Source organism: Salmo salar, chromosome ssa03 (genome assembly GCF_905237065.1).
Source record: "Salmo salar chromosome ssa03, Ssal_v3.1, whole genome shotgun sequence".
Lineage (NCBI taxonomy): Eukaryota > Metazoa > Chordata > Actinopteri > Salmoniformes > Salmonidae > Salmo > Salmo salar.
Genome location: NC_059444.1, coordinates 44,493,193 through 44,564,899, shown reverse-complemented (window position 1 = coordinate 44,564,899; position 71,707 = coordinate 44,493,193). Strand labels below are relative to the sequence as shown.

At 42.9% G+C, this 71,707-nt stretch overlaps 4 protein-coding genes across 12 annotated transcripts in view; 1 reads left to right on the top strand and 3 right to left on the bottom strand.

The window, feature by feature from the left end:
- The window catches only part of LOC106600531 (fibronectin type III domain-containing protein 7-like), an 18,406-nt gene extending 15,222 nt beyond the window's left edge, over positions 1-3,184 (bottom strand). The window contains exon 1 of the mRNA XM_014191956.1: positions 3,022-3,184. Coding sequence (XP_014047431.1) covers positions 3,022-3,184 — 163 coding nt within the window. The remainder of the gene's footprint in view (positions 1-3,021) is intronic.
- A 22,827-nt stretch (positions 3,185-26,011) lies between these two features.
- LOC106600569 (microtubule organization protein AKNA) lies at positions 26,012-38,368 on the bottom strand. The gene is made up of 21 exons (XM_045716039.1): positions 37,751-38,368; positions 36,713-37,103; positions 35,139-36,499; positions 34,975-35,049; positions 34,663-34,827; positions 34,194-34,388; positions 34,042-34,101; positions 33,732-33,865; positions 33,198-33,381; positions 32,376-32,548; positions 31,503-31,679; positions 31,044-31,176; positions 30,817-30,911; positions 30,407-30,720; positions 30,165-30,291; positions 29,770-30,023; positions 27,694-27,837; positions 27,274-27,372; positions 27,006-27,123; positions 26,660-26,822; positions 26,012-26,353 (listed from the first exon to the last, which is right to left on the bottom strand). The coding sequence occupies exons 2-21, from the start codon at positions 36,930-36,932 to the stop codon at positions 26,183-26,185; spliced, it is 4,362 nt and encodes a 1,453-aa protein (XP_045571995.1). The 5' UTR covers positions 36,933-37,103; positions 37,751-38,368; the 3' UTR covers positions 26,012-26,182.
- A 139-nt stretch (positions 38,369-38,507) lies between these two features.
- Positions 38,508-64,496, top strand: LOC106600570 (G-protein-signaling modulator 2). 5 transcript variants are annotated; one of them, XM_014192032.2, is made up of 14 exons: positions 38,508-38,736; positions 39,596-39,634; positions 42,146-42,458; positions 53,870-54,091; positions 55,770-55,905; positions 56,031-56,170; positions 57,894-58,017; positions 58,477-58,592; positions 58,908-59,172; positions 59,299-59,511; positions 59,736-59,915; positions 62,811-62,970; positions 63,048-63,253; positions 63,390-64,496. In XM_014192032.2, exons 3-14 carry the CDS (start codon positions 42,394-42,396, stop codon positions 63,558-63,560), a joined length of 1,998 nt encoding a protein of 665 aa, XP_014047507.1. In that variant the 5' UTR covers positions 38,508-38,736; positions 39,596-39,634; positions 42,146-42,393; the 3' UTR covers positions 63,561-64,496. The 5 variants fall into 5 exon arrangements, with proteins under 5 accessions (XP_014047507.1, XP_014047505.1, XP_014047506.1 ...); XM_014192030.2 differs by having other exon boundaries at positions 63,045-63,253; XM_014192031.2 differs by lacking the exon at positions 39,596-39,634 and having other exon boundaries at positions 38,512-38,736; positions 63,045-63,253.
- Positions 64,497-70,981: 6,485 nt separating this feature from the next.
- The window catches only part of wdr47a (WD repeat domain 47a), a 24,081-nt gene continuing 23,355 nt past the window's right edge, over positions 70,982-71,707 (bottom strand). For all 5 annotated transcript variants that reach the window (XR_001327843.2, XM_014192038.2, XM_014192037.2 and 2 more), the window contains one exon: positions 70,982-71,707. This exon is cut by the window's right edge. The gene's annotated coding sequence lies outside the window, so the exon portion shown is untranslated.

The following is a 71,707-nucleotide window of genomic DNA, read 5'->3' as shown; positions in this document are numbered from 1 at the left end:
TCAATTGAAGGTGTACCTGTGGATGTATTTCAAGGCCTGCCTTCAAATGCAGTGCCTCTTTGCTTGACATCATGGGAAAATCAAAAGAAATCAGCCAAGACCTCAGAAAAGAAATTGTAGACCTCCACAAGTCTGGTTCATCCTTGGGAGCAATTTCCAAACGCCTGAACATACCACGTTCATCTGTACAAACAATAGTACGCAAGTATAAACACCATGGGACCACACAGCCGTCATACCGCTCAGGAAGGAGACGCGTTCTGTCTCCTAGACATGAACATACCAGACTACGGTTTGCAACTGTACATGGGGACAAAGATCGTACTTTTTGGAGAAATGTCCTCTGGTCTGATGAAACAAAAATAGAACTGTTTGGCCATAATGACCATCGTTATGTTTGGAGGAAAAAGGGGGAGGCTTGCAAGCCGAAGAACATCCCAACCGTGAAGCACGGGGGTGGCAGCATCATGTTGGGGGGTGCTTTGCTGCAGGAGGGACTGGTGTACTTCACAAAATAGATGGCATCATGAGGGAGGAAAATTATGTGGATATATTGAAGAAACATCTCAAGACATCAGTCAGGAAGTTAAAGCTTGGTCGCAAAATGGGTCTTCCAAATAAACAATGACCCCAAGCATACTTCCAAAGTTGTGGCAATATGGCTTAAGGACAACAAAGTCAAAGTATTGGAGTGGCCATCACAAAGCCCTGACCTCAATCCCATAGAAAATGTGTGGGCAGAACTGAAAAGTGTGTGCGAGCAAGGAGGCCTACAAACCTGACTCAGTAACACTAGCTCTGTCAGGAGGATTGGGCCAAAATTCACCCAACTTATTGTGGGAAGCTTGTGGAAGGCTACCCAAAACATTTGACCCAAGTTAAACAATTTAAAGGCAATGCTACCAAATACTAATTGAGTGTATGTACATTTCTGACCCACTGGGAATGTGTTGAAAGAAATAAAAGCTGAAATGAATCGTTCTCTCTACTATTATTCTGACATTTCCCATTCTTAAAATAAAGTGGTGATCCTAACTGACCTAAGACAGGGAATTTTTACTAGGATTAAATGTCAGGAATTGTGAAAAACTGAGGTTCAATGTATTTGGCTAAGGTGTATGTAAACTTCTTACTTCAACTGTATATATCTACAGTACCAGTCAAAGGTTTGGGACACATCTACTCATTCCAGGGTTTTTCTTTATTTTTACATTGTTGAATAATAGTGAAGACATCAAAACTATGACATAACACATAGGGAATCATGTAGTAACAGAAATAATTGTTAAACAAATCAAAATATATTTTATACTTGAGATTCTTAGCCACCCTCTGCCTTGATGACAGCTTTGCACACTCTTGGCATTCTCTCAGACAGCTTCATTTCAATTAATAGGTGTGCCTTGTTAAAAGTTAATTAGTGGAATTTATTTCCTTCTTAATGCGTTTCAGTTGTGTTGTGACAAGATAGGGTTGGTATAAAGAAGTCCATATTATTGCAAGAACAGCTCAAATAAGCGAAGAGAAATGATTGTCCATCAATACTTTAAGACATGAAGGTCAGTCAATACGGAACATTTCAAGAACTTTGAAAGCTTCTTCAAGTGCAGTCCCAAAAACCATCAAGCACTATGATGAAACTAGCTCTCATGAGGACCTCCACAGGAAAGGAAGACCCAGAGTTACCTCTGGATAAATTCATTAGAGTTACCAGCCTCAGAAATTGTATCCCAAATAAATGCTTCACAGAGTTCAAGTAACAGATACATCTCAACATCAACTGTTCAGAGGAGACTGCGTCAATCATGCCTTCGTGGTTGAATTGCTGCAAAGGAACCATTACTAAAGGACACCAATAAGAAGAGACTTGCTTGGGCTAAGAAATACAAGCAATGGACATTAGACCAGTGGAAATCTGTCCTTTGTTCTGATGAGTCCAAATTTGAGATTTCTATTCCACCCGCGTCTTTGTGAGACATGTCTTTGTGAGACACAGAGTAGGTGAACGGATGATCTCCGCATGTGTGGTTCCCACCTTGAAGCATGGAGGAGGAGGTGTGTTGGTGTGGGGGTGCTTTGCTGGTGACACCGTCTGTGATTTATTTAGAATTCAAGGCACACTTAATCAGCATGGTTACCGCAGCATTCTGCAGCGATTACGCCATCCCGTCTGGTTTGCACTTAGTGGGACTATCATTTGTTTTTCAACAGAACAATGACCCAACTCTCCTCCAGGCTGTGTAAGGGCTATTTGACCAAGAAGGAGAGTGATGAAGTGCTGCATTAGATGACCTGGCCTCCACAATCACCCGACCTCAACCCAGTTGAGATGGTTTGGGATGAGTTGGTCTGCAGAGTGAAGGAAAAGCAGCCAACAAGTGCTCAGCATATGTGGGAACTCCTTCAAGACTGTTGGAAAAGCATTCCAGGTGAAGCTGGTTGAGAGAATGCCCAGCGTGTGCAAAGCTGTCATCAAGGCAAAGGGTGGCTACTTTGAAGAATCTAACATATATAATCTATTTTGATTTGTTTGACACTTTTTTGGTTACTACATGATTCCATATGTTTTATTTTATAAGTTTGATGTCTTCACTATGATTATACAATGTAGAAAATAGTCAAATAAAGAAAAACCCTTGAATGAGTAGGTGTGTCCCAAACTTTTGACTGGTACTGTAGGTATATAGATATAGACAGTATATATATATATATATATAAATATAAATATAAAAATAAAGATGATGATTTAAATGGGGGGGGGTATTTCACACTTTTATTGAGACAGTTTGGAAATCAGAAGGGGATACAGGTAGGTGGTAGCAACAGTGGGAAATATGGACGTGGGGATTGAACCACGGTCTCTGGTAGGGCATAGTATAATGTGACTTGTGCCGGGGAGTGTTACCACCAGTGCTATTCATAAAGTATGACGGAATAGGATAAAGACGCCTGTGATTTGTTTTCTCTCCATGTCCATTACGCACACACGTCCATTAGGCGCGCATACAGTAGCCAACATACATGAGCTCCTCTCCAACTCTGCGCAGCTCAGGACGTTTCCGGTTTTATCCATGGCCTCGACCCGCATGGTGTACACCGTATTGGGGGAGAGAGAGTTGACAGAGCCCTTTACGGAGTTGCCGCGGAACTGGGCGAAGAGCTGGCGCCGGAGTAACGACTCCATCGCACCGTCATACTTTTTGTGGTCACTTGGAACACAGAGAATGTTATGTCTGCAAAGTGGGGAAAGAACAGAAATCACTTATTAATACATTTTAGGCTTATTATTTGCGTTTATGTAATATTTTGTAAACACATGTATTAGAAGCTCTATGGTGTAATTCCCTGCCAACGCAAATCGTTTGGTGCTCCCGAGTGGCGCAGCGGAGTCACTACATACACCCTGGTTCGAATCCAGGCTGTATCACAACCGACCGTGATTGGGAGTCCCATAGGGCAGCGCACAATTGGACCAGCATCGTCCTGGTTTGGCCGGTGTAGGCTGTCATTGTAAATAAGAATTTGTTCTTAACTGACTTGCCTAGTGAAATAAATAAAACATTTAAAATAATCAGTTTGATGTTGAACCTATATTGTTTTTGGGTTGCAAACGCTTGAGTTTTTATTTTATGTCTACATTTCACAAATATAATTTGAGACATGTTGGTTGAATTCTGTAATGTACTGTCCACTTAATTATTTTTCTCTCCTGTGCATGCGAATTTGGTGAGCTGGCTGGATTAGTCAGTTTTAAAATGTATATAGTCTCTCTATTGTTATTTTACTGCTGCTCTTTAATTACTTGTTACTTTTATTTCTTATTCTTATCTGTATTTTTTAAAACTGCATTGTTCGTTAGGGGCTCGTAAGTAAACATTTCACTGTAAGGTCTACACCTGTTGTATTCGGAGCATGTGACTAACACAATTTGATTTGATTTGATTTGAGAGGGTTACATTTTTTGGGCCTCTGTCTGGGATGTTATTCAGTTGTTTTCCTTGAATGATACTGGTGTATTGTGCATACTTGTTAACCAAAACTGTTAACCTAAACCAGATGTTATAGGGATACCTGGAGAGGTTGGTCCCTGGCCTGTGCATCACCTGCATCTGCTGCTGAGGGGAAGATTGTTACTGATGTTAAAGGCCTGATAAGTCCCTCCCCTGCTGTTGATCTGAACACAGTTGTTTAGTGCCGTTAGCTCATTGGTGAAGAAATGCCACAGTGTACCTACTAATATGCAAGGTTACTGCAAGCTACGCATGTTTTCTGGTGTGAAGACTACTCCCAGTGGAGAAGAGGAGTATGATGCTTGGGCTGAACGGACTACTCATCTGCTGGATGAATGGCAATGTACTGAAAAGGTGAAGAAGCAGAGAATAGTTGAAAGTCTAAAGGGTCCTGCTGCTGACATTGTGAGGTTTTTGAAGATTGGGAATCCCACAGCTACTGCCACTGCTTACATGAATGCTCTTGAAACTGCATTCGGCAACACAGTGCATCTGATCTGATGGGAAGGTTCAGAAGCACGTTCCAGAATGAGGGAGAGAAGCTTTCTACATATGTACTGAGATTAAACAAACTGCTGCACAGTGTGTTTCGCAAATAGGAATTCAACTGTCTGAGATGAATCGCAAACACATTGAACAGAATGCGAGAGGTGCACTGTCACACAGCATGGTTGCTCTTCGCATACGGATGACCTTCAAGCTGTGTGAGCCACCTGCCTTCTCAGAGCGGCTTTCCGAGGTAAGGGAGGAGGAAGATATTATTCAAGACTGGAATGTTTTCACAAGTGTTGTGATGTCAGCAGCTGTCACTATAGTTGCTGCTGCAACCACAGAATCTAACAGTGACATTGAGTTGCTGAGAAAAGGAATGAGTGGCTTGAAAACTGAGATGACTTGTCTTAGGTCCACTGCTGTCACCACCGGTAAGCCTGACACATCCACTCAGAAGTCAGATTCCACTGTCAAAGTCAGAAAGAAGAATGCTGATCCATTTCAAGGTCCTACCAAGGATGAAGGTAGACCTGGTATCTTCTGCTATAAATGCGGAGAGGATGGACACTTCAAACAAGACTGTGAGGGTGAAGAAAACTTGAAGAAAGTCAACAAGCGTCTCATCCGCCAGAAACGGTCAATGGGGAACAACAGAGGGACCCAGTAAAGGAGTGGCCTGACTTCCCGATGAAGATACGTTCCACCAAGTGCAACAAGAAAGGTCAAGCAGTAAAAGGCCTACTACCTACTGGTTTAGTGGGCCATAGTGCTGTTGTTCCTGTACAGATTGAAGGCATCTATGCTAAAGCATTATTAGATAGTGGGTCTCACATTACTCTACTCTACAGGTTATTTTACCACAAGTTCTTGACACATCTGCCATTAAAGCAAATTAAACACTTGAAGATTTGGGGCCTTAGCTTAGAGCAATACTCCTATGATGGCTATTTGTCGCTGAAGTTTTAGTTTTCAGGATCAGTAAGAGTGTAGCGGAGACCATTGAAGCACTTATGTTGGTATGTCCAGACCCGTCCATGAAAGGTGAAGTCTATCCTGGTTGGTACGAACACTGCTGTGGTGAGAAGGCTGATCACGGCCTGTGTAGAGAAAGGAGGTGAAGATTTTATAAAAATCATATATTCTTGGTTGCAACACTCACTACGAGTTCCAAACTGCCTCTGGAATCAACGTCAGCACAATAACTGTTTGTCTGGAGCTTCATAAAATGGGTTTCCATGGCCGAGTAGCCGCACATAATTCTAAGATCACCATGTGCAATGCCAAGCGTCGGCTGGAGTGGTGTAAAGCTCGCTGCTCCAGAGTCTTTGGACTCTGGAGCAGTGGAAACGCGTTCTCTGGAGTGATAAATCACGCTTCACCATCTGGCAGTCCGACGGACGAATCTGGGTTTGGCGGATGCCAAGAGAACGATACCTGCCTGAATGTATAGTGCCAACTGTAAAGTTTGGTGGAGGAGGAATAATGGTCTGAGGCTGTTTTCATGGTTCGGGCTAGGCCCCTTAGTTCCAGTGAAGGAAAATCTTAACGCTACAGCATACGATGACATTCTAGACAATTCTGTGCTTTCAACTTTGTGGCAACAGTTTGGGGAAGGCCCTTTCCTGCACAAAGCGAGGTCCATACAAAAATGGTTTCTCGAGATCGGTGTGGAAGAACTTGACTGGTCCTGCACAGAGCCCTGATCTCAACCCCATCAAACACCTTTGGGATGAATTGGAACGTCGACTGCGAGCCAGGCCTAATGGCCCATCATCAGTGCCCGACCTCACTAATGCTCTTGTGGCTGAATGGAAGCAAGTCCCTGCAGCAATGTTCCAACATCTAGTGGAAAGCCTTTCCAGAACAGTGGAGGCTGTTATAGCAGCAAAGGGGGGACCAACTCCATATTAATGCCCATGATATTGGAATGAGATGTTTGAGGAGCAGGTGTCCACATACTTTTGGTGATGTACTGTATATTGGACACATAGATCTGTAGCCACTCCATCCTGATATAGTATCACAGTTCTAAGCAGTACTGTGTCTGCTCTGCTCTCTTTCCTCGGATTCTGTGGCTATTACTGACGGTTTGTGAGTCTACTCAAAAGTGAGTTACCCATTGAATCGACTCCTGCATGGTTGCCTTCCCTCAGCAAAGAAAGGAAGAAAGCCAAAGGACGTACACGTTGTCTTTTCAAGTCCTCAGAACCCTTTGGGTCTAGGTGGGATGTGAAGTGTGAAATGGCCTTTGAGAAACTGAAGGAAAGCCTTGCTAAAGCTCCGATGCTGGCTTTTGCAAACCCTCAACAGCCATATGTACTACATGTTGATGCAAGCGGTGAAGGGTTAAGTGGAGTACTGTACCAAGAAGACCAGGATCAACACCTGTGTCCAGTCGCATTCGTCAGTCGAAGCTTATTCCCATCTGAGCGCAACAATCCTGCTAATTTCAAGCTTTGAAGTGGGCTGTCATTGACAAACTGCATGATTACCTGTACGGAGCAAATTTTGAGGTGAGAACAGACAACAATCCGCTGACATACGGTATGTCTTGACCTCAGCAAAACTGGATGCTACAGGCCATCGCTGGCTTGCTGTGTTGTCTACCTATGACTTTAGTCTGAAGTACAGGCCAGGAAAACAGAACATTGATTCCGACTCTTTATCCCATCGTCCGCATGAGAAACCTGAAATGAAACCCGATTTGGAGAAATATTCCTGCATCGTGCCAGATGTCTACAGTGACTTGTTGATTATCTCAAGACAGAGTGATTGGTTCCATACATGCCGTTCCTCAAGCATACTGCAACCTGACTTCGTTGAGTGCTCATCAGCCGCCAAGGTTAAGTCCATCTGAACTGTTGGCGTCTCAACAAGAAGATCCCTGCATTGGCAAGGTGTGGTCAGCTCTAGCAAAAGGTGATGTCATGAAGATGGGACATCCAGCCATCTCTCTACTGCTGAGAGAATGGGAGAAACTAAAGATTGAAGACGAGTGCTGTACAGGGTAACCAATCCTCCAAACAGCTACTTCTGCCAGAGATATTCAGAGAAGTGGTGTTGAAGTCACTACACGATGACTCTGGTCATCTAGGATTTGACAAGACTTATGGATTAGTTAGAGACCGTTTCAACTGGGCATGTATGAAAGCAGATGTCGAAGACTACTGCAAGTCCTGTGCTCGCTGTATTCAGAGAAAGGCTCTACCCAAGATAGTTGCTCTTTTGTCCCATATACATAGGGGTGGACCTTAGGATCTTGTCTGCATGGATTTCCTGTCCATTGAACCAGATTCCAGTAACACAGGAAATGGCCTGGGTATTACAGATCACTATACCAGATAGACTCAAGCCTTTCCTACGAAGGATCAGAAAGCGTCCACGGTCGCGAAAGGGAGAAGGGAGAAGTACTTAATTAATCCATTATGACCTGCCCCGAAGAATGCATAGTGATCAGGGAAGAGATTTTGAAAGTTGCCTAATACACGAGATGTTGAGCATGCTTGGAGTCGAAGTCAAGAACAACACCATACCATCCTCAAGGAGATCCATGGCCTGAGAGATTTAATAGAACGTTGTTGAGCATGCTTGGAACACAATCCAGAGACAGGGCAAGTGGAGTCAGCATATCGGACATCTTGTACATTCGGACAATTGCACTCAGAACTAAGCAACCAATATTCTCCGTACTTTCTCACGTTTACCCGCGAAGCATGGTTAACTGCATCATAGAAGACGTAGAAGACTTCACAAGATAATTTGCTGTTGTTCTGGGACTGATTTGCACTTTTCGCACCAAAGTACATTCATCTCTAGGAGACAGAACGTGTCTCCTTCCTGAGCGGTATGACAGCTGCATGGTACCATGGTGTTTATACTTGCGTACTATTATTGTTTGTACAGATGAACGTGGTACCTTCAGGCGTTTGGAAATTGCTCCCAAGGATGAACCAGACTTGTGGAGGTCTCCATTTTTTTCTGAGGTCTTGGCTGATTTCTTTTGATTTTCCCATGATGTCAAGCAAAGAGGCACTGAATTTGAAGGTCGGTCTTGAAATACATCCGCAGGTACACCTCCAATTGTCTCAAATTATTCCAATTAGCCTATCAGAAGCTTCTAAAGCCATGACATCATTTTCTGGAATTTTCCAAGCTGTTTAAAGGCACAGTTAACTTAGTGTATGTAAACTTCTGACCCACTGGAATTGTGATACAATGAATTACAAGTTAAATAATCTGTCTGTAAACAATTGTTGGAAAAATTACTTGTGTCATGCATGAAGTAGATGTCCTAATCGACTTGCCAAAACTATAGTTTGTTAATAAGGAATTTGTGGAGTGTTTGAAAAACGAGTTTTAATGACTCCAACCTAAGTGTATGTAAACTTCCGACTTCAACTGTATTAGTAGCATTATGGTTTAATTCAGTTTGATGTTGAGCCTATGTTGTTTTTGGATTGCAAACACTTGTTTTTGTATTTAATGCCCACATTTCAAAGAGGTACTACAGGGCAATCATTTGAGTCATGTTGGTTGAATTCTGTATGTACAGTACTGTCAATTTAATGTTTTTTTTCTACTATGAATTTGGTGACCTGGCTGGATTAGCGAATCATAAAGCTTGTAAAATTTTGGGGCCAATCCGGGGACTCTTGGTTTGTGGGGGTACGGGACTCTGCACGGGTGATTCGGGTCGAGAGTGAGGAGCTAGGCAAACGCTATCTTTGTTGTCGACTTTAACCTTTATTTTATATCTGAAAATATGGTTTGTTTTGAACAGAAACACGTTTTCTTACTAAAAAGTATAGTTAAAAAGGGCGGTCTGTTGAATTTACTGGATTCAACTGCCGCTGTGCTGGATTGAGGCTCCAGTCGTTTTGTAGCCTAGGTTTTGCCAGATCAGGAGCTGGAGTGGATGGCTTGGTCAGAGACGATCTGAGGACTTCTCTGCAGCTGGACATTGTTTCTTGGTTGCATGCAGGGCTTTTTAGCCATGGATTCATAATTAAGTCATCTAGGCCTGTCATTTTGTGTTCGGGACTAATAGTCTACTGTTCTGGGAGAGAGTGGAATCTACAATCAACAGTGTGTAGCTTAACTGTGGTTATGTTTGTTCCTTTGAGCTCCAACAAACAAACAGTGTTGTACAACAACACATACATGTATTGTATGTGTTACTGTGCGTTTTATGTATGTGTATCATATAATACCTTCTATCTATAGTATGCCCCTGGACTCTTGGTATTTTTTGTTTCCCCTAGCGAGTTAAGTCATATCAAGTTTATCATTTACTGAGATGTCCTTTTCACCATATATTCCATGTTGATTTATCCGAGCCTTTGGCGAGAGGGTTACATTTATAATGGTGTTATAAGTGTAGGCGAATAACACAAATTATTCTGTGGGAAAGTTCATTAAACATTTTTAATAAAGGGTTGTTTTAATTACCGTTTTGAGCTGCACATATCTGAAGTTGGATAATCAAAATAAGCAATTATGGGGGAAAAGCCTCTAATGGAAATAATTTCAAGGGTATAAAAGGTATTTAATATTTTATAAAAGGTATTTAATATATATTTAATAATTATACCCCTGTATCATATTCTCCCAGCAAGAGAGGCAGCACATTTTTTCTTCACTCAACACAGATTTCAGGACTGGTCAGTGAGTGCAGGGATTTTTTTCTCTGCTCTGAATGAATTTGTCCATTGAGTCAAGGTTGGGTATGCATTTGTTGAAAGCAGTGTTTCTCAAAAGAGCCTGTGTTCTTATTTCCCGAAATCTCACTCTTGTCTGTGTATGCATTTCTATAATCATACAATGTGCATGTTTTCCAATAGTTACAATGACACAGCAGAATAACAACACAATAGACAACTGCAATAATCAATACTTAGATTATGACATTGTTTACGCAACACATTATTTGTAGGTCTAATTAATGTAAAAACGATCTGTTCTTACCTCAGATAAACTGATTAAAAGCAAAAGATTTAAGACCTTAAAATCTGTTGCTCCCATTCTTTAAATGTAGTCTTGGAGAGCTGCTGCCTTGAGGCTAAAGATGTATAGTAATATTATTTCTTACTATTACTGCAGGGTCATGGGCTTAACATTGACGTTTTTCTGGTTGTTGTTTTTTTGTATGAAAAGACAAGTATTTTATTGTTTCAGTGAATACCAAAGAGCCCAGTTGCTTGAGTCCTCCCCCAATGTAGTGGGCCAGTGGACCTATCAGAGAAGGAGGAGGAAGGGTAGCCTACTTACCTGTAGTAGCCTACTGGATGGAGATAGGTGCACCGCTGCACTGTGTACCCTGTGACCCATTAAAGGCTGTTATTATCATTACTTAACAATGGTAGTAAAGTAAATGTAGCCTATGTATAATGGTATAGTGTTACAGTCATAGGTCAGGTGTGTTCAGGTGTGTTCAGGTGTGCTATATGTGTCGGGGAGACCGGAGGCAATTTGTATTTTTACTTCTTTTACTGTATTGCTCCACATAAACTAAGCCAGTCATTTTTCTTTTCTTTTTTTATGTAAGAAATTTACAGCTGTCTCTTAATCATTCATACTATTTATATGTCTGTACATAAGACATTTGGATCACAATATAGATTTTCTGAAAAGTCTGGAAGTTACATTTGCCTCCGCAGGGGAAATTGTAACATTAGCTGGGGTCAAAAGTAACACCGAAAATATAAACCAAATAAACAAATTTAACTTCAAAACATTCACGTTTATGAATGATCATATTATCATAGACATACGTAATGATTTTGCAAGAAATATAAGTATTTTTATGAACGCAACCAATATTTATAGTAACACCCCTGTTTGTGCATGGCCATTCAGTTCCTATCTTCAATAGTCTGATGGTGCCCAGAACATACAGGGCGGCAGGTAGCCTAGTGGTTAGAGCATTGGGCCAGTAACCGAAAGGTTGCTAGATTGAATCCCTGCACTGACAAGGAAAATATCTGTTGTTCTTCCCCTGAACAAGGCAGTTAACCCACTGTTCCTAGGCTGTCATTGTGAATAAGAATTTGTTCTTAACCGACTTGCCTAGTTAAATAACAATATCTGTTTACAACTTCTTTGGCACTCAACAGGACCCCAAAGCTATTTAAAGTTAGTATTTGTATAATTAATACCATCTTGAAGTTAAAATCACTTGTTTTTATCATTTGGCTGCTTGGCTGAGAGTAATTCGAACACTGCGTTACAATTGCCCCAAACCCTATCAGTCGCGACAAAACCTAATGTGCTTTAGCAAGAGACAACAGTAGTGACATGTCAATGTTAGCCAACATATAGTGATGACAATACGCTCGTTTGAATTCTTGGACATTAATGCTCGGGACACTATAAAAAATATACAGCCGGTGGACAAAACTACTCTCAGCCCAATAAAACAAATATTTGCCCATAAAATGCAAATAGTGAGATATTTGGCTGAAACTTTTTAAGCAAAGAGAGAACCCAATTGAGTGAGTTTCATCACTAGCTTGTTTCTGTTTGGAGAAATTCAAGGTGCCCCCGATCTCCCCTACCGAATGTTGGTGAGTTGAATATCTGGTTGGATAATGTAAAATGATTCTTGCATGGCTCTGTGTAACAGTGGATAATGTCCTGTTGTCCTGGAGCTAGAGCACCTGCCTGTACACTCTTAGAAAAAAGGGTTCCGAAAGGGGTTTTCAGCTGTCCCCATAGTAGAACCCTTTTCGGTTCCAGGTAGAACCCTCCGTGGAAAGGGTCCTACATGGAACCCAAACAGGTTCTTCGAAGGGTTTTCTAATGAGGACAGCTGAAGAACCCTTTCAGGTTCTAGATCACACCTTTTTTCCTAAGAGTGTACAACCAAGGGTGTACAATAAACCGGAGATTCGTACCAGTTATAGTACATTGTCGTGTGCTACTCTACGCCTCCTGTGAGTATTAATGAGAATGGGATGCTAGCTACTGTATAGCCCAGGCTAGCCTACAAGCAAGCTAATAGCTCAACAAAACTCTATAGTAAAAGCATGACACTATGCTTTAGTTTATCCTATACAGAGTCCTTATAGGGCTATGATTTATTTGTTTCACCAGATTGAGGCCAGCTACTCAGATGCTCACTTCAAGATAAACAGATCTTCAAGTCATTTGACAGTGTCACATCCTGACTATAGAGAGCACTTGTTTCTCTATGGTGTAGTAGGTCAGGGCGTGACTAGGGGGTATTCTAGTTTAAAATGTCTATGTTGTGTTCTAGTTTTATTTTCTATGTTGGTGTTTTGTATGGTTCCCAATTAGAGGCAGCTGGTAATTGTTGTCTCTAATTGGGGATCATATTTAAGTATCTATTTTTCCCACCTGTGTTTGTGGGATATTGTTTTGTGTTTGTGCATGTGCACCACGAAGTCACGTTTCGTTGTTCGTTTATTGTTTTTGCTTAAAGTTTCACTTTGTAATAAATATGTGGAGCTGTCACAAGTATTGCCGTGTTGAATGGAGGACCAATACGCAGCAGGAATGTGGATGCTCATCTTTTAATTATATAGAATGAAGCGTACACAAAAAACAAGAAGGACGAATGACAGTTTTACAGGCTAACTCCAGAATGCTTAGCAGTGCAAAATATAACTACCCACAAACTACAAACCAAACACAATCCTACTTATAGGACTCTCAATCAGAGGCAACTAGAAACACCTGCCTCCAATTGAGAGTCCAGCACCCAAACCTACACATAGAAAAACTAACCTAGAACATACTAACCCAGAACATACACCCAAAACCCAGGAACACATAAATAAAACGCCCCTCTACACCACACACAAAAAAAAACACCATACAAAACAAATATACCTCTGCCACGTCCTGACCAAATATAATACAAATAATACCTAAATACTGGTCAGGACGTGACAGGAGCTCAACATCCGCTGTGCCTTGGTCCTGTTCTTACGACAACTGTGACAGACAGGAATGTCCGGAATTCCTATAATTATCTCAAAAATCTAGGCCATCATACCCCTTGAAAGAGACCATCATATCCTAAAGGGGAGTTTTTCTCCCTCAAGCATTGATGTTTGATGTATCTTGGATGAAATGGAACTGATAGCTCATTTGACAGACGAAACCACTTTTCCGTCAATTTGCCACTCTCCTCAATCTGTCAATTTAGGACCAATGTAAATATATCTAACAGTCATCACAATACATTTGTTGCTAATGTATGTGGTTAGGAATGTGTTGGGTAGGACGCACATATTTCATTTGTTATTAAGCCTATATGCCACTTTCATTTCTCACAGGCCTCAGTGTGACCTACTCTACTTTGTTACTCACCACAGACCCCATATGTGATCTACACATTGTTGTTGTTCCATGTATTGTTTCTAAACATCCTCTCAAAAAGAGCTGAATATAGGTAGGGGTCCCTACATGTACAGTATTTTGGACATGGTGAATTGCTATTGTATGTATTATGTTGAGTTTGTGATGTACAGTGTTTATTAGTATACAGCAGTACAGTGTGTCCCCCTGGGTGACATAAAAATGTATCTGATCCTATCTTATCCATTCTTATACAAAGGGACAACTACTGTATGGATGACTGACTGGTCTGGTTAAAAGGGATTACATTTGAAATACATTTTAGTCATTTAGTAGATGATATTATCCAGAGTGATTTACAATTAGTGGATTCGACTTAAGATGGCTAGCTAGGTAAGACAACAACACATCACAATCGTATGAAGGGCATTTTCCCTCAGCAAAGTCTTTATCAGCAAAGTCAGTGCTAGTGGGGAAAGAGAAGTGCCTTTTTTGGGCAATTCAGTCAATGTAAATAAATGAAATAGGCCTTAATCTGTGGATTTCACATGACTGGGAATACAGATATGCATCTGTTGGTCACAGACACCAAAAATTATTATTATTTTAAATAGAGGGCGCAGCGGTCTAAGGCACTGCATCGCAGTGCTAGAGGCGTCACTACAGGCCTGGGTTCGATCCCGGGAGACCCATGAGGTGGCGCACAATTGGTCCAGCGTCATCTGAGTTAGGGGAGGGTTTGGCCGGCCGGGATGTCCTTGTCCCATCTCGCTCCTTCGACTCCTGTGGCGGGCCGGGCGCATGCATGGTGTTTCCTCCGACACATTGGTGCGGCTGGCTTCTGGGTTAAGCGAGCTGTGTGTCAAGAAGCAGTGTGGCTTGGCAGGGTTGTGTTTCGGAGGACGCATGGCTCTCGACCTTCGCCTCTCCCGAGTCTGTACGGGAGTTGCAGCGATGGAACAAGACTGGAACTACCAATTGGATATTATGCAATTGGGGAGAAAAATGGGTAAAAAATAAACACAATAAATAAAAGTAGGGGCGTGGATCACAAAACCAGTCACATCTCCTTAGAGTTGATCAGGCTGTTGATTGTGGCCTGTGGAATGTTATTCTACTCCTCTTCAATGGCTGTGCGAAGTTTCTGGATATTGGCAGGAACTGGAACACGTTGTCGTACACGTGGATCCAGAGCATCCCAAAAAACGCTCAATGGGTGACATGTGTGGTGAGTATGTAGGCCATGGAAGAACTGGGACATTTTCAGTTTCCAGGAATTGTGTACAGATCCTTGCAACATGGGGCCGTGCATTATCATGCTGAAACAGGAGGCGATGGTGGCGGATGAATGGCACGACAATGGGCCTCAGGATCTCGTCACGGTATCTCTGAGTATTCAAATTGCCATCGATAAAATGCAATTGTGTTTGTTTTCCCGTAGCTTTTGCCTGCCCATGCCATAACCCCACCACCACCGTGGGGCACTCTGTTCACAACGTTGACATCAGCAAACCGCTCGCCCACATGAAGCCATACACACTGTCTGCCATCTGCCCAGTACAGTTAAAACCATGCTTCATCTGTGAAAAGCACACTTCTTCAGTGTGCCATTGGCCATCGAAGGTGATCTCATCTGGAGAGAGGGGAGAAAGAGGTCAAGGCGCAGGATAGTTCTGTGTGAGTGGGACCAGTGGGCTCAGTAGGCTGAGTGAATAAGGAGCAGAATTTGCCAACCTTATTTTCAAAGTGGTTGACAAAGTCATCTGCAGAGAGGGAGGAGGAAGGGGGAGGTGACAGTGGAGAGGAGTTTCCCAGGGTTGGAGGCAGAAGCTTGAAATGATGGTAGAAAGTGGCTTTAGCAGCAGATACAGTGGAAGAGAAGGTAGAGAGGAGGGAGTGGAAGAATGATAGGTCCTCCGGAAGTTTAGTGTTCCTCCATTTCCGCTCAGCAGCCCGCAGACCTGTTCTGTTAGCACGCAGTAAGTCACTCAGCCATGAAGCGGGAGGAGAAGGTCGGGCCGGGAGGAAAGGGAACAGTGAGAGTCAAAGGATGCGGAATGGGAGTAGGGTAGGGTCGAAGGGGCAGAGTCAGGAGACACGAGGGAGAAGGATTTAGCAGAAGGGAGAGAGGATAGGATAGAAGAGGAGAGAGTATTGGGAGAGAGAGAGAGAGCCTGCATTGTGAGTGGGAGGTGACTGGGAAAGGGTGAGGTCAAAAGAGGAAAGAGGTGGAAAGAAAGGCATCTGGAGGTTAGTTGCCTAGTACGATGAGTGATGTGCCATCGTGGAGAAATTAGGTTAACCCTGTTTGCAGCAAGCTTATCAATTATAATTGGAACATGGATAAATGTGAGTTCTACCAGTTATTCCATAGGATCCTATAGTGCATGTGTTTTGTTTGGTACTAACAAAGACACCATTCTATACATGTCAGAGTGCCACCCCACAGCAGGAAATGCTACAGTGTGCTGGGGTCTCTGTATGCCGCGTCGGACACTTGCTGCTACGTTAGGCCCGACAAAAAGCTACGTAAGCATAGGCTTACATCTGAGGCGCTTCTCTACACATGTTTTTCAATGGTAGATCTAGAACTGAACACTCCCTGTACCCCAGTGACTATGTAGAGTGCATTCAGAAAGTATTCAGAGCCCTTCCCTTTTTCCACATTTTGTTACGTTACAGCCTTATTCTAAAAACAAATTTCACCAATCGACACACAATACCCCATAATGACAAAGCGAATATATGTTTTTAGAAATACCTTATTTACATAAGTATACAGACCCTTTGCTATGAGACTCGAAATTGAGCTCAGGTGCATCTTGTATCCATTGATCATCCTTGAGATGTTTCTACAACTTGATTGGAGTCCACCTGTGGTAAATTCAATTGATTGGACATGATTTGGAAAGGCACACACCTGTCTATATAAGGTCCCACAGTTGACAGTGCATGTTAGAGCAAAAAACAAGCCATGAGGTTGAAGGAATTGTCCGAAGAGCGCCGAGACAGGATTATGTTGAGGCACAGATCTGGGGAAGGATACCAAAACATTCTGCAGCATTGAAGGTCCCTAAGAACACAGTGGCCTCAATCATTCTTAAATGGCAGAAGTTTGGAACCTAGCCACCGTGCTTCTACATCTGCATTACTTGGTCTTTGGGGTTTTAGGCTGGGTATCTGTATAAGCACTGTGGCTCTGCTGATGTAAAAAGGGCTTTATAAATACATGTATTGATGGAAATGCGTGTAATTGTGTAATTATTATTTTTGCAAGTTTGATATTCAAATTGTTTCTAGTACGTAAATATCTCAGGAATAGTTTGGTGAGTTTTATATATTTTTTAAACATTTAGTAAGAGCTTGTTTATATATCTCCTCTGCCAAAACCATTGTTTCAGCCAAACTATTTTCCATTATTTGGCTGTCCTAAAAGGAGAACCCCCTTTTGGTTCCAGGTAGAACCCTTTTTGGTTCCAGACCTAGACCGTGAAGTTCCAGGAACAAACCTGTGAACCTGTGTGTATTGGACATGTTGAAAATTGAAAATGGCCACCAAAAGAAGAAAACAAATGTATGTTATTCAGTTACTTTTCTACTTTTCAGAAAGATAAAAGATTAACACCAGGGTTAAGATTAGGGCGATTAGATGTATGTGGATGCCTCAACCTCCCATTATATCAGACAGATATTCTATCAGTAACATTGGATTGGTGCCACAGCTACAGTACTAGCTATAAGGGATTGTTAATGTTTGGGTATCATAGGTGGAGATCTCCTTTTGCCCCATTGCAGTTCAACAAAAGGGCTTACCAAGAAAAACTTCCAAAAGGACTAATTCGAGGCAGAAAGGAGTTGAGCACTCAACCATGGGAGTTCATTCACATGCAGTCTGGAGGATTATTGACACATGTGATTGTGAGCCACTTCACATGTAGTTTTGGAAATACATGTAACGTGTGCTATTGTGTGTAAATACTATTGCTATTTCAAACAATTCAAGTGTGTAAAGGCCAGTGGTGGAAAAAGTACTCAATTGTCATACTTGAGTAAAAGTAAAGATACCTTAATAGAAAATGACTCAAGTGAGTCACCCTATAAAATACTACTTGAGTAAAAGTCTAAAAGTATTTGGTTTTAAATATACTTAATTATCAAAAGTAAATGGAATTGTGTAAAGAGTGTGCTGAGAGTCAGGAAGCAAGTACAGGGAGTGTGTTTTATTAAATAAACAAAGGCATAAACACGAAACACAAACAACACACCGACATGAAACAGAGTCAATAACACCTGAGGAAAGAACCAAGGGTAGTGACAGAAATAGGGAAGGTAATCAAGGAGGTGATGGAGTCCAGATGAGTGTCATGAGGCGCTGGTGCGCATGAAGATGGTGACAGGTGAAAGGGATAATCAGCAGCATGATGACCAAGAGGCCGGAGAGGGAGTATACGTGACACATTGCTAAAATGTACTTACGTTTAAAAAGTAAAAGTATAAATCATTTCAAATTCCTTATTTTAAGCAAACCAGACGGCACTATCTAAAAATATATATATATATTTTCTTTATTGACCGATAGCCAGGGTCACACTCCAACACTCAGACATAATTTACAGAAATGATTTGTGTTTAGTGAGTCCGCCAGATCAGATGCAGTAGGGCTGACCAGGGATGTTCTCTTGATAAGTGTGTGAATTGGATCGTTTTCTGTCAAAATGTAACAAGTACTTTTGGGTGTCACGGAAAATGTATGGAGTAAAAAGTACATTATTTTATTTCTGAATGTAGTGAAGTAAAAGTTGCCAAAAATATAAATAGTAAAGTACAGATACCCCAAAAAACTACTTAAGTAGTACTTTAAAGTATTTTTACTTAAGTACTTTAAACCAATGGTAAGCGCTATTGCTATTCCAATACAAAGCACTGGCCAGTGGCAGGCAACTAAAAATGGTGAAAATATGTCCTTAAATGTGTGTGCGTAGGGATCAGGTTTGACACTGTGGGGGTACATCACTTAGACTTCCGCTTGAACTAGGTCCCTCTCTTTTATGTGGATGTCTTGGACCATAGTTTCCCCCAGAATAGAAACCAGATCAGGCTTCAGTACACACACCACACAGGGAGGGAGCAGTTAACATAATGGTGTCCTGTCTCCTTACCAATACACAGGGTGGGTAGGATGGTTCACACCGGCTCCGCTATAGAAGGTCCCACTGACGGAACCAAGGAGGTAAGACACCTCAAGACCACAGGGCAGTTTCATACCTCTGTGAGGACACATGGACAGTATCAGTGTGATAGCTGATGGAACCAAGGAGGTAAGACACCTCAAGACTACTGGGCAGTTTCATACCTCTGTGAGGACACATGGACAGTATCAGTGTGATAGCTGACGGAACCAAGGAGGTAACAGACACCTCAAGACCACATGGACAGTATCAGTGTGATAGCTGATGGAACCAAGGAGGTAACAGACACCTCAAGACCACAGGGCAGTTTCATACCTCTGTGAGGACACATGGACAGTATCAGTGTGATAGCTGACGGAACCAAGGAGGTAACAGACACCGCAAGACCACATGGACAGTATCAGTGTGATAGCTGATGGAACCAAGGAGGTAACAGACACCTCAAGACCACATGGACAGTATCAGTGTGATAGCTGATGGAACCAAGGAGGTAAGACACCTCAAGACCACAGGGCAGTTTCATACCTCTGCGAGGACACATGGACAGTATCAGTGTGACAGCTGATGGAACCAAGGAGGTAACAGACACCTCAAGACCACAGGGCAGTTTCATACCTCTGTGAGGACACATGGACAGTATCAGTGTGATAGCTGATGGAACCAAGGAGGTAAAAGACACCTCAAGACCACAGGGCAGTTTCATACCTCTGTGAGGACACATGGACAGTATCAGTGTGATAGCTGACGGAACCAAGGAGGTAACAGACACCTCAAGACCACATGGACAGTATCAGTGTGATAGCTGATGGAACCAAGGAGGTAACAGACACCTCAAGACCACAGGGCAGTTTCATACCTCTGTGAGGACACATGGACAGTATCAGTGTGATAGCTGACGGAACCAAGGAGGTAACAGACACCTCAAGACCACATGGACAGTATCAGTGTGATAGCTGATGGAACCAAGGAGGTAAGACACCTCAAGACCACAGGGCAGTTTCATACCTCTGTGAGGACACATGGACAGTATCAGTGTGATAGCTGATGGAACCAAGGAGGTAACAGACACCTCAAGACCACAGGGCAGTTTCATACCTCTGCGAGGACACATGGACAGTATCAGTGTGACAGCTGTAAAGGTTGTGTTTTATGAATTAGGGGCTGAGCTGGATCAGACCTTGGTTCAAATACTTGAAAAACATTTCAAATACTTTGAGCGTTTGCTTGAGTCTGCCTGTAGTGCCAGATGGGCTGGGTTTGCATTTAAAAAAAAAAACTTTTCTATTGGTTTATTAAGCCTGGCAAGCTCAAACAGGCACAGATAGGTGCTAAGCAGGAGGGTGTCAGATGAACAAATTAGGTAAGAGTACAAAAATCGATACCCATTCTCATAAAGAAGTGAAGGTGATTTTTCTGTAATGTAATATTCAAAATCTGGCAGTTTTTTATCAAAGTAATCTCGGTATGTGTGTTGGGGAATGGTGGACGGACAGTTGGGTCGGTAGGAACAGGATAATTTGATAGTGATGTCCTGCGGCCTATGAGATAATACGTCGAAGTGGCTGAATGATACTGGTAGTAATAGTAGTAGTACTGAGGCAGCTATAGTTGCCAAGGCAAAGGTTACATGTTTAGTAGTAGTTTAGTTGCGGAACTCCAATTTGAGCAGCAGCAGCTGAAAAATGAGCTCCTACAAATATTGAAATTTACATGGTTTTTAGAGTGAAGTACATCGGAAAAAAGCAAAAGAAAACTGCAAGACTGAATAGGAGAAAAAACAAGCAACAAACAAAGAAGATAGGCTTTTGAAAAATAACTATTTTTCATAAAATTGTAGTTATCTTAGCTAGCTGAATTGTTTACCAGTTGCTAAGCAGTTGCTAGGGACTCTTTTGGAAGAAGCTAGCTAGCTAACGAAGAACAACAAAGAATATCTAGTTAACAGAAGAAAAGAAAGAGAAAATCAGGACAGAAGAAAAAGGATATCAAAGTGAAACAGTTCTCTAAAGACACAGGAGACAATAATACAAGAAACAACACTTCTGTAGCTTGTAAACTATGTCTCTGTCTATCCCTGTTCTCTCCTCTCTGCACAGGCCATACAAACGCTTCACACCGCGTGGCCGCTGCCACTCCAACCTGGTGGTCCCAGCGCGCACGACCCACGTGGAGTTCCAGGTCTCCGGCAGCCTCTGGAACTGCCGGTCTGCAGCCAACAAGGCTGAGTTCATCTCAGCCTATGCTACCCTCCAGTCCCTAGACTTCCTGGCGCTGACGGAAACATGGATTACCACAGATAACACTGCTACTCCTACTGCTCTCTCTTCGTCTGCCCACGTGTTCTCGCATACCCCTAGAGCATCGAGCCAGCGGGGTGGTGGCACTGGAATCCTCATCTCTCCCAAGTGGACATTCTCTCTTTCTCCCCTGACCCATCTGTCTATCTCCTCATTTGAATTCCATGCTGTCACAGTTACCAGCCCTTTTAAGCTTAACATCCTTATCATTTATCGCCCTCCAGGTTCCCTTGGAGAGTTCATCAATGAGCTTGACGCCTTGATAAGTTCCTTTCCTGAGGATGGCTCACCTCTCACAGTTCTGGGTGACTTTAACCTCCCCACGTCTACCTTTGACTCATTCCTCTCTGCCTCCTTCTTTCCACTCCTCTCCTCTTTTGACCTCACCCTCTCACCTTCCCCCCTACTCACAAGGCAGGCAATATGCTTGACCTCATCTTTACTAGATGCTGTTCTTCCACTAATCTCATTGCAACTCCCCTCCAAATCTCCGACCACTACCTTGTATCCTTTTCCCTCTTGCTCTCATCCAACACTTCTCACTCTGCCCCTACTCGGATGGTATTGCGCCGTCCCAACCTTCGCTCTCTCTCTCCCGCTACTCTCTCCTCTTCCATCCTATCATCTCTTCCCTCTGCTCAAACCTTCTCCAACCTATCTCCTGATTCTGCCTCCTCAACCCTCCTCTCCTCCCTTTCTGCATCCTTTGATTTTCTCTGTCCCCTATCCTCCAGGCCGGCTCGGTCCTCCCCTCCTGCTCCGTGGCTCGACGACTCACTACGAGCTCACAGAACAGGGCTCCGGGCAGCCGAGCGGAAATGGAGGAAAACTCGCCTCCCTGCGGACCTGGCATCCTTTCACTCACTCCTCTCTACATTCTCCTCTTCTGTCTCTGCTGCTAAAGCCACTTTCTACCACTCTAAATTCCAAGCATCTGCCTCTAACCCTAGGAAGCTCTTTGCTACCTTCTCCTCCCTCCTGAATCCTCCTCCCCCTCCCCCCCTCCTCCCTCTCTGCGGATGACTTCGTCAACCATTTTGAAAAGAAGGTTGACGATATCCGATCCTCGTTTGCTAAGTAAAACGACACCGCTGGTCCTGCTCACACTGCCCTACCCTGTGCTTTGACCTCTTTCTCCCCTCTCTCTCCAGATGAAATCTCGCGTCTTGTGACGGCCGGCCGCCCAACAACCTGCCCACTTGACCCTATCCCCTCCTCTCTTCTCCAGACCATTTCCGGAGACCTTCTCCCCTTCCTCACCTCGCTCATCAACTCATCCTTGACCGCTGGCTACGTCCCTTCCGTCTTCAAGAGAGCGAGAGTTGCACCCCTTCTGAAAAAACCTACACTCGATCCCTCCGATGTCAACAACTACAGACCAGTATCCCTTCTTTCTTTTCTCTCCAAAACTCTTGAACGTGCCGTCCTTGGCCAGCTCTCCTGCTATCTCTCTCAGAATGACCTTCTTGATCCTCATCAGTCAGGTTTCAAGACTGGGCATTCAACTGAGACTGCTCTTCTCTGTGTCACGGAGGCTCTCCGCACTGCTAAAGCTAACTCTCTCTCCTCTGCTCTCATACTTCTAGACCTATCTGCTGCCTTTGATACTGTGAACCATCAGATCCTCCTCTCCACCCTCTCCGAGTTGGGCATCTCCGGCGCGGCCCACGCTTGGATTGCGTCCTACCTGACAGGTCGCTCCTACCAGGTGGCGTGGCGAGAATCTGTCTCCGCACCATGCGCTCTCACCACTGGTGTCCCCCAGGGCTCTGTTCTAGGCCCTCTCCTATTCTCGCTATACACCAAGTCACTTGGCTCTGTCATATCCTCACATGGTCTCTCCTATCATTGCTATGCAGACGACACACAATTAATCTTCTCCTTTCCCCCTTCTGATAACCAGGCGGCGAATCGCATCTCTGCATGTCTGTCAGACATATCAGTGTGGATGACAGATCACCAGCTCAAGCTGAACCTCGGCAAGACGGAGCTGCTCTTCCTCCCGGGGAAGGACTGCCCGTTCCATGATCTCGCCATCACGGTTGACAACTCCCTTGTGTCCTCCTCCCAGAGTGCTAAGAACCTTGGCGTGATCCTGGACAACACCCTGTCGTTCTCCACTAACATCAAGGCGGTGACCCGATCCTGTAGGTTCATGCTCTACAACATTCGCAGAGTACGACCCTGCCTCACACAGGAAGCGGCGCAGGTCCTAATCCAGGCACTTGTCATCTCCCGTCTGGATTACTGCAACTCGCTGTTGGCTGGGCTGCCTGCCTGTGCCATTAAACCCCTACAACTCATCCAGAACGCCGCAGCCCGTCTGGTGTTCAACCTTCCCAAGTTCTCTCACGTCACCCCGCTCCTCCGCTCTCTCCACTGGCTTCCAGTTGAAGCTCGCATCCGCTACAAGACCATGGTGATTGCCTACGGAGCTGTGAAGGGAACGGCACCTCCATACCTTCAGGCTCTGATCAGGCCCTACACCCAAACAAGGGCACTGCGTTCATCCACCACTGGCCTGCTGGCCCCCCTACCTCTGAGGAAGCACAGTTCCCGCTCAGCCCAGTCAAAACTGTTCGCTGCTCTGGCACCCCAATGGTGGAACAAGCTCCCTCACGACGCCAGGACAGCGGAGTCAATCACCACCTTCCGGAGACACCTGAAACCCCACCTCTTTAAGGAATACCTAGGATCGGATAAAGTAATCCTTCTAACCCCCCCCCTTAAAATATTTAGATGCACTATTGTAAAGTGGTTGTTCCACTGGATATCATAAGGTGAATGCACCATTTTGTAAGTCGCTCTGGATAAGAGCGTCTGCTAAATGACTTAAATGTAAATGTAGTAAATTACAGTAGCCCACTATGAACAGCGCTGGTGCCCCTTCTTGTGTTCATTTTAACACACACAGGCCTCTCGAATAAGAGGGGACATTTTGCAACATTAAGATTTTATCTTTTCAAACATATGACATTTACAAAATAACTAATGAGACCAAATGGTTATAAATAACGTAATTCAAAAATAAATGATCAGATTCAGTCAAATTTCTCAAATACATCCATTTTCCAAAAACACATTCAAAAGTTTTTCTAATTGTAAACTGAAGGTTTAATAATGTTTAGCTTTGGGTTGGAAGTTGCCACAGCGCTAATCCATGAGTTAGTGTTATAGTATTATTAAGATATACAGTTGAAGTGGGAAGTTTACATACACTTAGGTTGGAGTCATTAAAACTTGTTTTTCAACCCCTCCACAAAGTTCTTGTTAACAAACTATAGTTTTGGCAAGTTGGTTAGGACATCTACTTTGTGCATGACACAAGTCATTTTTCCAACAATTGTTTACAGGCAGATAATTCACTGTATCACAATTCCAGTGGGTCAGAAGTTGACTGTGCCTTTAAACAGCTTGGAAAATTCAAGGAAATTATGTCATGGCTTTAGAATCTTCTGATAGGCTAATTGACATCATTTGAGTCAATTGGAGGTGTACCTGGGGATGTATTTAAAGGCCTACCTTCAAACTCAGTGCCTCTTTGCTTGACATCATGGGAAAATCAAAAGAAATCAGCCAAGACCTCAGAAAAACATGGTAGGCCTCCACAAGTCTGGTTCATCCTTGGGAGCAATTTCCAAACGGCTGAAGGTACCACGTTCATCTGTACAAACAATAGTACGCAAGTATAAACACCATGGGACCACGCAGCCGTCATACCGCCCAGGAAGGAGACGAGTTCTGTCTCCTAGAGATGAACGTACTTTGGTGCGAAAAGTGCAAATCAATCCCAGAACAACAGCAAAGGACCTTGTGAAGATGCTGGAGGAAACAGGTACAAAAGTATCTATATCCACAGTAAAACGAGTCCTATATCGACATAACCTGAAAGGCCGCTCAGCAAGGAAGAAGCCACTGCTCCAAAACCACCATAAAAAAGCCAGATCACGGTTTGCAACGGCACATGAGGACAAAGATCGTACTTTTTGGAGAAATGTCCTCTGCTCTGTTTGGCCATAATGACCATCATTATGTTTGGAGGAAAAAGGGGGAGGCTTGCAAGCGGAAGAACAGCATCCCAACCGTGAAGCACGGGGGTGGCAGCATCTTGTTGTGGGGGTGATTTGCTGCAGGAGGGACTGGTCCACTTCACAAAATAGATGGCATCATGAGGGATTAAAATTATGTGGATATATTGAAGCAACATCTCAAGACATCAGTCAGGAAGTTAAAGCTTGGTCGCAAATGGGTCTTTCAAATGGACAATGACCCCAAGCATACTTCCAAAATTGTGGCAATATGGCTTAAGGACAACAAAGTCAAGGTATTGGAGTGGCCATCACAAAGCCCTGACCTCAATCCCATAGAAAATGTGTGGGCAGAACTGAAAAGCGTGTGCGAGCAAGGAGGCCTACAAACCTGACTGTTACACCAGCTCTGTCAGGAGGAATGGGCCAAAATTCACCCAACTTATTGTGGGAAGCTTGTGGAAGGCTACCTGAAACGTTTGACCCAAGTTCAACAATTTAAAGGCAATGCTACCAAATACTAATTGAGTGTATGTAAACATCTGACCCACTGGGAATGTAATGAAAGAAATAAAAGCTGAAATAAATCATTCTCTCTACTATTATTCTGACATTTCACATTCTTAAAATAAAGTGGTGATCCTAACTGACCTAAAACAGGGAATATTTACTTGGATTAAATGTCAGGAATTGTGAAAAACTGAGTTTAAATGTATTTGGCTAAGGTGTATGTAAACTTCCCGACTTCACCTGTATACAAAATAATCCCTGCTGAATTCACTGCTTAGCTAATCCTGGACCAGCCCTATAGTAGCAGCAGTATCTCCAGTGTGTCAATTAGGGTGTTATGAGCCAGTATTGTTCCTCCCTGTCAATGGGTGAAGGCCGTGTAACTTCCTGTACAGCTCAACCTTGGCAAGGTCAGCTGACAGGCTCTTGGCCATCCTATCAGTGGTCCTCTTCATAATGCGGGCTGCCTCGATAGCCCTGTCCAATGTCCTGTTGATGTCCTCATCCTAAGACAAACAACAACAGTTTAAGGTTACGCTTGTATCTCAGTCACCTTTTATTTACTTACAAAAGGCATAGAAAACGGTTGTAACATGAAGTGATAATAACATACAAAAAGCTCCTTGGTCCTTTTAGCATTACAATTCTTTGTAAAATAAAATCAAACACAAAAAAAACTATACAGTACGAGTACCAGATGTGGTAAATTGTTACAAGTTAACAGTACCACTAATTATTTCTCAGTAAATACAAGTAAAACATTACTGGCACCCATTGATATGAAAGAATGTTTTCCATGTGGCCAGCCTCACCTTGCTGGCTTTGTGCCTGCTGGCTCTGCACCCAGTCCTGGGGGGGCTGAGAGCTGGGGGAAAGGTCTGCTGAAAGTACACGTTGCTGGGCAGCAGTGCTGAGTCTGACTGGGTAGAGCGCCTCCGGTGGTGGGAGACAGACTGCTGCTCTCGCACTTTGAAACTGTTGAGACCACGGAGAAGAGCGAGAGCATGAGTACACTAGTGTAGGAGTAGGCAACCCTGGGAAGCATCTCAGTTCTTCTCTTTCACCTTCACTGATGAAGGTTCAAGCAATATGGAGGATAAATATGGATTTAAATAAGGCAAATAGATTATGGCAATAAATGATGAAACCATATCTTACCCTGCAGGTAAACTGCAGGAGGAGACATAGTTGACTTGCAACAGAGGCTTCTGTAGAGGATGAGAGGAGAGAGGATACCTGCCCTTAGAGTAGACATTCTCCATGTCACATGGTGGTGCTACAATGAAAAAAGACAGAATCACCTTCACAACCCTGACGAATCTGTTCCAATGTTTACATGTTAAAATGAAATGGGTAAAGTAGTCATAATGATACACGGTCATGGCAGTGTCACAGGGGTAGGAGTGGGCTTGTTGCTGGTCCTTACGTGGAGATCTGTAGCTGAAGTTCTTGTATGAGTGCCAGAGTGCTGGAGGACTGAGATGGGTGAGATTGGAGGTCTCCAGAGAACGATTCTCCTCTGATGCTAAAAGAGATTGTAGTATTTAGTATTTTATTAGGATCCCCATTAGCTACAGACAAAGCTGCAGCTACTTTTCCTGGGGTCCACATAAAACATGACATAATACATAACACCAACAGACAATTACATGTAGAAACACACACAACTGCCTTTACGACCACCAAATACAACTTTCAGGCAAATTCTGCAAGCTGAAGGACCAAAATCTAACTCAGCAACTGATTTAATATTTTGTTAAATATAATGTAAGAATCACTCTTGTTTTTGCAATTGTTCTTTTTATTTTACATCCATAAGCAGAAAGTCAATACCAGCACCACCAACCTGTATTCAAGTGTTTTTTGCTCTGGGGTTTCACTGGTCCATCTGAGCAGGAGTAGGGCTTGCTGCTCCCTCTCCTGCCACCTAGTGGTGTACTGTGGAATGGTAGCATGATCCCAGACCGGTCCGACTCCACACTGTCTGTACCTAGAGAAGACCACCACATACAATGACCTACATATACAGCGTCTTCAGAAAGTATTCAGACCCCTTGACTTTTCCCACATTTCGTTATTCTAAAATGGATTAAATCATTTTTTTTTACCTCATCAATCTCCACACAATACCCCATAATGACAAAGCAAAAACAGGATTTTAGAAATTTTAGCAAATGTATTACAAATAAAAAAAATGGAAATATCACATTTACATAAGTATTCAGACCCTTTACTCAGTACTTTGTTGAAGCACCTTTTGCAGTGATTACAGCCTCGAGTCTTGACGGGTATGACACTACAAGCTTGGCACACGTGTATTTGGGGAGTTTCTCTCATTCTTCTCTGCAGATCCTCTCAAGCTCTGTCAGGTTGGATGGGGAGTGTCGCTGCAGCTATTTTCAGGTCTCTCCAGAGATGTTCGATAGGGTTCAAGTCCGGGCTCTGGCTGGGCCACTCAAGGACATTCAGAGACTTGTCCCGAAGCCACTCCTGCATTGTCTTGGCTGTGTGCTTAGGGTCGTTGTCCTGTTGGAAGGTGAACCTTTGCCCAAGTCTGAGGTCCTGAGTGCTCTTGAGCAGGTTTTCATCAAGGATCTCTCTGTACTTTGCTCTGTTCATCTTTGCCTCATTTCTGAATAGTCTCCCAGTCCCTGCCGCTGAAAAACATCCACACAGCATGATGCTGCCACCACCATGCTTCACAGTAGGGATGGTGCCAGGTTTCCTCCAGAAGTGATTCTTGGCATTCAGGCCAAAGAGTTCAATCTTGGTTTCATCAGACCTAAGAATTTTGTTTCTCATGGTCTGATAGTCTTTAGGTGCCTTTTGGCAAACTCCAAGCGGGCTGTCATGTGCCTTTTACTGAGGAGTGGCTTACGTCTGGCCACTCTACCATAAATGCCTGATTGGTGGAGTGCTGCAGAGATGGTTGTCCTTCTGTCCATCGGGTTCTTGGTCACCTCCTTAACCAAGGCCTTTCTCCCCTGATTGCTCAGTATGCCCAGGCGGCCAGCTCTAGGAAGAGTCTTGGTGGTTCCAAACTTCTTCCATTGAAGAATGATGGAGGCCACTGTGTTCTTGCGGACCTTCAATGCTGCAGACATTTTCTGGTTCCCTTCCCCAGATCTGTGCCTCGACACAATCCTGTCTCGGAGCTCTACGGACAATTCCTTCGACCTCATGGCTTGGTTTTTGCTCTGACATGCACTGTCAACTGTGGGACCTTACATGCCTTTCCAAATCATGTCCAATCAATTTAATTTACCACAGGTGGACTCCAATCAAATTGTAGAAACATCTTAAGGATGATCAATGGAAACAGGATGCACCTGAGCTCAATTTTGAGTCTGATAGCAAAGGGTCTAAATACTTATGTAAATAAGGTATTTCATTTTTTTTATATTTAATATATTTGCTTAAATGTAAAAAAAACTGTTTTGGCTTTGTCATTATGGGGTATTGTGTGTAGATTCCTGAGAATTTTTATTTAATCAATTTTAGAATAAGGCTGTAACTTAACAAAATGTGCAAAAAGTCAAGGGGTCTGAATGCTTTCCAAATGCATTGTATATACTGTAACTACTGCTGTATACACCTTTTCTATTTAAACCTTTATTACATTGGGATACAATCACATATGCCTCTAAATATATGTGTGGGAATACTAGGGAACAGATTTCCTAAGTTAAAATCACTTGGAACTGATTTCCTGGTGATTTTACAGTCTTACTTAATTAAAAATATTTATATTTTTAGTTTTTGTTCAGAAAACTTGGGGGGGAATCAAGTCTGCTGCCAATTTGGGAACCCTGAACTACTGCATTAGACATAGGCAGGCATCAACCCTGATGCAAAATAAGGTTGTTGTTAACAACTTGGTTTTGATTACACTCCCAGTACATTAACTCGGTTAGTAAGGTACCTTTGCTCTTGCTGGGGTCCATATCTGAGGAGATCCAGTCTTCTATCTTGGAGTTGGTGTTGGTCAGACTCTGTCTGCTCCCTGCTGGTTTCTGGTGTGTTCTGGGCCGGGTCTTGGGCCTTCTGTCTCTGTTCTGCCTGCATCTGGAGGTCAGGTTATCCATCCTCTGGGAGAGCTGTGGCAGCTGGACCAGACCCTCCTCCAGGTCTCTCTTCAGCTGGGACACCTCCGACTGCAGGGCCTGGATGGCCGAACTGGAGAGAGAGAGGGGTTGGCCAACTCAAAAACAATAGGTTTTGGCCTCTATGAGGTATTACCTGGCAGCCTGACCTGGTTACCAATTTCATGTGATAAAGTTTACTCTTGAGTTGAATACTCAGTACATTTAGACTAACCTGTGACAGGAACAGGTGTGGGAGTGGCAGTCGCTCTGTGGCATATCCATTGTGATGCTATGGGAGGTTTTTAATTGGCAGTCAGGGCCGTGATGACTGAGCTGACTGGTAGTGTGGGATTCACCCTCTGTGTGTACATTAGAGCATTTAGTTCAGTGTTTTCCCTGCTGTACTGTCTACTGAATAACGTCTATACTTTCACTACGACCACAGCAGGCACTCTGTGATTCCTCATCACTCACCATGCAGTCCGGCAGGTACACTCTGAGTAGTGCTGGTCACCCAGTGGTCCACCGCAGTGGTGCAAAGCTGCAGCTGAGCAGGTGTCTGTAGGCTGGGTCTCCTCTCTCCAATATCCCTAGTCAGATGGACAGTAGACTGCAGGCTAGGTGTCCCTTTTCCTGTCAGCCCAGCTGAATGGACATTTATCTGCGGGTTGGGTCTCCTCTCTCCCACCTGTACAGGCTGATGCATAGTGGTCTGCAGGTTGGCGCAGGAGCCTTCACTGTCACTCATAGTGATAGGACTGGAATTCCCATCAGGCTGGAACTGGAGCCTGAGGTTAGATCGTAAACAACATAATAAACATACATGAAACATTGACTTTTTCAGTTAGCCTGCAAAGCAGTTGTATGGAGGTGCGTGCCTGTACCTTTCTGTATGGAGTTTTGGTTGAGATAGTCCCGTGGCTTGGAGACTCAAGTCAGAGCTCCCTAACCCACTGTCTGTCTCTGGACTCACTATTCTCTGCAACAACAACGTAGCATCCATGTAGCTACTGTACAATATTACAATAGTCTGTGGTATTGGCTAGGGAGTTAGAGTAAATACAGAAATAAACATGGGACAGCTAATATAAGTCATAGAAGATGACGTTACCTGGGAAGTGGTGAGAGTGTGGTCTGTGATGCTCTGGGACTGGCTCTTCAGATAAGAGGAGCAGGAAACCTTTACAGCCAGACTCACACTCCCTCCCAGGTCACAGTCTGGGCTCAGGGGACTCTGCTGCAGGCTACAGTAACAACGGCAACAATACACGGTCAAAATAAAAAGATGAAGACAGGTCTCATTGGTAAATACTTGTCCCACAGACCTTTCAGGAATGTTTGGCGTGTCAGTTTTGCAATAAGAGACAGTACACAGTACACCATCTCTTACTATGGTATTTCTGAAATCACCACATCAAATAACCACAACTGTATCAATCACACTATAGAGTGGGGATTAGTTATGCACATGTGATACATTATAAAGAAAAGAGTTGTGTTGAGGTGAATATTGAATTGGTTAGCTTGTTTACTTATCTAGTACAGTACACTCAAATGCCAAAACACTAACCTTTCAGGTGTCCACAGTCTGTCTCGAAATCCCGGGTTCTGGAGAGCCAAATACTGCAGAACCCTATCACAAGCTATCCCCTCAGATAGGCCCGAGCAGGTCCAGCTCCTCTCCACTTCCTCCTCCTCTTCCTCTGTGTTGGTGATGTCCAGTGTCTCCAGGGAGCCCTGTGAGAGCCTCCGGGGGAACAGACAGAAACACAGCGACTAAAACAAACTGTTCCTACTCCTAACGGAACCCAACACCACCTCTGTGCCTGGATGGAACGTTATCCCCCATGGGAGGGCCAGAAGCGTGCCTGATATCAGCACACACGAACACGTGCACACACACACACAAGCAGCACACACGCACATACTATCCACTTACAGCATCCATCAACAGTCTACATGAATATCTGAATATCTGAATCTAAAGCCATTCTTATACCACAGGTACAATAACTTGCCATTGACGTCAATGTCATGGAAATGACAGATAATATCACTCCCCAAGACAGGATTTCTACTTGGGGTCATAAGGCATAAAAACATAAGTACTCTATGTAAATGGTACACAGTGTAATATTGCAGGAATGTAGACGGTACAGAGTGTAGTATTGCAGGAATGTAGACGGTACACAGTGTAGTATTGCAGGAATGTAGATGGTACACAATGTAGTATTGCAGGAATGTAGATGGTACACAGTGTAGTATTGCAGGAATGTAGATGGTACACAGTGTAGTATTGCAGGAATGTAGATGGTACACAGTGTAGTATTGCAGGAATGTAGATGGTACACAGTGTAGTATTGCAGGAATGTAGATGGTACACATTGAAGAAACCCATGAATTTACAGGCCTATGGAGCAACTCAGAGATGTGTGATGAGTACCGTAGACTGACACTGCTGTGTCCTGTGCTGTTCAGTTGGGGGTCAGCAGGTGTGAGATCACAGCTCTGGTCTAAACCATCATGTCCATGGACCTCACTGGCCTCTTCCTCCCTCTCCACTGTCTCATAACCCCCAGTGGAAAAACAGGGGCCTGGAATCTGAAACGTGAGACCCTGACCACAGAGAGGTTGATAAGAGGAGAACACATTTTGAGTAGCTAATGTGTCCTCACTGTGAAACATGAGCGACATCGGAAATGATTGTCGCTCAATTAGAGCGCTGGACACGCCAACACTTACAAAACAAGGACTTGGGCTGCATTTCATTCTAAAAAGTTGTCCCCTCCACAGATGGGGATAAGGTATTGTTCCCCCTAGTTTACACCATATCGCTTTCAACTACTCAGTCCTATCAGATCTGTGAGGGGGAGTGAACGGGGGGCCGAGGCGAGGACGCAACTTTTGGGAATTAAATGTAGCCCTGTTCATCAGGACTGCTGTTGCACAGAACACGTGCATCCACAGCTCATGTTGCTCACACAAACACGTCTCACATGCATGCATTTAAGATGAAGGAAACGTAGATGGTGCAATTAGTCCCTTAGTTGATCACGCCTAATATTACAGAGGCTTATACCAGTGTAACTAACAGCGCAATAATCTATATAACTACTCGGTAAAAGGCTTGTAAGTACATGCATTTATGCAGTAATAATTAAGGTATTTCAGTGAGTGAGCGAGTGAGTAAGTGAAAGAGTGAGCAAGCAAATAAAGGGCAAAGCAGCGAATGAACAGCTATGCTATGAGTAAGTGAGTGTGTTACCTCATGCATGGGTGGTGGAAGTGAGGGGCTGAGCAGACCAGGGAGACTGGGACCCCCACACAGTGACAGGAGTGTGGAGGATGAGTGGGGTGGGGAGAGCTGCTGCTCACACACGTTCCTGTCAATCAGCTCTTTAATGTCCTCTAGATGCATCCCTATCCTGAATATCTCCCCCTCCACCTGCCTTCACACACACAAAAAGAACCGATAATGTGCATAAAATACCCCTCACATCATGCTGAATTCTACACAAACCTAGCCTGGGTGTCAAGTCTGTTTCTGGTTTTAGACAGAACTGCCTAATTCACACACACTTTAGGGCTAAACTGTGCCAAGCCAAGCTGTAGGCTACTGAGCTGACCTAGTTACGCATCTACCATTGTTGCTGGAACCGTGCGGGAATGGTCTATGTGAAAAGAAAATAGCCGAGCCAGCACAGTACAGTTCTGGGTGGCCCTATAGTGTGAGTCATGCAGACATACTGTTTAACTCAAACTCCTCACACACAATACGATATATCAGTTGACATCTAACCTTTCGGGGTCGAACTGGCCTGTGTTCCTGGTCAGGCCAAAATAGTTCTGCATCTCCAGAGTTCTGTGCTCCTCCTTCTTACTGATGTACCGCCTCTCCAGCTGGTCCTGGTAATCCATCATACTTTTAAACACCTGGAAAACAACACAACATTACGAATTACATAACAACACACTCTGCCTATAGAATAAAGGAAATGAGAATCAACTCCTATTATAAGTTACAATTGTTACAACTTCTTTATAATCACATCACCCAGAATACAGTCCTGAACAGAAAAATACTTTTAAAGTAACGAAGATCCATTTACCATTTCTTGCTCTTCAATAGCAATTGACATTGTGGTCAGACACGTTTTGAATTCATCCACCTGTAATAAAAAGAAGTGTTTATAATTCAGTATCATTTAAATGATGAGTGATAATGCACCACTATACAGCTTTGGTATGTTTTCCAGGTTACCTTCTGCAAAAACTGACTGATAATATCCCTCAACTCCCTGGTCATCCTTTCCCCTTCACTCTGTTGGTCAGTCTGGGTCGGAGAAGTGCTAGGCTGTTTAGAGTGGTTTTGTTGGTTTGGACCAACAGTAAATTGTCCTGCAAACACAACAAAAGCTGAAACGATGCAGATCCAACGTATGTTATGGCCTAAATTCTACAGCATTGAAAATGGAAAGTATCTTATTTCTAATTGATGATGATTTTGTGTGAAATTGTTTTAATTTAATGAGGAATTACTAATGTCATTGATAAGGTTGCATCATCTCATGTAAACTGGTTGTATAATATATTTGTGTCATCTTTTTTTTTCTGGAATCCTCACTCTTATGACAGGCTAGTTATGACTTTGAGTGTAACCAGAATCTTATGTCATCCGACCCCATTTGCCACTAAGGAAACCGGTGGCTCTTGGCCAGGTAATTTGTAACAGAGAGAGGACCCGTCATAATATCAGATGTCAGAGACAGCATCTTGCCTGTAGGAGATGGGGGGTTGGGGAAGAGCATAGATCCAAAATGGCTTCCACCAGGACCCGGAAGGTCTTGCTGGTCACCACAGTCAAAATCCAGGGTAAGGTCAGAGGGCGCTTGATTCTAATTTGTTGACACATTTTGAGATAAATTCAGTCCAAATTGACAAGAATAAGAGGGCTGTCTTAAGGCTATATTTAATGAGATGAAAGAACAGAAAGACCATAGAGAAAGAAGTGTTTAAAAAGAGAAAACATTCTGAAGACTTACTTTTGTCCCCAGTCTCATCTGATCAATGAGGTTCTCAGCCTCTGCATACTTAGTCATAAGTTTATCATATTCAGCCTAAAAGAGAAAGATGTCTTCTGGATGAAGGATGTATGACGCATTTGTATAGAGGTGTGCGAGCTAAACTACTGGACATGATGACCCACCTGTAGATGACGCACCAGTCCTGGGGAGGTTTCTGTCTGTTTGTCCTGGTCTCTGAACACGTAGGGTCTCTCTGAGGGCTGAATAGAGTCCTCCATCACTCTGTGGATCACCTCCAAAGCAGAGGACTTACCCAGCATGCCTGGCGAGGACTGAGCTCTGAGGAAGCTGGAAGACTGGCTGACAGGTCTCACCGGAACACTGGTACTCTTCGGGATTTTCACTTTTGGAGCCACCTTGGAGAAGTCAGGGAGTGGGTAGTGGACTTGGCCCTGTCCATACTTTAATTCACTGAAAGACCTGGTTCTGACCAGGGGACCTCTACAGATTTGGTCTTCCTCCTCATCTTCATCATTTTCATCTTCCTCTTTGGTTAGGTCTGAACCATTGCTACCATTACTGTCCTGTTCAGGGACTTCACTTTTACTGTTTGATATGTCACTATTTTGAGGAGAGTTGACGTCACTGTTGTAAGACTCAACACGCCGTGTGTTCTTTCCCTCTGAGGCTGTCCTTTTTCCATTTTTCTCCTCCAGGTTTTTTCTTGGACTCATTTGAACACTCCTCCCTTCATCTTCTTCCTGTAGGCTCTGACTCCTCTCACTCTCGCTGCTGGGTCCCCCTGCGCTGCTGCGTCGTGGGGCTCCTCCACTATTATTATTATTGGGGCTCCCTGTGCTACTGTGCAAAGGGCCCCTGCTCAGCACTGTCTCGTCCATGCTCTCCAGAAGGGACACCTCCGGCAGGGTCTCTGCCTCGATCAGACTGCCTGAGCAGAACAGCTCATCCTGGGAAAAGTGACGGAGCAGCAGCTGGGTGATGTCTGGGTGTAGGACTTTACGGACAGGACTACTGCATGTGGGAACAGCCTCTGGTTTTGCAGGGTCAAAAAAAGCTCCTTTATCCTCTCCCTCGGGTGGAGTTATAGATACATGGTTAATAGTGTTGACTTCTATTTGCATGTGACCTTGTATGATATTGACCTCTCCAACCATTGCTGGCAAATCAAAATGATCTCTAACATTGTGTCTTGAATGCAATGCTCCAGCTTGGTCTTTTGACAGAATATCAGCTATTTTGCAATTCTCCTCAGACTTGTGACTGTCATTGGTTGTGGGATTAATGTACTGGCTTCCCAGGTCCCCGTCATGGGGAAGGTCCTCCTGTTCTTCATCGGAGGTGTCTCCTGGGTTCTCATACTCCCAGATGGTCTGCTTCTGCTCAGTGTTGGGTCTCTGGGCAGACACCCACTTCCCACTGCTCTTAGTCGTACCCTCCACCACTCTCTCACTCTGGCCACTGACACAGCTACTGCTCTCTGTGGAGGATTCCCCAGAGTCAGACACTGACAGCTCTAAGTTCTCTATGAATGACAGAGAGTAAGAAGTTGTGAAGTATTCATAGGAACAGTATGCTACAGTCATTTTATAGATTGGCATGATATTGTTACATAGCCTACAGCTGTTATAATGTTTTTTTTTTACAATGCAATTGCTAAAGTATAACAATGGTGTTTCTAGAGTAATTACAGGGTTACTAGACAGGTATAAGAGCAAGTTGACAGCGTCAGTCTTACCACTGAGATGGATGCTGTTCCCTGAGACAGCCGACTCTGCCTGGGAGAGATGCACCGTGAAGGAGCCCTCCAGGTCACTGAAGTGGAGACTCTCATCCTCACTCAGGTCCACAAAGATACTCTGCCGGATACACTTCTCCCACAGCACAGAGGACTGAGGGGAAGAGGCTCTCCTCTGGGCTTCAGAATCCTCCTCTTGATCTTGGGGATCCCCTTCCATGTGCTCCTCACTCAGAACTATCCTGGTGCTGTGCTAGCCCACGGCTTCAACAACTTCCCCAATGCTTACCTCCTCCCTCAAAACTGTCCCCTCCTTAAAAGGAGACCTTTTTCTGGCCCAGTTTTCCACCGATGCCTTGACTCTGGTCTCCCGGGTCCCGTCTGCCTCGGTCTGCAGATAGAGAGAGGGAAAAGGGAAGAGGAGGACAATGGCCCTGTTCATTCCTTAGCAACGCAGACGGGTGAACCGACAACAATAGATCAAGATGTGTTCATCTCAATTATTCAAGAATCTATATGCATTGTGTAGGTGTGAGTGATGTGTGTGTGTTTGAGGGTAGGTTTGTGTGTGAGTATGAGAGTATCTGTGCATATGAGTGAGAGAGTAGCCTAACCTACAGTATGTGTCTGTGGGTGCATGTATGAGTAATGTGAGAGACTATATAAACTTGCTCTTCAACATAACAAGTATTTTATAAGTTCACAAGCACTTACTAAGCCAGTATAAGTACAATTCTATTAGGATAACTAATCTCTCTCTCAAAGGTCTAATACAGTCAGTACAACTTCTTAAAACAATCTCTACACTAACCCTATAAATAGAATGTCAAATTCATGATGTTAATAATAAACATTTTCATTTGGATATTGGCATTTTTTATTTATGTAATGAATAAAAAAGACAATATCCAAATGTAAATGTTTATTAGGCTAATATCATGAACCTGGCGTAACGCTACTATTTTTAAGGCTACCTCTACCCCTGCTGCTAAGTTAAAGTTATCAGCATTTGTCTGTCCTGAACCTACTGAAACTCACCTGACCTGGCCCTTAGCAGTCCAACTTCAGCTTTGACAATTTCATCTGTTTAGAATGTGTTCTATCCTACACATAATTGATTCTTATGTGATCTTTAAGTTCTGACACAACACACCAGTTCCCATTTCGTATGCCACATTGTTTCAAGCTCTAGGGCAGGTTAATACCTGTGGATTCATCAATAATGCACATTGTATCGCTGAACGTCTGGACTTGACCCGAGGGGAGGAGTTTGGTTGCTTCGGTAACTCCTGAAAACTTCTCAAAAAGCATGGGGGAGCAGCGAGCTCACTTCACTCTTCTCCCCCTGCTGCTGACAAACGCAGAACTTTTGAAAACACTTGTGTGTTTTGACCACCTCTCAATTTATTTAAACAATAGTAACTTAGCTTGTTAGTTTGCTAGCCTCAACATTATCAGCTAACTTAGCTAACTTTCTTCAACAGTGCAACTGACGTTAGCTAGAGAGGCAGTTTTGTCAGGCAGTCGATGCTGGTTAGTTTACTTACTAATTTCCAACCCCAAAACTGAGATGTTTGCATTAGTAAATGGCGTTACAGTAAAAAACGACTATCTTTGTTTTAGTTTGCTGATGATAGCATCATTTTTGCTGACCCATTTGACACTTTGCAGCTGCATGAAGATGACATGGATGACTCATCGGACAGTTGACACATTCATTATTCAAATGTCATTGGTCCAGAGCAGTGGCTGAGACGGTTACTTTGGGCGTGGCTATCTTTGAATCTGCTTCGCTGATTGGCTACTGAACTAACAACACAGAGTAACAGCAGCTAAATTGTCCACCCACTCATCAAAGTTAGCTAGCTAGCTAGCTAGCCAAAACTTTATTGCTAGCTAGGTTAGCAAAGTGCCGAATTTATAGCTAAGAACTTAGGTTTGTTGTAGTATAAAACTGGACTTTTATTTACCGTCGAAGTATCGAAAAGGGGAGTAAAACCATTGTTCGAACTGGACCGCCTAAAGTAAGTGGACTGCTAGCCCACCCAGTTAGCTAATTACAGTAACGTTAGCTAGCTTGCTAACAGGTTGTAAATGTTCTCTGGTTGTGTACCCATAGCGTAGCCCTTTTAGTTATAAGATAAATACAAAAATATAGCTATGGTTTTAGGTGTAGCTTGCAAGATGGTTAGAACTGGCTTGTTAACTTGCTAATGTTAACAGTTAGGTGGCTTTCTCACTTGATTTGCTGATCGAATCTGTCAGATGGTGACTGAAGTTTTCAAAAGAACCGAGTTCACCATTTGGGGAACGCCTTATGTTAGTCAAAATAAATATTTTCTATGTCGTAATTTGCAAATCCACGGTAACAGTGAAAGTGATGATAAGGCTCCGTTTTCAGTTAATGTGTGTGTGTGTATGTGAAGTTTGGTAACAGAATGACAGGTTGTGCGGTTTGTTCTGTCATTCTGTTACCAAACTTCGCATCTGCACAGTTTTTCGAGTAAATGTGTTTTTGTAAAATTCTCAGTGGAAATTGCTAAAAGTAGTCCTTGTGCATAGTTGTATGGTTTGCAATTATTGTTTTTTGTTTGACATGACTTTTTAAATCATTCTCCGCATCATTCTGTTATCGTGGAATTGCCCGTCTGTCTCGTGTACAGAACATCTACAGTTTACTAAATTAGTTAGTGTAAAAGTGCAATGGAAATTATTTTTACTGGGAAATCATGGTATGACTTAATCTTAGTTTGGAAATGAATTAGAACACTAGGCTCGCTAGATATATGCCTAAAAGAAACCAGTAGAACTAGAAGAATATTCAACTATTGAAAATAATCTAGGTATCTCACTATCTTTTATTTTCTTTTTTTATTTTACCAGGTTTCTCATAGTCCCAATCCCAGCACTGAATAATTTCAGGTGAGGAGTATTTCTCTTTCTAGATCTGTCCCTTTTGTTTTGATGGTGATTTGCTGGCTGTATCCCTGCTATCAGGCATTATGCTGCTTTGGTGTTTGCTTGGCTAATAAGAGGATGTGGACACAAAGACACAATAGATCACCCTGTGAGTACATTAAAGATGAGGTCATGGTGACAGTCCAGTGTGTGATGTGGGAGCTTCCTGTGAAGCTGGCCTTTCAAATGACTGCTTTTGTTACCGCAGCTGCACTGTATTAGTAGATCACTTGTCCTTTTAACCACTACTTCATACAGAGTGCAGCTTTGTCACCAGGGGCGGCAGGTTAGAGCGTTGGGCCAGTAAGAGGAAGGTTGCTGGATTGAATCCCTTAGCTGACAAGGTAAAAATCTGTCGTTCTTCCCCTGAACAAGGCAGTTAATCCACTGGTCCCAGGGCTCTGAAGACGTGGATGTCGATTATGGCAGCCCCCTGCACCTCTGATTCAGAGGGGTTGGGTTAAATGCAGAAGACACATTTCCATTGAATACATTCAGTTGGATGACTGACTAGGTATCTCCCTTTCCCTTTTGGCGCACACTACTGGAAAAGGCCTCACGCATATGTACGAGCATGTACTGTATGTAGTTCGGGAACAGATTCCAGAAACAAGTAGGCTCCCCTTTGGATTAAAGTAGTTCACATTAACCTGGCCACTAAACAGCAGCGCAGAGCTGACCTAGTTCTCATAGCTTTGTTCTCCAAGATTTGGGGATCATTGATATATGCAATTGCCCCAAATAGATGCAATGATAAGCTTGCTACAAATAGTTGCTCCAAAGATAAGCTGTCTACAACGTTCCCAAAATGAGGTTTTCTGTATGCTCATTGTGGCTACGATATGGGATTGTGGCGTGAAATATAAAACTGTGCTGAAATAGCCACGCCAAGACGGAGGTTGTCAGATTCTGGCCTCCCCCTGATGTGACAACCAGCGCTTTTTGGTTACAGTTCTGCTCTGTGGCGTGGATGGCTGCCAGCCGGTCCCTGAATCTAGGTTGTCCACAAAGAGAACTCACAAACACTTTCTGCAGGTCATCATGTAGGCTAGGCCCTAACACAGTTAAAGAGAGAGCTCAGAAGTACCCCAAAGTTATGTTACTCACTGTAATCAAAAGGGATCTAAAGTCAGGCTGCCAAACCCATTTCCATGCCGACATCACTTGTGTAAATTCTGCATACACCAGGAGGCATCTGTGCAAGCCTCAATCCCTAATGAAAGGGAAGGATTCGCACTATATAATTACATGAGATTTGTGTGCACCGGCCTTATTAACATAGTTGTTTCCAGAAGAAGTAGCCTAATGTAAGGGGGTTTTACTGATCAGTTGTTGCTATGACCTCCTATCCTTCTTGGCTGAGGGGTGCAAGTCTTTCTCATGTCTGCTCTGCTGCCTGCCGGGGTTTTAGTGGTGAGGGGTTAAACTGAGAACGGTGGTTTTCTGTTTTCTGGAGTGAATTCAATGCCCTGCTGCTCTCTGACCTCTGATCTTCATATGACCACTGAGTCTTTCAATTTTGCTTCAAAGTGTGATGATGCATTGGTTTTATTAAGCTGTATCCAATGAGCAGATCAACAAAGGGGAGGTTTATGGTGGACTATCCCCAACCAGGTTGGAAGTTGATTACTCCTGGATTAAGAAAGTCTTTCAATAATCTTTGTGAATGTCATTTGGTTACAAGCTGTTGTGATATTTTTTTGTTTGTTGCTAATCTACTATCAGAATATTCCTCTCTGTTATCCACCAATAAATAAACAATTTGAAAATTCCTCAATTAATATGCACCTGCAGCATATGTTTGAATACTGTCTGTCCTTTACATTTGTAATGATCTTGCTCTTGATGTGTAGTAGTAGCCTAAATTGGGTTTGGGAAAACCTGTTTACTACTAAGATGTGTGCGTAGGTAAAGAGGGGGCCTACTTGACCGCATGTGGGAACGAGGTGGCAGTTGGTCTTGCTCTGGTGCTGTACCTTACATACTAGACTTGCTTATCACTGTACTTACAATGGCATTTCCACACAAGTCTTCACTGTACAGGTCTTGTTTTGAGTCTGCTGCCATGCTACCTTTCCTATTTCTCACTAAATAATATTTCAATCAATCTACAATTATCTTTGCTGAGGTGGATACATGTTCTGTTTTGCCTACCAATGATTTACATAAAGCAATAAATGTATCTGTTGTGATTGGTGAAAATCCTTCCCTGCTTCTCTGCTTGCCTAGGCTAGCTGTATCCTCACCCTCCGGTAGAGCCTAGCACACCTCCGAGCATTCATGGTTGAGTCAGTGATTGACAGCTTGCGTGTGGTTTTGCTGCCACTGAACCCATCCATCCATCGCCTATCCACTCCTCTCTCTCTCTCACACCCCCTACCTGCCTTTCTTGTGCACGCTGTTTAGTGGGTGTTGCCATGGCGTCGTGTGGTCAGAAGGAGGCTTTACACACAGCATCTTGTGTTCTCTTCACAGAGGGCTGCTGAGGAGAGCTGTGCTGGCACTGCTAAGCCAATCTGAAACTGTAGCCTGACGGACAACACTTTCTGAGGATCTCTCTCTGTCATTCCTGGTGCTACGTGTCAGCTTAAGAGGTCAATCAAAGGCGAGCACAAGGGGAATTTTAGGACTAGTTCTCCTGGACCATCAGATGTTTTCCACTTTTTTGTTTTTATCACAATTTTTGGGATTTAAACTGGGATCGTCCCACTTATAAGTCTTCAATGGATTCCGTTGGCTCTTTGGCTAGCATTGTTGATGAGGACCAGTCCTATCATGTCCGCTACAGGTAGGCATGAACCTACTCATACCCCCATACATTATATTGTCTCAATCTTTGGTCAACATTTTTTGGTTCATGTACGGCCTAGAACGGGTGCTTTAAACTTTCCTTCATACTAGTGGAGAAAAAAAAGTGGAACAAGAATTGAACAGAACTGATGTGTAGGATTTTATACATGTACACAGTGGCCTAGATCTCATACTGGTGTCTCATAAGTCTGTCGCATGGGATGAGATCAGCTTTCCCATGTAGCTTCCAGGTTTGAATTGCTAGGCTAGATTTACCATTTCCATTTAACTGAAGATGTTAAAGGGGATTGGGGTAGTGGCTGTGGCTGTGGCCAATGGTGCGGTTTTAGAGGCCCTCTTGGACGTAGAGACAAATTCTAATTTCCTGCAATTCTAAACATTTTCCCATGGAAATTTCTCAGTTTTAAAGCTAGTGCTTTATAGCTGGCTTTAGCCGTTTTTTAAGTTTACACTGAACTTTTAACCCCACCCCCCCCCAAAAAAAAAAACTAAATATACAGACCCAGTCAAAAGTTTGGACACACCTACTCGTTCAAGGGTCTTTGTTTTCTTTTTATATTTTCTAATAGTGAAGACATCAACTATGAAATAACACATGGAATCATGTAGTAACCAAAAAATGTAGTAACCTAAACAAATCGAAATATATTTGAGGTTCTTCAAAGTAGCCACCCTTTGCCTTGACAGCTTTGCACACTCTTGGCATTATCTCAACCAGCTTCATGAGGTAGTCACCTGGAATGCATTTCAATTAACAGATGTGCCTTGTTAATTTGTGGAATTTATTTCCTTCTTAATGGGTTTGAGCCAATCAGTTGTGTTGTGACAAGGTAGGGGTGGTCTACACCCCTACCTTGTTTCTACCCCCAAGCCCTGAACATCTAGTCAAATGGCTACCCAGACTATTTACCAAGTCCATATTATGGCTAGAACAGCTCAAATAAGCAAAGAGAAACAATAGTCCATCACTTTTAAGACAAAGATCAGTCAATACAGAACATTTCAAGGACTTTGAAAGTTTCTTCAAGTGCAGTCGCAAAAACCATCAAGCGCTATGATGGAACTGGCTCTCATGAGGATGGCCACAGGAAAGGAAGACCCAGAGTTACCTCTGCTGCAGAGGGTAAGTTCATTAGAGTTAACTCCATACATTTTCCCAGACACCCAAAAGTACTTGTTACATTTTGACAGGAAAATGGTCTAATTCACACACTTATCAAAAGAACATCCCTGGTCATCCCAACTGCCTCTGATCTGGCGGATTCACTAAACACATGCTTTGTTTATAAATTATGTCTGAGTGTTGGACAGGGATGCAAACTAGTCACCTTTCGGCGAAATTCACTGTTTTGAGTCAAAAAATAGGTGACCTACATGAGTCATGTAGATCCGATGAGAAAAGTATGTGGGGCGGGTTGGATCACTACTGGCTGTAAGCGAACGAGTGACGCGTGTTTGGAACAATACTGGCTGTATCCGAGGCTCAGCCAGTCGTTCACATAACAATAGAATGCAGCACATGACTGAAGAGACAACCAGTTTGCTAGTTACAGCATTAGCGTGCGCCCGCCCTGGAAAGACAGCAGAGAGTAGAAAGGCAGTTTGTCAGTTACAGCAGCACGTCCCCTGAACAATAAAGAAGAGGTAGGTGAGAAGCCTGACCACCGAGACGGGGTGGTAAGGTGATGACTCGTACTTCATGAGCTGTAACCGAAAAACAACTGTCATTTGGAAAGTTTGAGGTGAGGGAGAAAGTGTGATGGAACAAGTATTGTTAGCATTGTTAAGTATCTTGCTGCCGGATCGAATTCTCCGTTAGTTAGCCAGAGAAATGTTGAGCAACATTGGCCAACTTAATTGATCAAATAATTGAGTTCATGGTGTGAAAATTAGCTGGCTAGTAAAGTCAGACAGCTAACGTTATCTAGCTAATGTTACAACATTAGATGAGTTAACGTTAGTAACCTAACCAATTCGCTATCTATTAACTGGTATACGACTCCTTGCCGTTCAAGTTATAATGCGTTAGTTGCTTACTGGACCCTGAATCTGTGACGTTAACTAGCTAACGAACTACTATCTGTGAACTGTTTTCCCTCTACGGTATGTGGTTAATATTCAGAATGAGAGAATTGGGTGAAAATGAGGCGTTGCTTGTTAATCTTGCTAGGGTCCTTTTTTTTCAGAATTTCTGCCTGACTGACGTGCCCAAAGTAAACTGCCTGTTACTCAGGCCCAGAAGCCAGGATATGCATATAATTGGTACCATTGGATAGAGAACACTTTGAAGTTTGTAGAAATGTTAAAATAATATGAGACTATAACACAATTGATATGGTAGGAGAAAAACCAACCGGAATCTTTATTTTTTTATTTTATTTTTTTGAGATCCCATGCTCTTCAAATGGAAAGCTATGGTTCCTATGCAATTCCAGCTCCCAGATTTCAATTCCTATGGCTTCAACTAGATGTCAACACTTTGTTTTAAGGTTTCAGGCTTGTTTCTTCCAAAACGAGTAAGACTTTTTGGGATATAAAGAAGTATTTTATCTAACAAAAGGACCATGTATGTTGTAGCTGGGACGCTTTGGATTGCAAATCAGAGGAAGATTTTCAAAAAGTAAGTAATTTAATTAATCGCTGTTTGATTTTATGAAGCCTGCTGGTTGAAAATATTTTGATGTGGGGTGCCGTCCTCAAACAATTGCATGGCATGCTTTCTCTGTAAAGCCTATTGTAAATCGCACAATGCAGTTAGATTAACAAGAATTTAAGCTTTTAGCCGATATAAAACACTTGCATGTACCTAGATGTTTAATATCCATAATTCTCCAGATTATTTATTTGAATATTGCGCACCCTCCAATTTCACCAGAAATGTGTCCCGCTTACGGGAAGCCTAGCCCTAAGACGTTTTAAGTGCATTCAGCGATCAAGTGTAGCTGGTCCTGGCTTAAGCTGGATGCCACAATGGAGGTGAAAGGAACACCACACACTTTGTCTCACTTTTTCAATACAGTGGATTAAAAGGGGTATGCCAGGTGTACTCTCTGCCTGAAAGAGATCAATTATGCCAACAAATGGTATCATGCTCTGCTGGCACATTGTAGGACAGATGTCCACAGGCAGAAAGTGTACAACTGTAGTAATGTGCAGTGTAGCCCAAAGATTTTGCTTGTGTTGAACTTGACAGTAACACGTACGTGTGTGTGTGTGTGTGTGTGTGTGTGTGTGTGAGAATGAGGGGGGGATTATTAAAATGTTTTACTCGGTGAACATTATTTTTGCACGCATGTAGCCTTGTGCACTTGATCGATGTCTACTATAGTGGTCATTTATAATAGAATGCCTGTTTGTTTCAGTCTATTTCTACTATAGATGTTTTTTCCCAAGTGCAATATTTAGAAGGCTGTCACTGCTAACTGCATAGCAGTGTATTGCTTTTTTTTCTCAAGACTTGAGTGTCATTTACAGTAAAGTCAAGGCAACAAATATTGCATAGACTTTACATTGGATTGCTTTCTTAATTTTCTTTTAGGTGTGGGTTAGGTTCACATGAGCCACTTTTTATTTTACACACAGAGCCTGATCATGTAGATCATATTCTTTGTTTAATTAGTTAAAACCCGCATTTCTCCCTAGCAGGGATTTTTTTTGTTGTTGCATGTTTCAGTGCAAAAAACTGTCACCTTTTTTGGGCTCTCACCAGTTTGCATCCCTTGCTATCATCAATAATAGAAGGAATTTGAAGTGAACTATACTTTTTATACTTAAGTACATTTTAGCTATTCCATTTACTTTTGATACTTAAGTAAAAAATAAGTGGTATTTTATTAGGTGACTTTTACTTGAGTAATTTTCTATTAAGGTATCTTTACTTTTACTCAAGTATGACAATTGAGTACTTTTTACACCACTGTCGAATTGCTGCAAAGAAACAACTAGTAAAGAACACCAATAGGAATGAGATTTGCTAGGGCCAAGAAACATGAGCAATGGACATTAGACTGGTAGAAATCTGTCCTTTGGTCTAATTAGTCCAGATTTGAGATTTTTGGTTCCAACCGCCGTGTATTTGTGAGATGCAGAGTAGGTGAACGGATGATCTCCGCATGTGTGGTTCCCACCGTGAAGCATGGAGGAGGTGTGGGGGTGCTTTGCAGGTGCCACTGTCAGTGATTTATTTAGAATTCAAGGCATACTTAACAAGCATGGCTACTGCAGCATTCTGCAGCGATACAGCATCCCGTCGGGTTTGCACGATCATTGTTCTTTTGAAAAACAAAATGACTCAATACACCTCCAGGCTGTGTAAGGGCTATTTGACCAAGATAGGGAGTGATGGAGTGCTGCATCAGAGGACCTGACCTCAACCCAATTGAGGTTTGGATGAGTTGGACTGCAGAGTGAAGGAAAAGCAGCCAACAAGTGCTCAGCATATGTGGGAACTCCTTCAAGACTGGTGGAAAAGCGTTCCAGGTGAAGCTGCTTGAGAGAATGCCAAAAGTGTGCAAAGCTGTCAAGGTAAAGGGTAGCTACTTTGAGGAATCTAAAATATATTCTTTTGATTTAACACTTTTTTGGGGGGGGGTTACTGCATGATTCTATGTGTTATTTCATAGTTTTTATGTCTTCACTATTCTACAATGTAGAAAAGAATAAAAAATAAAATGAGTAGATGTGTCCTAACTTCTGACTGGTACTGTGATTATATATCAATATTTAACAATCCCCTCAAACGTTCATGATGATTTGCTTTGTATTTGTAGTTTTAAATTGGTTTATTCAACTTCTTTGAAAGGAGTGGAAGACATCTGTTTGGTAGAAGGCACCATCGTTGTATTTTCAACCATGTTCATCCCTGCGTATAGAATTTATAAGCATTTTCCTGGTCAACCATTAAACTGCATTTGAGCATTGACAATTATGGCAGGCTTACATTTTAGTGTTGAATTAAGCAAGATGGTATCTCACTCCTAATCAAACCTTGTACGTTTTAAATTGAATAAACCTCTTGGCCACCTGAATCTCAGACTAGACGCCTTTAACAAAGCTCTCTAATGCTGCCCAGCATTAGAGAGCAGCAGCAGGAGCAGGGCCTTTCTAATCACTGTAGGGCCCACTGTAGTAATCCTAGGTGACAAGGCCAGAGGCGAGAGAGATCTTGTCTCATAACGCTGAGATGTTACACCTCTGTCCTAGGATTAGGGTTAGGCTAATACTGTAGCAATATCATGGACTTTACTGGTTGACCATATTGTGTGGCATGCAAAAAAACAATGGTTACTGCAAGATGGCGCCGACAGATGGTGGCCTCGTTTCGAGTTCTTAGGAAACGATGCCGTATTTATACATGGTTTTTGTATTATTTCTTACATTGTTACCCCAGGAAGTCTTAAGTCTTATTACATACAGCCAGGAAGAACTATTGGATATAAGAGCAACGTCAACTTACCAACACTAGGACCAGGAATACGACTTTCCTGAAGCGAGTCCTCTGTTCGGACCACCAACCAGGATAATGGATTTAATCCCAGTAGCCAACCTAAAACAACGGCGCCGCAGACGGAGTGGCCTCTTGGTCAGGCTCCGTAGAAGAGCACATCACCCACCATTGGCGAGTGGTATAGTCTCTTGACAACAAGGTAGATGAAATTCGAGCAAGGGTTGCCTTCCAGAGAGACCTCAGAGATTGTAACATTCTCTGGTTCACGGAAACGTGGTTTTCTCGGGATATGTTGTCGGAATCAGTTCAGCCACTGGGCTTCTCCATGCATCGCGCCGACAGAGAGAAACACCTCTCTGGGAAGAGGAAGTGCTGGGGTGTATGCTTCATGATTAACGAATCATGGTGTAATCATAACAACATACAGGAACTCAAGTCCTTCTGCTCACCCAACCTAGAATTCCTTACAATCAAATGCTGGCCATTTTACCTACCAATATAATTCTCGTCAGTTATAGTCACAGCTGTGTACATTTCCCCTCAAACAGACACCAAGATGTCCCTCAAAGAACTTCACTGGACTCTATGTAAACTGGAAACCATATATCCTGAGGCTGCATTTATTGTAGCTGAGGATTTTAAAGAACAAGACTACCTAAATTCTATCAGCATATTGATTGCACTACGCACAGGGGTAATACACTTGACCACTGCTACTCTACCTTCCGCAATGCACACAAAGACCTCCCCCACCCTCCCTTCAGCAAATCTGACCAAGACGCCATCTTGCTCCTGCCGTCTTATAGGCAGAAACTCAAACAGGATGTACCAGTGACGAGAACTACTCAACGCTGGTCTGACCAATTTGGAAGCCACGCTTCAAGATTGTTTTGATCACGCGGACTGGAATATGTTCTGGTCAGCCACAGAGATCAACATAAACCTATACGCTGAGTGAGTTTATAAAGAAGTGCATTGGAGATGATGTACCCACTGTGACTATTTAAAAACTACCCTAACCAGAAACTGTGGATGGATGGTGGCATTCATGCAAAACTGAAAGCGCAAACCACCACATTTAACCATAGAAAGAGGTCTGGGAATATGGCCGAATATAAACAGTGTAGTTATTCCCTTTGCAAGGCAATCAAACAAGCGAAATGCCGGTACAGGAACAAGGTGGAGTTGCAATTCAACAGCTCAGACATGACGTATGTGGCAAGGTCTACAGGAAATCTAGAAAAAGAACCAGCCACGTCACGGACACCATGCTTCCAGACAAACTAAACACCTTCTTTGCTTGCTTTGAGGAGAATACAGTGCCACTGTCGCGGCCCGCTAACAAGGACTGCCCCCCCCACCCCCCTCTCCTTCTCTGTGGCCGACGTGAGTAAAACATTTCAAAGTGTTAACCCTCGCAAGGCTGCTGGCCCAGATGGTGTCCCTAGCCGCGTCCTCAGAGCATGTGCAGACCAGCTGGCTGGTGTGTTTACGGACATATTCAATCGCTCCCTGTCCCAGTCTGTTGCCCCACATGCTTCAAGATGGCTTCCATTGTTCCTGTATCCAAGAAGGCAAAGATGACTGAACTAAATGACTACTGCCCCGTAGCACTCACTTCTGTCATCATGAAGTGCTTTGAGAGACTAGCTAAGGATCACATCACTTCTACCTTACCGGCCACCCTAGACCCACTTCAGTTTGCATAACGCCCCAAAAGGTCCATAGACGACGCAACTGCCCTATCCCATCTGGACAAAAGGAATACCTTAAGTAGTTTGTCCACAGTGATGCATTGTGCAGACCGTACCACCCTCTGGAGAGCCCTGCAGTGTAGGGCGGTGCAGTTGCCATGATACAGCCTGACAGAATGCTCTCGATTGTGCATCTGTAAAAAGTTTGTCAGGGTTTTGGGTGACAAGCCAAATTTCTTCAGCCTCCTGGAGGTTGAAGAGGCACTGTTGTGCCTTCACCACACTGTGTGGGTGGACCATTTCAGTTTGTCTGTGACGTGTACACCCAGGAACATAAAACGTTCCACCTTCACTGCTGTCCCTTGGATGTGGATAGGGGGGGGAGCTCCCTCTGCTGTTTCCTGAAGTCCACGATCATCTCCTTTGTTTTGTTGACGGTGAGTGCGAGGTTGTTTTCCTGACACCGCACTCCCAAGTGCCCTCACCTCCTCCCTGTAGGCGGTCTCGTCGTTGTTGGTAATCAAGTCCACTACTGTTGTGTCATCTGCAAACTTGATGATTGAGTTGGTGTGCATGGTCACGCAGTCGTGGGTGAACAGGGAGTACAGGAGGGGGCTGAGCACGCACACTTGTGGGGCCCCAGTGTTGAGGGCAGCCCGTCAAAGTCCAGGACCCAATTGCACAGCGTGGGGTTGAGACCCAGGGCCTCCACCTTGCTGACGAGCTTGGAGGATACTATGATGTTGAATGCTGCGGTGTAGTCAATGAACAGCATTCTTACATGCCCTGCATGACACCTACATCACCCAATGTCACAGGAAGGCCACAAAGATCATCAAGGACAACAGCCACCTGAGCCACTGCCTGTTCACACCTCTACCATTCAGAAGGTAAGATCAGTACAGGTGGATCAAAGCTGGGACCTATCTCAAGGCCATCAGACCGCTAAACAGCAATCACTAACTCAGAGGCTGCTGCCTACATTGAGACCCAATCAATGGCCACTTTAATAAATGGATCTCTAGTCACTTTAAATAATGCCACTTTAAATAATGCCTCTTTAATCATGTTTACATATCTTACATTACTCGTATCACATGTAAACTCAGCAAAAAAAGAACCATCCCTTTTTCAGGACCCTGTCTTTCAAAGATAATTCATAAAAATCGCCAAAAATTCACAGATCTTCATTGTAAAGTGCTTAAACACTGTTTCCCATGCTTGTTCAATGAACCATAAACAATTAATAAACATGCACCTGTGGAACGGTCGTTAAGACACTAACAGCTTACCGACGGTAGGCAATTAAGGTCACAGTTATGAAAACTTAGGACACTAAAGAGGCCTTTCTACTGACTCTGAAAAACACCAAAAGAAGATGCCCAGGGTCCCTGCCCATCTGCAAGAACCTGCCTTAGGCATGCTGCAAGGAGGCATGAGGACTGCAGATGTGGCCAGGGCAATAAATTGCAATGTCTGTACTGTGAGATGCCTAAGCCAGTGCTACAGGGAGACAGGATGGACATGTGGGAGACCACGTGTAACAACACCTGCACAGGATCGGTACATCTGAACATCACACCTGCGGGACAGGTAAATGATGGCAACAACAACAACTGCCCGAATTACACCAGGAACACACAATCCCTCCATCAGTGCTCAGACTGTCCGCAATAGGCTGAGAGAGGCTGGACTGAGGTCTTGTAGGCCTGTTGTAAGGCAGGTCCTCACCAGACATCACCGGCAACAACTTCGCCTTTGGGCACAAACCCACCGTCACTGGACCAGGCAGGACTGGCAAAAAGTGCTCTTCACTGACGAGTCTCGGTTTTGTCTCACCAGGGGTGATTGTCGGATTCGCGTTTATCGTTGAAGGAATGAGTGTTACACCGAGGCCTTTTACTCTGGAGCGGGATCAATTTGGAGGTGGAGGGTCTGTCATGGTCTGGGGCGGTGTGTCACAGCATCATCAGACTGAGCTTGTTGTCATTGCAGGCAATCTCAACGCTGTGCGTTACAGGGAAGACATCCACCTCCCTCGTGGTAGCCTTTCTGTAGGCTCATCCTGATATGACCCTCCAGCATGACAATGCCAATGCCACCAGCTCGTTCTGTGCGTGATTTCCTGCAAGACAGGTATGTCAGAGTTCTGCCATGGCCAGCGACGAGCCCGGACCTCAATCCCATTGAGCACGTCCGGGACCTGTTGGATCGGAGGGTGAGGGCTATTTCTCCCCCCCGGAGGTACACTGCAGTACTTAGTATCTGGTGTGGCCACCAGCTGCATTGACTATTACTTGATTTTTGAACCCCCCCTTTGTTCAGGGATGCATTATTCCACGTCTGTGGAACTTGTTCAGTTTGTCTGTTGTTGACTCTTATGTTCATACAAATATTTACTCATGTTACGTTTGCTGAAAATAAATGCAGTTGACAGTGAGGACTTTTAAAATTATTTTATATACCATCTATTGCACCTTGCCTATGCCGCTCGTCCATCGCTCATCCATATACTTGTATACATATTCTCATTTACCCCTTTGGATTTGTGTGTATTAGGTGGTTGTTGGGGAGTTGTTAGATTACTTGTTAGATATTACTGCTTTGTCGGAACGAGAAGCACAAGCATTTCGCTACACTTGCATTAACATCTGCTAACCATGTGTTTGTGACCAATAATATTTGGTTTGAATTGATTTGGTTCTTTGACGTTAGGGGTTATTCTAGTTTGTGGGGAGTGGATAAAGTATCTGTGAGACATTGAAAAGAATAGGCTACCTAGGCCTCTGTCCGGATCCGCTATGAGTTTAGGCTAGCTCTGGACTGTTCAGAGTGTTGCTGCACAGGAATCCTCTTTCAAAGCAACCCAGTGGAAGCCTCTTTAGATGCCTCTCAGATGTGTCATGTGATGCTGTTGTAAAGGAGACAGAAACCCAGGTAGGGTCTTAGTGTGTTAAAATAAAGTAGGCTCAATCCAGTATGTAGAGTACAGTCATTTGTCATTTTGTCTGCAAGATGTGACATTGTTTATAGTCTGTAATTGGAGATTACTTTAGTAAAAAAACTAATCTATACAGGAAACATACCTATTGATTATTTTGCTGAATATCAATGTAACATGCTAAGATGTCAGATTTTACTGAGTTACAGTTCATAGATGGAAATCAGTCGTTTTAAATAATATATGAATTTCACATACTGGGCATGAGTGCAGTATGTGAATCCCCCCCAAATAGGTCCACCCACTGGGGAGCCAGGCCCAGCCAATCAGAATGAGTTTTTCCCCACAAAAGGGATTCATTACAGACAGAAATACTCCAATCTTTTATTTTAGCTCACGAAAAATGGGACCAACACTTTACATGTTGCATTTATATTTTTGTTCAGTGTATAAAATGTCTTTAGTAGGCTATCTAATGCCAATATTCTTTTGAGGGCTTTCAAAAAAGAACACTGGGTGGGCACTTGATTTAATAGAGTACCTGAAGTCGAAAATGTGCATGCATGAACACAGGTAATCTCCTCTTCCATAAAGTGGTGGGCGTTTTTGCTGTAGGACACAAAGTTGTCAAAGAGGGCATAACAATCGAAGCCAGGTTGCATGAATGTGACTAATCTGTTAATCCACCCGTCCCTGTGAATAATCTCTTGTGGATACTCCTCTCTGACCCTATCTGGGGTTAAAGTGACCAGGAGTAGGCTGTGTTCAGGGTCAAACATCCAGAACGTTTCAGATAGAAATGTAATCGTCTATAGCTTGCACAATCCCCATTCTACACAACAGACAATCATGTCTGAAGACATTGAAACATTGAAGCCCACTGAATAGCCTAGTCTTCAGTCTTCAGAAGAGCAGTCAGAGATCTGTGTATTGTACTGTAGATAGGAAATCAGTCCTACCATAGCAAACACACCCTGATAAACCAAGGCTGTTTTTCTCAGGAGGTGGAAGGAAGTAGCCAAACAAACTCCACATTCAGTCTGATGATGGAGTGAGAAGGATGCTAGTCCTGGGTTTTCAGATGGGGAAAACCCATCTAACTTTTGGTTTCTAGTTTATTCAAACTGTGGCCACTTTGGAATGTTAAGACTAAATACACTTGTAGTTCTTTTGAGTGTTATTGGAAGGGGCAAGAGGTTGTTTTGGACCAGAACATTTTCTCCTGTCTGTGCCTACTTAGCATCTTGGATCAACGAGAGACCTCTGTTCCTATCTTCTATCTAAACCGCTTCTGCTGCCTCCTGTAGGATGGATGCATCCTGCCTGGAGCTGGCCCTGGAGGGTGAGCGGCTCTGTAAAGTGGGCGACTACCACGCTGGGGTGGCCTTCTTCGAGACAGCCATCCAGGTTGGCACAGAGGACCTGCAGGTGCTGAGTGCCATTTACAGCCAGCTGGGCAATGCATACTTCCATCTGCACAACTACGCCAAGGCGTTGGAGTTCCACCACCACGACCTCACCTTGACCAGGTAGGAAGGAACATACCTATGACTCGTATTCATAATGTTTCTCAGAGTAGGACCATTGTCCCCTCTTTTCAGCATGACCTGACCACACAACTCCTATGTCTGTAGTGTTTTCCCTATGCGCAGGCCGTCATTCATATTTAGAAATACGCCCATGATTTTTGCGAAACGCTTAGATAAACATCTTAGATATATAGACTACTGCTGACGGTAACTGTAGTCAACTAGCAGCTGTTATGTATCAATGTTTGATTGCTACGTCTTTATTTGTCCCACCAAAATATATTTTGACCACTTGAAAAATCTAACTGCTACTTTTTTGTTTAAAAGTTTCAATTTGGTAGTCCGAATAGTCAGTCTAGCCCTCCTCCGCTAGAATGATCAATATGAATCTAATAGCGATCTCTTGATAGGACAGACACATGTCCGTCACACGGCGAGCGATGACAAACACTGCTGGTTTGACAGGATGCTCTGTCTCCCGTGTGATTTTGTGCGCGCTGTGGTTGGTTACAGTCAAATTTCTTTACACGGAGGGAGGGCACATGATGCTCCTTCAATCGTCTTTGTGAGTGAATCTGCACATCCCATGTAATGTAAGTGGTAACAATGAGTCGAAATCCACTTAGCCTAATTATTTCCTATAGCCAGCAACAGAGCCAAGGTGCATAGGCTATTTACGGCGCTTTGATTGACAACCAAACAGCATGTGTTGATTAGTTATGAAAGGTGTCGAATTAACTGAATAAAGTCAATCTCCTATATCCCTTTGCCATTCATAAATCATACACCGTAGTTATAAGTTCATGGTATCGCACCGGGACAAGTAAACCATAGATCTCGTTTGTATTTTCTTAGGATATCAAAGCCAATGTCGTGATTTGCCAGTGAGTGACTCGTCAGTGTAGCCTACTGAATCGCATTGGTGAGAGCTGTTCATTTGGCTCCCTAGTTTGCATATCGGTAGGCATTTTGCTGATAATCTGCAGATAAATTATGAAATATACGATGAAGATGGTGAATCCTCACTGCAGAAACAATAGGTGTTGGAGAGAGTGAGACTCATTCTGGTCCAGATATGATAATGATTCATTTAAATGCATTTCTGTCAAATCAGAAATATATCATATTTAAGACTGATATAACCCTCTTAATTTGTTTAATTTAACCTTTTAATTTATTGTTCAAGATCATGTGGGCATTTTTCTGTTTTAATAAAATACATAATTTGAAGAACAAACATTGTGCCAATTGATATTTTGCAGTCAAACTGTAAACTAGACTTTAATCTTGAAGGCAGGTTTAATGTTCTCCTCTTAGAAAACAGTCCTGATAGTGCTTTTGGACATCATCTAGGCCTAACAATACACAGAATTCATACATTTTCAGTCATTTAGTTTTAAAGTCATGTCTTTCTACGCAATACCACAAAACAAATTTTACCAATCTGGGAGGTAAACTCTAAAGTATTCAACAATAACAATAATTGTGCTCAGTGTTTCGGATGGAATCAAGGCACTAGAATATTTCAGAGGCCACCAAAAATGGAGCTTGTTCTGCAAATTACCCTCTCGACCCGGGGAGGCCTGACTGGCTACTCTATGTACCAGGAGAAAACATGTTGTCATTTAAGTTAGGTGAGCATTCAATCCCATTTTATGATTTATGGTCCCATTCTCAGGACCATCGGGGACCAGATGGGAGAGGCCAAATCCAGCGGTAACCTAGGCAACACATTGAAGGTGTTGGGTAGGTTTGATGAGGCTGTGGTCTGCTGTCAGAGGCACTTAGACATTGCCATGGACCTGAACGACAAGGTGAGATTGATTCATGAATGATGGTTATTAGGCCTAATTTGCAGTGTATTCTGGTGTTTAAATGCTTTTTTCCCTTGTTGTAGAGTTGACATTGGCCCTGTTTTTTTTTTTTTTGTCTCTGTTAGGTGGGACAGGCTAGGGCGCTGTATAACTTTGGGAACGTGTATCATGCAAAAGGAAAGAGCATCTGCTGGAGCGGGGCGGAGCCAGGAGAGTTCCCCGACGAGGTCACTACTGCACTTAGGAAAGCAGCGGAATATTACGAGTAAGTTAGTGTGTTTGTGCGCAAGCATTGCATTCCTGTGTGTTCGGTACGTTTTGCACCTTGTAAGTCAGATACCATAGAGTAAATGTACATACTGTAATACCATATTTAGTATCAGTCAAAAGTTTGGACACCTACTCATTCAACGGTTTTTCTTTATATTTATTATTTTCTACATTGTAGAAAAATAGTGAAGACGTCAAAATTATGAAATAACACATGGAATCATGTGGTAACCAAAAAGTGTTAAACAAATAAAAATAGATTTTATATTCTTCAAAGTAGCCTCCCTTTGCCTTGATGACGGCTTCATGAGAAATGCTTTTCCAACAGTCTTGAAGGAGTTCCCACATATGCTGAACACTTGTTGGCTGCTTTTCCTTCACTCTGTGGTCCAACTCATCCCAAACCATCTCAATTGGGTTGAGGTTGGGTGATTGTGGAGGCCAGGTCATCTGATGCAGCACTCCATCACTCTCCTTGGTCAAATAGCGCTTACACAGCCTGGAGGGGTGTTTTGGGTCATTGTTCTGTTGAAAAATAAAGGATAGTCCCACTAAGCGCAAACCAGATTGGATGGCGTATTGCTGCAGAATGCTGTGTTTGGACTCATCAGACCAAAATACAGATTTCCACCGGTCTAATGTCAATTGCTTTTGTTTCTTGACCCAAGCAAGTCTCTTCTTATTGGTGTGCTTTGATTTCTTTGCAGCAATTCGACAATTATGGCCTGACTCACGCAGTCTCCTCTGAACAGTTGATGTTGAAATGCGTCTGTTTATGGAACTCTGTGAAGCATGTATTTGGGCTGTTTTCTGAGGCTGGTAACTCTAATGAACGTATCCTCTGCAGCAGAGGTAAGTCTGGGTCTTCCTTTCCTGTGGCAGTCCTCATGAGAGCCAGTTTCATCATAGTGCTTGATGGTTTTTGCGACTGCACTTGAAGAATCTTTCAAAGTTCTTGAAATTTGCCAGATTGACTGACCTTCATGTCTTAAAGTAATGATGGGCTGTAATTTCTCTTTGCTTATTTGAACTGTTCTTGCCATAATAGGGCTATCTGGTAAAAGACCAAGTACCTATCTTCTGTATACCACCCCTACCATGTCACAACACAACTGATTAGCTCAAATGCATTAAGGAAAGAGATTCAAAAAATTAACAAGGCACACCTGTTAATTGAAATGCATTCCTGGTGACTACCTCTTAGAATTCTCTCAACGAGCCTAATGAGTGTGAAAAGCTGTCATTACTTTTTTGATCACTACATGATTCCATATGGGTTATTTCATAGTTTTGATGTCTTCACTATTATTCTACAATGTAGAAAATAGTAAAAATAAAGAAAAACCGTTGAATGAGTAGGTGTGTCAACTTTTGACTGGGTTTTATTTATATCTATTTATTTTCCCGTCACATTCAGTGGGTCAGAAGTTTACATGCACTCAATTAGTATTTGGTAATATTGCCTTTAAATTGTTTAACTTGGGTCAAGCGTTTTGGGTAGCCTTCTACAAGCTTTCCACAATAAGTTGGGTGAATTTTGGCCCATTCCTCCTGACAGAGCTGGTGTAACTAAGTCAGGTTTGTAGGCCTCCTTGCTCGCACACACTTTTTCAGTTCTGCGCACAAATTTTCTATAGGATTGAGGTCAGGGCCTTGTGATGGCCACTCCAAAACTTTGACTTTGTTGTCCATTCATTCAATGTTTTGTCTATATTCAGAGCAAACTTATCCATAGTAAAGGAGCTTGCAGACCCGGCCGCCCAGGGCCGAACATATGGTAACCTTGGCAACACACACTACCTGTTAGGAAACTTCCAGAATGCAGTGGCATCACATGAACAGGTAATGAAAATCTTATCAGTTTATAGCGTGACATTTAGTGCTCGATTCAATAAAAACTGCACTGCTGTAGCATATAAAACGCACAATTTTTTTATCCTATGACCAAATGGAATAGTATAGTGGTTTTGCGTACTATAGTAGAAATACCAGTTACTCACTTCACTGGATGATTAATAATAGCTTGTACACAAGGCAACTGCATAAACATTGCGAAAGGTAAGTTTGATTTAAATCCAGCCAGTTAAGTCTTGTCAGATTTCCTTTTTCAATGGTTCTCTGTAGTTAATTATAATGTCCTGTATGGCTCAGTACAGTCCACAGAAAAACTATAGGTAAACGCCACATAATGGAAGACTAGAGTCGCTGGCTGTTCCGATACCAAGGTGTTGAAGTGGGTGGGTGGGTGAGTTTCTGGTCCAGTGTCTGTGTGTGTTTGTTCCATTTGTTTTCCTTTCCCAGCGCCTCCAGATTGCCAAGGAGTTTGGCGACCGCTCAGCAGAGAGAAGGGCCTATTGCAACCTGGGGAACGCGTATATATTCCTGGGTGAATTTGAAGTGGCAGCCGAGCATTACAAGTGAGCCAAACCCCCAGCCCAGCCATTCATCTTCTCTTAATGAAGTTCACTCCCTCTGTCTTGGGAGTCCAGCTGTTAAAACAACTCTTATTTCTGTCTGGACCCTGGAGGGTTTACACAGTTAAGAGGCCGTAGGGTTTTCAGGAGAGAAATGGCAGCCGCTATGCCTGAAAGGACTATAATGTCAAGAGGGCTAGCAAACCGATAAGTGGGTGTGAATTCATATACTAAACTTAATTTCAGGACCAGAATAGCCTTTGTGTGTCACTATGAATGAGAGCCAGTGATCTAATGTGTTTGTATTGTGGTTGTCAGGAGGACTCTGCAGCTGGCCAGACAGCTGAAGGACCGGGCTGTAGAGGCTCAGGCCTGTTACAGTCTGGGAAACACCTACACACTCCTCCAGGACTACGAGAGGGCCATAGACTACCACCTCAAACACCTGATCATAGCACAGGACCTCAACGACCGGATTGGTGAGGGCCGGGCGTGCTGGAGTTTAGGGAACGCTCACACCGCCCTGGGGAACCATGACCAGGCCATGCACTTTGCTGAGAAACACCTGGAGATCTCCAAAGAGGTACTACCTCCCTTATCCCCTATAGATATACAGTTCAGGACACAGCCTTCAAGAGCCTGATCATAGAAAGAGGAGTTGATCTGAAAATGCAGCATGGTCAATCCCAATTGTGTGTGTGTGTTCCAGACTGGTGACCGGAGCGGGGAGCTGACGGCCCGTATGAACGTGTCAGACCTGCAGATGGTGCTGGGGCTGAGCTACAGCACCAACAACTCCACCCTGTCTGAGAACCCCATCAAGGACATGGACCACAACCTGCACGGAGCCAGGCCCCGGATAGGACGGAGAAACAGCATGGAAAACCTGGAGCTCATGAAACTCACCCCCGACAAGATCAATGTAAGTTACTGGCTTCAAATGTGCAATCTGAGACTTCTCTTCACTAGGCATCGTGGCAATTCAAAGTGCACTATTAACCCGACGTTAGTGAAATTAATTACACATGGCACCTTTTTAAAATGTATTGTTTTGTCTTTATAACAACTCTCTTTTAACTCTTTGTGTATTTTGATACCTGAGTTAGATGTGATTTTTGACGTGTGTCCTCTCCGTCTTGTCTCCAGGCTCAGAAGTGGAACAGTGACATCTTGACCAAGCAGTCTAAACCCACCCTGGCTAAGAGCTCCTCCAAGCTGTTCTTCATCAGCCGTCTGCGGGGGAAGAAGAACAGGGCTGGGGGCTCCAGTAAAGTCCTGCAGGACACCAGTAACACCCCCCAGATCCCTGCACAGGGACCACAGAAGGTAAGAGGGAAGCCTGCGTTTCAGGTATCCACCTAGCGTGTGCTTTTGTATGGGTTTGTGTGTCTCTGTATGCATGCGGGCCCATAGGAGAGAGAGAGAGTGTGAGATTGACTTGACCTTTTGTACTTATCTCATTGTGGATTGGAATAAAGTTTTCAAATCGGTGGTGGTTGATGCCGTTTTAAGATCAGGGAGGACAAATGTTTTATGCGCCTTCTATTACAGCATTTTGGACGACTGTCATTCATATTCCATTCAGCCAGCTCAATGTAACAGCAATGGGTTTAGGCTACTACATGATACTCCAATGTTCCATATACCCATCATGAGGTTGCTACAACAGACTATGAATGAAAGTTTATAACGTAGGTGCACAGGTCAAGAGACATTTTTTTGTAATCAAGGTGACAGACAGTGACACATTCAATACTGCCTTGCACACTCTTGCCTGCATCTAGCTGATCTGGGGTGTAATCATTAGTCCAAAAACAAGAGTTTCTATTGGACAAATTGAGGTAGGTCTCGTCATTTAGTTCCGTTTTCTTCTGTTTAGGAAACATTTTGCGACAGACTCAGCAGAATGAATACACCCCTGATCACACACAGTTAATTTTAATAGCAGCCTCATACAGCATCAACAGTTTGCTCATTGTATAATTCCTTCTCGCATTTACACGGTCTCCTCCTCGCACCTTTTCCCTTCGCTTGTGGACTTCAGTGTAAAACACAAAATGTCTGACACAAGAGGTTGGCGTCATCTTAATTGGGGAGGACAGGCTCGTGATAAAGGCTGGAGCGGAATGAGTGAAATGGTATCAAATACATCAGACACATGGTTTCCATGTGTTTGAGACCATTCCATTTACTCCGCTCCAGCCATTATCACGAGCCGTCCTCCCCTCAGCAGCCTCCACTGGTCTGTGACCAGGCGCAATAACCTCTCCCAGCCAAATCTTCATACCATAACCGCTACACAGCCTACATCGTTGTCACCATTATTGTTATAGTCAACAAATTAGAACTAACACATTAGTGAACCCACAATCCAATCCATGTGTACAGTTTAGTAGTTACACTGGGGGGCCCTGGTGGCAATAAATGTATAAAATCGAAAGCTTACATTGACTTGGAAGAGTTGCTGTGTTGGATAGCCTTAGCCAGCTAGCTAACATAAACAAATATAATTTCTCTAAGTCAGGTTATTGAGTAGGCTAATTTAGCTCCATTAGCTAAGTAAGTGAAAGGTAAACTAAGAAAAAAATAATACAATGAAATATACAGTTGAAGTCGGAAGTTTACATACATTTAGGTTGGAGTCATTAGAACCTGTTTTTCAACCACTCCACACATTTCTTGTTAACAAACGATAGTTTTAGCAAGTCGTTTAGGACATCTACTTTGTGCATGACACAAGTAATTTTTCCAACAATTGTTTACATACAGATTATTTAACTTATAATTCACTATCACAATTCCAGTGGGTCAGAAGTTCACATACACTAAGTTGACTGTCCCTTTAAACAGCTTGGAAAATTCCAGAAAAGGATGTCATGGCTTTAGAAGCTTCTGGTAGGCTAATTGACATCATTTGTGTCACTTGGAGGTGTACTTGTGGTATGTATTTCAAGGCCTACCTTCAAACTCAGTGCCTCTTTGCTTGACATCATGGGAAAATCATAAGAAATCAGCCAAGACCTCAGAAAAAAAAATGGTGGACCTCCACAAGTCTGGTTCACCCTTGGGAGCAATTTCCAAATGCCTGAAGGTACCACGTTCATCTGTACAAACAATAGTACGCAAGTATAAACACCATGGGACCACGCAGCCGTCATACAGCTCAGGAAGAAGACGCGTTCTGTCTCGGTTGCAAATGGGTCTTCCAAATGGACAATGACCCCAAGCATACTTCCAAAGTTGTGGCAAAATGGCTTAAGGACAACCAAGTCGAGGTATTGGAGTAGCCATCACAAAGCCCTGACCTCGTTACCTATAGAAAATTTGTGGGCAGAACTGAAAAAGTGTGTTCGAGCCAGGAGGCCTACAAACCTGACTTAGTTACACCAGCTCTGTCAGGAGGAATGGGCCAAAATTCACCCAACTTATTGTGGAAAGCTTGTAGAAGGCTACCCAAAACACTTGACCCAAGTTAAACAATTTAAAGGCAATATTACCAAATACTAATTGAGTGTATGTAAACTTCTGACCGACTGGGAATGTGATGAAAGAAATAAAAGCTGAAATAAATCATTCTCTCTACTATTATTCTGATATTTCACATTCTTAATAAAGTGGTGATCCTAACTGACCTAAGACCGAATTGTTACTAGGATTAAATGTCAGGAATTGTGAAACTGAGTTTAAATGTATTTGGCTAAGTGGAAGTTTACATACATGTAAACTTCCACTTCAACTGTAGCTTGCTCTCTTTCTTTCTGCTGCTTCTCCTTAATTTTAGCTGTAGCTTATGCTAGATTCATTCTCTGATCCTTTGATTGAATGGACAACATGTCAGTTCATGCTGCAAGAGCTCTGATAGGTTGGAGGACGTCCTCCGGAAGTTGTCATAATTACTGTAAGTCTATGGAAGGGGGTGAGAACCATGAGCCTCCTAGGTTTTGTATTGAAGTCAATGTACCCAGAGTGGGACAGAAGCTAGCTCAGGCAACACCATGGTGCTACCATACAGAGTGCTGTTGAGGCTACTGTAGACCTTCAATATATTCAGTGTTTAATCAGTTATTTGGTGGTGTGAATATATTTAGTGTAGTTTTATCTATTAAAAAAAAGTACTTTTTTTTTTTTCTCTATTTACATTTTTATGAAATTCAGAGTAGGGTGGTTCTCCCCTTCCTCCCCTGAGGAGCCTCTACTGATTCAAATATGTCTCTCACTCAGAGGGCCAGTCCAGACATGCTCGGGGACGAGGGCTTCTTTGACCTGCTGAGTCGTTTCCAGAGTAACCGGATGGACGACCAGCGTTGTTCCATACAAGAGAAGAGCCGTCTGTCAGTCAGTACCAGCTCCTCTGACTCTCCACCCAGAGCCATGAGGAAATGTGAGTACACACACACCAACATTTCTCTGCGATCGCCTTGATCTCTCGCTCTGACCCCTCTCCCTCTCCTCCAGCAGTGTCCGATGCGGCAGCAGTAGAAGGCCTGGGCTCTGGGTCTGGTGCCCAGGGTCGCCGGTTAGAGGAAGGTGGAGGTGCTGGGGGTAGTTTGCCCGGCCTTCGGCTCAACAGGCACAGCAGCCAGGCTGTCCTCAGCCACCTGATGGCTAACGCAGACAACACGGAGCCTGACGATGACTTCTTCGACATGCTCGTCAAATGCCAGGTGTGAGGTTTAAATAGACTCACCTTTTCACTAGGGTGGTGTTCAGTAGAGCACAATGTAGCAAAACGTTGTGCTAGATCTGTGCTTTATATTGAAAGGGGGTAAGTCTTTTCATCCACTTTCTATCTCCCCTCAGGGTTCTCGGCTGGATGACCAGCGCTGCGCCCCTCCCCCGGCCCGTGGCCCCACCGTCCCAGACGAGGACTTCTTCAGCCTCATCACGAGGTCCCAGGCCAAACGCATGGACGAGCAGCGGGTCACCCTGCCCTCCGCAGCAGGCTCTGCAGCACGGCCCTGCTCCAACTGAGCCTTGTCCATGGAGAGTACCCCGACAGGGGTGAAAACCCAGGAGACGGGGCTTCTGGAGGAAAACAATGTGGAAGAAGGGTGTGGAAGTTTCGTCCACTTGTGGAGATGAGGACGTTGATGCTGTACTCAACAGTGGATGGAGCTATTTTACATAGACCAGAACTTTTCAATGGTCTTTTCTGTCCGTAACATAGACCAATAATGGTTGTTGGTAGGATTCCGAAGTCTCATTTCACAGTTGAAAGCACTGCCAGCATTAATGTAGTAGCCTATAGGGAACAATGCAACATTCAAAAACTAAAGTAACCCACTGAGGGTTATAGACTATGAAATCAACTGTTCTCAATTTTACCTTTACTATCTGGAACTGTACTGGACCTGTAAAACTACACAGACGAACATGAACTAACATATCAAACGAGTAGGTCCAGGGCATTATTCTGTATGATTATGTACTCACTACAACCTGAAAATTGATCTTTAGATACAAACAAAACTGCAGTCATGACTCATGTATTTATTGCACCTTTTAAAAAAAAAAAAAATGTATGATTTTGTTTTAAGTGCTTACGTACTGCCGTTTTTACTTCCCCTTGTGGTTGGTTTGATTTTGCACCATACTTTTCTGATGTAGACTAGATTCAAAGACCGGTACAGCACTCTTTCCATGTGTTTTTGAATTGTCTATATGTGTATGTTAGGAGTTATGGAGGGTGGGGATACCTCATTTAGGTAAAGAAATGCTCTTTCAGCCTCAACCATCTGATAAAATAATTAATTCACCCATGGGTGTGTTTTGTCCCTGATGCTCTTTTGTACTTCCTATATATATTTTTTTTAATGAGATCAGAGGAATGAACACTTGTTTATTTAGTATAGAAATCATGTCTTACTTTTTGATAACACATTTTAAAATAAAACATATTGTTGCGTTTTTTTTCTTTTTTTTTCGTCCACTGTTCTCATCTGCAAAACAGCAAGAAGCCAGAGTGCTTTCTTTATATTCAGTGCAGCTTGACACATGGAGATGGCACACCAAAGCACAGAAGGATCGGCTACTCCTGGAATGAATGCCCAAAGTCGAGTTCGCTGGTGAGGTGTTGGTGATGGGCCTAAGTGCGATACAATATAACTTATTAGTCCATATGCGATGCTGTTTAACAAACTCCAGGCTTTGCTATGGTCAGATGACATGAACAAGGTGTTTTGAATTAAAAACAGGATGCGATGTTCTATAAATAGTGTCAAATTATATAAAAGTAACCATGGCTGTTCTTATTGGGAGACATTGCAAACCGTGCTTTTAGAAGGGAGAGAGTTTTCAGACTGGAATGACTTTTTTGCCAATGATGATCCATGGCTATTCCTGACTACACCCTCATTTGTGCTAGCATTCTATAAGGGGAAATCGCTGACTGTAAGGCACGTTCAGGTGCCGTCAATTTTAAGTTCATTTGAGATTTACATATCACAAGTGCGTAAGTTACAAATGGGCTTCTAAGAACCTGCGTAAGCAAGATTTTTTTTTTTTTTATGCTCAGAATCTTTTATGAATCGAATGTAAGCACTGTCGGAAATGATCTTACGACTAAGTTCAAGTATAAATCTAAGAACATTTTTATAAATGAGGCCCCAGAATGGATCTTCCAGCAAGACAATAACCCCAAGCACTAATCAAAATCTACAAAGAAATGGTTAATTTAACACAATCAACATTTTTGAAAATTGCCGTCTCAGTCTTTTGACATGAACCCCATTGAAAAACTGTTTGAATTGTAGAGAGCAGTCCATAAGAGAAAACGAAGGATATCAAGGATCTGGGAAGAATCTGTATGGAGGAATGGCCCAAGCAACCTCTCACTGTGTTCTCCAACTCAACATTTTATAAAAAGGCCCCATGTTGTTATCCTCGCAAAGGGAGGGTGCTGGAGTATTGAAAATGGTGCCGATATTTGTTTTATTATTACTTCTTAACACCAGTCTCAACATCAACAGTGAAGAGGCGACTCCGGGATGCTGCACTTCTAGGCAGAGTTCCTCTGTCCAGTGTTTGTGTTCTTTTTCCCATCTTAATCTTTTATTTTTATTTGCCAGTCTGAGATATGGCTTTTTCTTTGCAACTCTGTCTAGGCAGAGGCCAGCATCCCGGAGTCGCCTCTTGCTGTTGAGACTGGTGTTTTGCAGGTACTATTCAATGAAGCTGCCAGTTGAGGACTTGAGGTATCTATCTGTTTCTCAAACTAGACACAAATGTACTTGTCCTCTTGCTCAGTTGTGCACCGGGGCCTCCCACTCTTTCTATTCTGGTTAGAGCCAGTTTGCGCTGTTCTGTGAAGGGAGTAGTACACAGCGTTGTACGAGATCTTCAGTTTCTTACAATTTCTCGCATGGAATAGCCTTCATTTCTCAGAACAAGAATAGACTGATGAGTTTTTTAAAATATGACTTTGTTTCTGGCCATTTTGAGCCTGTAATCAAACCCACAAATGCTGATGCTCCAGATACTCAACTAGTCTAAAGAAGGCCAGTTTTATTGCTTCTTTAATCAGACAACAGTTTTCAGCTGTGCTAACATAATTGCAAAAGGGTTTTCTAATGATCAATTAGACTTATAAAATGATAAACTTGGATTAGCTAACACAACGTGCCATTGGAACACAGGAGTGATGGTTCCTGCTAATGTGCCTCTGTACGCCTATGTAGATATTCCATAACAAATCAGCCGTTTCCAGCTACAATAGTCATTTACAACATTAACAATGTCTACACTGTATTTCTGATCAATTTGATGTTATTTTAATGGACAAAAAAATGTGCTTTTCTTTCAAAACAAGGACATTTCTAAGTGACCCCAAACTTTGGAACGGTAGTGTATATATTTTATTTCATTATTTTCCCTTAACCTTACCACCCCTCCCCTAATTGGAGTAAACGAATGGACAACAACACTAAGGCTTCTACTTCCAGTTTATACATACTATATACATTTTACAGACACAATGTATTTTAAATTACATTTTACATTTACAAACAATTATGGTCTTTAATGCAGGACCAACAGACAACTTCCTAACTTTTTCTCCTTCCACTTGCCTCTTCCATTTTTGTGGTAATGCTGGGTATAGCATACATTTCCATATATTTGTGTTAGCTGCATGTGTGACATATATCCGCCAGTCCTATTTATATAATTTACAAAGATTATCCGGTTATTTAAAAAAAAAATTTTAAACGTTTTGTTGTTGATCAATTAGTATATTTGAGTTTAACAATATTTGTTGTTATTGTTCTCTCTTTTCTGGTGGATTACACTGAAATTGTAACCAACGTTCTATGGCTTGTTTTAAAAATAGAGATATTTTGGAGATTTCATTTTCAAATAAATGAAATTGAGAGGTTGTAATATGAATAAAGGCCATTCTTGAACACGAGGTGAGACATTCTTACTAATCTGCTAGAGAATTAGTTTGGATTAAAGTATAACTTTTGTATGACTGAAACCTTTAGTGAGAGGCCTAATGCTTAAATATTTAATCATATTCATTATATAAATAGGCACGTTTAATTTTGTCTGGCTTGCCATTCCAAATAAAATGAAAAATGCTATGCTCATATAATTTAAAACAGGTCGCTAGGTGTAGGGAATGCCATAAGCAAATAGGTAAACTGGGATATGACTAAAGAGTTAATCAGGGTGATTTTTCCATAAATTGACAGGTATTTTCCTTTCCATGGTAGCAAGATCTTTTCTATTTTTTTCTAACTTTCTATTTAAATGCATTGGAGTGAGAATATTTCTTTCTTTCGGGATATACAGTTGAAGTCGGAAGTTTACATACACCTTAGCCAAATACATTTAAAATCAGTTTTTCACAATTCCTGACATTTAATCCTAGTAACAATTCCCTGTTTTAGGTCAGTTAGGATCACCACTTTATTAAGAATTTCTTTCATCACATTCCTAGTGGGTCAGAAGTTTACATACACTCAATTAGTTTTCGGTAGCATTGCATTTAAATTGTTTAACTTGGGTCAAACGTTTCCGGTAGCTTTCCACAATAAGTTGGGTGAATTTTGGCCCATTCCTCCTGACAGAGCTGGTGTAACTGAGTCAGGTTTGTAGGCCTCCTTGCTCGCACACGCTTTTTCAGTTCTGCCCACATATTTTCTATAGGATTGAGGTCAGGGCTTTGTGATGGCCACTCCAATACCTTGATTTTGTTGTCCTTAAGCCATATTGCCACAACTTTGGAAGTATGCTTGGGGTCATTGTCCATTTGGAAGACCCATTTCCTTCCTGACTGATGTCTTATGTTGCTTCAATATATCCACATAATTTTACGTCCTCATGATGACATCTATTTTGTGAAGTGCACCAGTCCCTCCTGCAGCAAAGCACCCCCACAACATGATGCTGCCACCCCCGTGCTTCACGGTTGGGATGGTGTTCTTCGGCTTGCAAGCCTCCCCCTTTTTCCTCCAAACATAACGATGGTCATTATTGCCAAACAGTTCTATTTTTGTTTCATCAGACCAGAGGACATTTCTCCAAAAAGTACGAGCTTTGTCCCCATTTGCAGTTGCAAACCATAGTCTGGCTTTTTTATGGTGGTTATGGAGCAGTGGCTTTTCCTTGCTGAGCGGCCTTTCAGGTTATGTAGAGATATAGGACTCGTTTTACTGTGGATGTAGATACTTTGTACCTGCTTCCTCCAGCATCCTCACAATGTCCTTTGCTGTTGTTCTGGGATTGATTTGCACTTTTTGCACCAAAGTATGTTCATCTCTAGGAGACAGAACACGTCTCCATCCTGAGCGGTATGATGGCTGCGTGGTCCCATGGTGTTTATACTTGCGTACTATTGTTTGTTCAGATGAACGTGGTACCTTCAGGCGTTTGGAAATTGCTCCCAAGGATGAACCAGACTTGTGGAGGCCTACCATGTTTTTCTGAGGTCTTGGCTGATTTCTTTTGATTTTCCCATGATGTCAAGCAAAGAGGCACTGTTTGAAGGTAGGCCTTTAAATACATCCCCAGGTACACCTCCAATTGACTCAAATGATGTCAATTAGCCTATCAGAAGATTCTAAAGCCATAATTTCCTTGAATTTTCCAAACTGTTTAAAGGCACAGTTTAATGACTCCAACCTAAGTGTATGTAAACATCCTACTTCAACTGTATATATCGAGTATGTCCACATCACCGTCAGACCATTTTATTGGTAAACTACATGGTAATGTAAAAGTTTTATTTTTTGTGATCCAATACGTAATATATCATAATTTGGTTTTAATCAAGAGAGGATAGAAAAAGTATCTAGATCCTCTATGGATCCAAATGAAAACATGAATCATCAGTGTACAATGACACCTTTGTTTTTAAGCCCTGGATTTCTAGCCCCTTGACATTATTGTTGGATCTGATTTTAATAGCTAATATTTCAAAGGCCATAATAAATAGATATATAGTGGACAACTTTGTTTTACTCCTCTTGACAGTTTAATACTTGCTGAGAAGTAGCCATTATTTAATATTTTACATCAAGGGTTATTACACATAACACATTGTATAAGATATTCTCCAAAATTGAAACATTCCAGGCATTTATATATAAATTCTTATCATACTTTATCAAAAGCCTTTTCAATGTCAGCTATGACTACCAGGCCTGGTTTCCCATAGTGTTCGATTGGTTCCAGTACTTGTCTTATATTATCTTCAATGTATCTTCCATGTAAAAAAAAAAACTTTAGGATGAATAATATCCGACAACACCTTTTCAATTCTTTGCGCTATGCATTTTTCTAGAATTTCTGCATGACCACACTGAAGTGTAAGGGGCCTCAATTTTTTTTTAAATGGTCTGGATCTTTATTTACCCCTTGGGTCCTGTTTCAGTAATAATGAAATCAGACCTTCTTGTTGAGTATTGAGTATTTTATAATCCACCATTTATATAGGAGTGGTTAAAAGATGCTAATAACAGTTCTCTGAGTACAAAAGGTTTGGTATACCTCAACTGGTATAACATCCAGCCCTGGAGATTTCCCAGCTTTAATTGCATCAATATGCCATTGCATATTATAAACTCAGCAAAAAAAGTAATGTCCTCTCACTGTCAACTGCGTTTATTTTCAGCAAACGTAACATGTGTACATATGTATGAACATAAGATTCAACAAATGAGACAAACTGAACAAGTTCCACAGACATGTGACTAACAGAAATGAAATAATGTGTCCCTGAACAAAGGGGTGGTCAAAATCAAAAGTTACAGTCAATGCAGCTGGTGGCCACACCATATACTAAGTACTGCAGTGCATCTCCTCCTTATGGACTGCAAGGCATCTGCAAGTTCCCGGACATTTCTGTGGGGAATGGCCCTAGCCCTCACCCTCCGATCCAACAGGTCCCAGACTTGCACAATGGGATGAGGTCTTCCCTGTAACGCACAGCGTTGAGATTGCCTGACATGACAACAAGCTCAGTCCGATGATGCTGTGACACACCGCCCCAGACCATGACAGACCCTCCACCTCCAAATTGATCCCGCTCCAGAGTACAGGCCTCGGTGTAACGCTCATTCCTTCGACGATAAACGCGAACCCGACCATCACCCCTGGTGAGACAAAACCGCGACTCATTAGTGAAAAGCACTTTTTGCCAGTCCTGTCTGGTCCAGCGACAGTGGGTTTGTGCTCATAGGCGACGTTGTTGCCGGTGATGTCTGGTGAGGACCTGCCTTATAACAGGCCTACAAGCCCTCAGTCCAGCCTCTCGTGGACAGTCTGAGCACTGATGGAGGGATTGTGCGTTCCTGGTGTAACTCGGGCAGTTGTTGCCTCCCTGTACCTGTCCCACAGGTGTGATGTTCGGATGTACCGATCCTGTGCAAGTGTTGTTACACATTGTCTGCCACTGCGAGGACGATCAGCTGTCCGTCCTGTCTCCCTGTAGCTCTGTCTTAGGCGTCTCACAGTACGGACATTGCAATTTATTGCCCTGGCCACAACTGCAGTCCTCAGAAGTACTGCAAGGACGCATTAGGCTGGTTCTCGCAGATGAGCAGGGACCCTGGGCATCTTTCTTTTGGTTTTTTTCAGTCAGTAGAAAGGCCTCTCTAGTGTCCTAAATTTTTATAACTGTGACCTTAATTGCCTACTGTCTGTAAGCTGTTATTGTCTTAACGACCGTTCCACAGGTGCATGTTCATTAATTGTTTATAGTTCATTGAACAAGCATGGGAAACAGTGTTTAAACCCTTTACAATGAAGATCTGTGAAGTTATTTGGATTTTTACAAATTATCTTTAAAAGACAGGGTCGGGAAAAAGGGACGTTTCTTATTTTGCTGAGTTTATGATATCATGATTTCACTGTATTACGAAGGACATCACAGATCACACAAGTTCAGTATGAAATGTCAAAGAGGATTTTATTTAGATACCACAGCAGCGACCACACTTCAATAAGCTCTATTCATTTCTCTTAGTCACTTAAAACAAGGTTTAGAAAAGCTACATACCGGAACCACTATCTAATTTCATATCAACAGAAAATGATGCCTATATTACAAGAACATTTTAAAATAATAAAAGATAAAATAAATACATCTATTTATTAGTTTGGCCTTTTAATTCAAAATGAGAAACTGTACACAAAGCCTAAAACTCAAGCCTGCATTTTGATCAAACAAATCAAACAAAACTGTATTAAATGGTGTCTAGTGACAAAGTGCAAAATACAGAAACTGAAAGTAAGAAATGCAAAACACCCTTAATACGGGTTTATAATTTTCTAAGATATTGTCCATAAGCTACTCCCTTTTGAAATAGGCAGAGCCTGCCATCTAGGTAGCAACCAGTAACATTGCAGATGAAAGTAAAGCCATGCTACAGGGAGTGTTGCTTAACTGTACGCTGAAGCTGGCCAAGCCAAAAAGTAGACCTGTTATTCCCTTCCATGTCGATATCAAACAACTATTTTATTTTTCCTATTTGCAGGCAAGCCATAGCAAGAAACACCATAACAACTGTCTGAAGACAGCATTTTGCACCAAACACTAATTCAACATTAAAAACGTACAAGCAAATGTACACATTTTTGTCTCCGATATTTACAAGCCGAAAGCAGAAATGCGGTGG

Bases quoted from the DNA above. Each gene is read 5' to 3' on its own strand.
- LOC106600569 (XM_045716039.1), bottom strand. From the start codon at position 36,932: ATGGAAGGGGATCCCCAAGATCAAGAGGAGGATTCTGAAGCCCAGAGG. The intron at 27,373-27,693 runs GTTGGTGGTGCT...AATCTCTTTTAG, and splicing joins CAAAAAACACTTGAATACAG to CATCAGAGGAGAATCGTTCT. The intron at 26,354-26,659 runs GTGAGGCTGGCC...TGTTTGTCTTAG, and splicing joins GCAGGCACAAAGCCAGCAAG to GATGAGGACATCAACAGGAC.
- LOC106600570 (XM_014192030.2), top strand. From the start codon at position 42,394: ATGGATTCCGTTGGCTCTTTGGCTAGCATTGTTGATGAGGACCAGTCC. The intron at 42,459-53,869 runs GTAGGCATGAAC...TGCCTCCTGTAG, and splicing joins TCCTATCATGTCCGCTACAG to GATGGATGCATCCTGCCTGG. The intron at 55,906-56,030 runs GTGAGATTGATT...TGTCTCTGTTAG, and splicing joins CCATGGACCTGAACGACAAG to GTGGGACAGGCTAGGGCGCT.